This window comes from Anomaloglossus baeobatrachus, unplaced genomic scaffold, assembly GCF_048569485.1.
Source record: "Anomaloglossus baeobatrachus isolate aAnoBae1 unplaced genomic scaffold, aAnoBae1.hap1 Scaffold_755, whole genome shotgun sequence".
NCBI lineage: Eukaryota > Metazoa > Chordata > Amphibia > Anura > Aromobatidae > Anomaloglossus > Anomaloglossus baeobatrachus.
This window is the reverse complement of record NW_027445135.1, coordinates 1-70681: the sequence shown is the minus strand read 5'-3', so window position 1 is coordinate 70681 and position 70681 is coordinate 1. Positions and strand designations below refer to the sequence as shown.

Below are 70681 nucleotides of genomic sequence, written 5' to 3'. Positions count from 1 at the left end.
GCCCTGTACAATACACAGCCCTGTACAATACACAGCACTATACAATACACAGCCCTGCACAATACACAGCCCTGTACTATACACAGCCCTGTACAATACACAGCACTGTACAATACACAGCACTATACAATACACAGCCCTGCACAATACACAGCCCTGCACAATACACAGCCCTGTACAATACACAGCCCTGTACAATACACAGCCCTGTACAATACACAGCCCTGTACAATACACAGCCCTGTACAATACACAGCACTGTACAATACACAGCACTGTACAATACACAGCCCTGTACAATACACAGCCCTGTACAATACACAGCCCTGTACAATACACAGCCCTGTACAATACACAGCACTGTACAATACACAGCCCTATACAATACACAGCCCTGTACAATACACAGCACTGTACAATACACAGCACTGTACAATACACAGCCCTGTACAATACACAGCACTGTACAATACACAGCCCTGTACAATACACAGCGCTGTACAATACACAGCGCTGTACAATACACAGCCCTGTACAATACACAGCCCTGTACAATACACAGCCCTGTACAAAACACAGCCCTGTACAATACACAGCCCTGTACAATACACAGCCCTGCACAATACACAGCACTCTACAATACACAGCACTGTACAATACACAGCCCTGTACAATACACAGCCCTGTACACAATACACAGCCCTGTACAATACACAGCCCTGTACAATACACAGCACTATACAATACACAGCACTATACAATACACAGCCCTGTACAATACACAGCCCTGTACAATACACAGCACTATACAATACACAGCCCTGCACAATACACAGCCCTGTACTATACACAGCCCTGTACAATACACAGCACTGTACAATACACAGCACTATACAATACACAGCCCTGCACAATACACAGCCCTGCACAATACACAGCCCTGCACAATACACAGCCCTGTACAATACACAGCCCTGTACAATACACAGCCCTGTACAATACACAGCACTGTACAATACACAGCCCTGTACAATACACAGCCCTATACAATACACAGCCCTGTACAATACACAGCACTGTACAATACACAGCACTGTACAATACACAGCCCTGTACAATACACAGCACTGTACAATACACAGCCCTGTACAATACACAGCGCTGTACAATACACAGCGCTGTACAATACACAGCCCTGTACAATACACAGCCCTGTACAATACACAGCCCTGTACAAAACACAGCCCTGTACAATACACAGCCCTGTACAATACACAGCACTGTACAATACACAGCCCTGTACAATACACAGCACTGTACAATACACAGCCCTGTACAATACACAGCCCTCTACAATACACAGCCCTGTACAATACACAGCCCTGTACAATACACAGCACTCTACAATACACAGCACTCTACAATACACAGCCCTGTACAATACACAGCACTGTACAATACACAGCCCTGTACAATACACAGCCCTGTACAATACACAGCACTGTACAATACACAGCACTGTACAATACACAGCACTGTACAATACACAGCCCTGTACAATACACAGCCCTGTACAATACACAGCCCTGTACAATACACAGCCCTGTACAATACACAGCACTATACAATACACAGCACTGTACAATACACAGCACTGTACAATACACAGCACTGTACAATACACAGCCCTGTACAATACACAGCCCTGTACAATACACAGCACTCTACAATACACAGCCCTGTACAATACACAGCCCTGTACAATACACAGCACTGTACAATACACAGCACTGTACAATACACAGCACTATACAATACACAGCCCTGTACAATACACAGCACTATACAATACACAGCACTATACAATACACAGCCCTGTACAATACACAGCCCTGTACAATACACAGCCCTGTACAATACACAGCCCTGTACAATACACAACACTATACAATACACAGCCCTATACAATACACAGCCCTGTACAATACACAGCCCTATACAATACACAGCCCTGTACAATACACAGCCCTATACAATACACAGCCCTGTACAATACACAGCCCTGTACAATACACAGCCCTATACAATACACAACACTATACAATACACAGCCCTATACAATACACAGCCCTGTACAATACACAGCCCTGTACAATACACAGCCCTGTACAATACACAGCACTGTACAATACACAGCCCTGTACAATACACAGCCCTGTACAATACACAGCCCTGTACAATACACAGCACTATACAATACACAGCCCTGCACAATACACAGCCCTGTACAATACACAGCCCTGCACAATACACAGCCCTATACAATACACAGCCCTATACAATACACAGCCCTGTACAATACACAGCCCTGTACAATACACAACACTATACAATACACAGCCCTATACAATACACAGCCCTGTACAATACACAGCCCTGTACAATACACAGCCCTGTACAATACACAGCCCTGTACAATACACAGCCCTGTACAATACACAGCCCTGTACAATACACAGCCCTGTACAATACACAGCCCTGTACAATACACAGCCCTGTACAATACACAGCCCTGCACAATACACAGCCCTGTACAATACACAGCCCTGCACAATACACAGCCCTGCACAATACACAGCCCTGCACAATACACAGCCCTGCACAATACACAGCCCTGTACAATACACAGCCCTGTACAATACACAGCCCTGTACAATACACAGCCCTATAGAATGCACGACTATACACAACGTAACGTTGTGGCCGGCCCCTCCGTCCCCCCCCCCCGGTCGTGGCCGGCTCTGTTCCCCCTCTCCCCCCCCCCCCCCTTCCCTGGTCGTGGCCGGCCCTGTCCCCCCTCTTCCCCCCCCCCCCCTTTTCCCCGATCGTGGCCAGCTCTGTTCCCCCTCTCCCCCCCCCCCCCTTCCCCCGTCGTGGCCGGCCCTGTCCCCCTCTTCCCCCCCCCCCCCCTTCCCCCGTCGTGGCCGGCTCTGTTCCTCCCTTCTTCCCCCGGTCGTGGCCGGCTCTGTCCCCCCCCCCCCCTTCCCCGGGTCGTGGCCGACTGTGTCCCCCCCCCCCCCCTTCCCCAGGTCGTGGCCAGCTCTGCTCCCCCCCGGTCGTGGCCGGCTCTGTCCCCCCCTTCCCTGGTCGTGGCCGGCTCTGTCCCCCTCCCCCCCCCCTTCCCTGGTCGTGGCCGGCTCTGTCCCCCTCTCCCCCCCCCCCCCCCCTTCCCTGGTCGTGGCCGGCTCTGTCCCCCTCTTCCCCCCCCCCTCCCCCTTCCCTGGTCGTGGCCGGCTCTGTCCCTCTCCCCCCAAACCCCCCCCCCCCCTTCCCTGGTCGTGGCCGGCTCTGTCCCCCTCTCCCCCCCCCCCCCCTTCCCTGGTCGTGGCCGGCTCTGTCCCCCTCTCCCTCCCCCCCCCTTCCCTGGTCGTGTGGCCGGCTCTGTCCCCCTCTCCCCCCCCCTTCCCTGGTCGTGGCCGGCTCTGTCCCCCTCTTCCCCCCTTTCCCCCTTCCCTGGTCGTGGCCGGCTCTGTCCCTCTCCCCCCCCCCCCCCCTTCCCTGGTCGTGGCCGGCTCTGTCCCTCTCCCCCCAAACCCCCCCCCCCCCTTCCCTGGTCGTGGCCGGCTCTGTCCCCCTCTCCCCCCCCCCCCCCTTTCCTGGTCGTGGCCGGCTCTGTCCTCCTCTCCTCCCCCCCTTCCCTGGTCGTGTGGCCGGCTCTGTCCCCCTCTCCCCCCCCCCCCCCCCCCTTCCCTGGTCGTGGCCGGCTCTGTCCCCCTCTCTCCCCCCCCCCCCCCCTTCCCTGGTCGTGGCCGGCTCTGCTCCCCCACGTGTGTTGTCACGGCTTTCCACTCTGGATGTTACATAAATGTGTACTATGGGAAAGACTCCGCCCGTTACTTTGGTGATGGCGCTCGTCTTTTTGGTGATGGCGCTCGTCTTTTTGGTGATGGCGCTCGTCTTTTTGGTGATGGCGCTCGTCTTCCCTTGGTAGCGAGATGCCATCACTCGGGGACTATTTTGGCTCTTGCGTCAGATGAGTCTTGGCCTCTGGAATGGGAAAGACTCCGCCCGTTAATTTGGTGATTGGCGCTCGTCTTCCCTCGGTAGCGAGATGCCATCACTCGGGGACTATTTTGGCCTCTGGAATGGGAGGTATTCCTGTGATAAGCGGCTGTCGGGACCCGGCTGTGCCGCATGAGATCTGCCTCCGGGACAATAACCGGAGCATGACCCGGCGCACCCTCCTCATCAGGTGTGGCCATATACTGTACAGTGGCAGGCCTGAGCCTGGGGCGGACACACCATGGCCCACGAGGATAAGCGGCCGATTTCTGTCTCCTCAGTTGGTGGAATTGTCATGTTGATGTGTATTGGACTGCACAGGGCCCATTTACGGTGTTTGCACAGAAGCCCCTTTCAGTCTGTGTCCGCCAGTGATATGAGCCTCGGGCTGCGTACCACAAGTGACGCCTGCGCCGTGCGGCATCGCACCCATAAACACCTCCACCGTATTCTCCAACAGGCACCCTCCGTGTTTATTTGTCGCATTACCGATCGTCCTTGTCACGGTTCTTGGCAATATCCATCATAGATGATTTCCGCACTTGTTGTTTGCTTGACTCTGAGTTTATTTTTATTTCCTCAGTTGTTTTAGCTCCTGCAGCCACTGAGGGCTGGTGTCACGGCCTGACACATAGTCACTGAGTGACCACGAGACCACCCGGAGAGCGCAGGGGGGCGCTGACAATGTGAGGAGCCCTGACCTGACAACACCGTGCTCCACACATGCCCGGAAGATTTATCACCCGCTGCCTCCAACCTCATTAGTATTATTACATGGATGTAATAATAATAGAAGAGGGAGAACAGTGAGTGCAGCTCTGGAGTGTGATCCAGCATGTCACACAGGATCAGTAATGTATGTACACAGTGACTGCACCAGCAGAATAGTGAGTGCAGCTCTGGAGTATAATACAGGATGTACAGTGCCTTGTGAAAGTATTCAGCCCCTTGAATTTTTCACCCTTCTCCCACATTTCAGGCTTCAAACATAAAGATAAAATGTGAATGTTCTGGTGAAGAATCTACAACAAGTGACACAATTGTGAAGAGGAAGGAAATTTATTGCTTATTTTACAAAAAATAAATAACTGAAAATGGTGGCGTGCAATATTATTCACCCCCTGTAAGTGAATCCTTTGTAGCGCCCCCTTTTGCTGCGATTACAGCTGCAGTCTCTTGGGGGATGTGTCTATCAGTTTTGCACATGGAGAGGTGAAATTCTTGCCCATTCTTCCTGTGTAAACAGCTGGAGCTGAGTGAGGTTGGATGGAGGCGTTTGTGAACAGCAGTTTTCAGCTCTTTCCACAGATTCTCGATTGGGTTCAGGTCTGGACTGTGACTTGGCCATTCTAACACCTGGATACGGTTATTTGTGAACCATTCCATTGTAGATTTTGCTTTATGTTTGGGATCATTTTCTTGTTGGGAGACAAATCTCCGTCCCAGTCTCAGGTCTTTTGCAGACTCCAACAGGTTTTCTTCAAGAATGGTCCTGTATTTGGCTCCATCCATCTTCCCATCAATTTTACCATCTTCCCTGTCCCTGCTGAAGAAAAGCAGGCCCAAACCACGATGCTGCCTCCACCATGTTTGACAGTGGGGATGGTGTGTTCAGGGTGATGAGCTGTGTTGCTTTTATCGTTTTATATTGTGCCCAAATAGTTTTGATTTTGGTTTCCTCTGAGCAGAGCCCCTACTTCCACATGTTTGGGGTCTCCAGGTGGCTTGTGGCAAACTTTAAACAACACTTTTTATGGATATCTGTGAGAAATGGCTTTCTTCTTACCACTCTCCCATAAAAGCCAGATTTGTGCAGTGTAGACTGATTGTTGTGCTATGGACAGACTCTCCCACCTCAGCTGTAGATCTCTGCAGATCATCCAGAGGGATCATGGGCCTCTTGGCTGCGTCTCTGATCAGTCTTCTCCTTGTGTGAGATGACAGTTTGGATGGACGGCCGGGTCTTGGTAGATTGCAGTGGTATGATGCTCCTTCCATTTCACTATGATCGCTTGCACAGGGCTTCTTGGGATGTTTAAAGTTGTGGAAATCTTTTTCTAACCAAATCCGGCTTTAAACTTCTCCACAACAGTATCCTGGACCTGCCTGTTGTGTTCCTTGGTCTTCATGATGCTCTCTGCGCTTTACACAGAACCCTGAGACTATCACAGAGCAGGGGCATTATACGGAGGCTTCATTACACACAGGGGCTTATATTTATCATCATCAGTCATTTAGGACAACATTGCATCATTCAGAGACCCTCAATCACCTTCTGGAGGGAGTTTCCTGCACTGACAGTAAAGGGGATGAATAATATTGCACGCCACAATTTCCAGTTTATTCTTTTCTACAAAAGCTAAAATAAGCAATAAATTTCCTTCCTCTTCACAATTGTGTCACTTGTTGTAGATTCTTCACCAGAACATTAACATTTTATCTTTTATGTTTGAAGCCTTAAATGTGGGAAAAGGGTGAAAAATTCAAGGGGGCGAATAGTTTCGCAAGGCTCTGTAACTCAGGATCAGTAATGTATGTACACAGTGACTGCAGCAGCAGAATAGTGAGTGCAGCTCTGGAGTATAATACAGGAGGTAACTCAGGATCAGTAATGTATGTACACAGTGACTGCAGCAGCAGAATAGTGAGTGCAGCTCTGGAGTATAATACAGGAGCTAACTCAGGATCGGTAATGTATGTACACAGTGACTGCACCAGCAGAATAATGAGCGCAGCTCTGGAGTATAATACAGGAGGTAACTCAGGATCAGTAATGTAATGTATGTACACAGTGACTGCACCAGCAGAATAGTGAGTGCAGCTCTGGAGTATAATACAGGAGGTAACTCAGGATCAGTAATGTATGTACACAGTGACTGCAGCAGCAGAATAGTGAGTGCAGCTCTGGAGTATAATACAGGAGGTAACTCAGGATCAGTAATGTATGTACACGGTGACTGCAGCAGCAGAGTAGTGAGTGCAGCTCTGGAGTATAATACAGGAGGTAACTCAGGATCAGTAATGTATATACACAGTGACTGCACCAGCAGAATAATGAGCGCAGCTCTGGAGTATAATACAGAAGGTAACTCAGGATCAGTAATGTAATGTATGTACACAGTGACTGCACCAGCAGAATAGTGAGTGCAGCTCTGGAGTATAATACAGGAGGTAACTCAGGATCAGTAATGTATGTACACAGTGACTGCACCAGCAGAATAATGAGCGCAGCTCTGGAGTATAATACAGGAGGTAACTCAGGATCAGTAATGTAATGTATGTACACAGTGACTGCACCAGCAGAATAATGAGCGCAGCTCTGGAGTATAATACAGAAGGTAACTCAGGATCAGTAATGTAATGTATGTACACAGGGACTGCACCAGCAGAATAGTGAGTGCAGCTCTGGAGTATAATACAGGATGTGACTCTGAGTTGTGGCATAATCGGGTATTGAGCGGTTTTGGCCTCTTTCTCTGGTGGGGTTCTGACCTCTGTGACTCGGATATTATTCCTGTTATTTGGCTTTATGAGGTTTGATGATTTCTATAGTTGGAATCAATTCCACATCCAATAATAATGATTTCCGCACTGAAGATATCGGACCCGCACTTGGAATGCCTTTTTGCCTTCTCGTTGCTCCCGTTCTGGCAGGCAGGGGCCCATTAGCGGTGGAATTAACGTTGCCGTCCCCTCCAATTAACCCCATTATGGGAAGAGTGCGGTTTTCAGTAGCAGATACAATTTTACATATTACAGTCATTAAGGATTAAAATGAACCCGCAGTTGTGTCAGAGCCGAGAAAGTGAAGAATACAAAGTAATCAATGCATGGTAGAAGAAATGCATCTTCCGGGTGCCGGGATCCTGCGCTTGCTGCTCAGTTTTGAGGAATTGATCCTAAAGGGTCAGTGTGCAGCCCCATGTAAAAATGCATAGTCAGTGGAAAATGAAATTTTGCTGCTTTTGATTTTGCAGCATTTGTGATTGATGCTTTACTTCCACACACAGATTGTTCTGCTCACACAACTGATGGGCCTGTTACAGTATATTAATATACAGCCGCATAGTCGGTGCCGCTTTTAGGTTCTGGGGGTTTGTTACATTGGGTCAGTAAAACCTAAAAGAGATGGGGCCAGAATGTGATGATTTCATGGTCTGGACTCAGATACTGAAGATCGTAGAGGAGCGAATCCTACAGATGAGGGGCTTTCTTTAGCTCGGACGCTGGCTCTAAGTCTGTGAATTGTGATTGCTGCTCCTCATAAAGATGTCTGCTCTAATGTGACTGCTCAGCGGAGGCGTGGAGCGCAGGGTGTGGCGTCTGGGTACTCTGCTCCAGCCAGCGCTGCGGTGCGAGCGCTGGGCCTCATTCACACATCAGAGTGTTTCCATCTGACAGCCATTCTTTCTCGTGTGCTCCTAGTTGCTTCCATGTTGCCGCTGGTTTTGTCCCTTCTGTTTTGTTTTTCCTTGAAGAGTTGCACTCACTTTCAAGCCATTAAAAAGACTCCTGGAAGGTCCTGGAAATTTATATCCAAATTAATCACGAAGTAACAAATCCAGGAGCCTCGGATGCAAAAAGGAAGAGAATCGGACGCCGCCTTGCGTGCATCCGGAGTTGTGCGCATTTGTGCGCAGTATGACACGGAGGCATACACTGTGTTTATACAGACATGGATAGGTGCGCAGTATGACAGACGCGTAGACTGTGTTTATACAGAGACTTGGATAGGTGCGCAGTATAATACGGAGGCACGCGCAGTATGACAGAGGCGTACACTGTGTTATACAGAGACATGGATAGGTGCGCAGTATAATACGGAGGCACGCGCAGTATGACAGAGGCGTACACTGTGTTATACAGAGACATGGATAGGTGCGCAGTATAATACGGAGGCACGCGCAGTATGACAGAGGCGTACACTGTGTTATACGGAGACATGGATAGGTGCGCAGTATAATACGGAGGCACGCGCAGTATGACAGAGGCGTACACTGTGTTATACAGAGACATGGATAGGTGCGCAGTATAATACGGAGGCACGCGCAGTATGACAGAGGCGTACACTGTTATACGGAGACATGGATAGGTGCGCAGTATAATACGGAGGCACGCGCAGTATGACAGAGGCGTACACTGTTATACAGAGACATGGATAGGTGCACAGTATAATACGGAGGCACGCGCAGTATGACAGAGGCGTACACTGTTATACAGAGACATGGATAGGTGCGCAGTATAATACGGAGGCACGCACAGTATGACAGAGGCGTACACTGTGTTATACAGAGACATGGATAGGTGCGCAGTATAATACGGAGGCACGCGCAGTATGACAGAGGCGTACACTGTTATACAGAGACATGGATAGGTGCGCAGTATAATACAGAGGCACGCGCAGTATGACAGAGGCGTACACTGTGTTATACAGAGACATGGATAGGTGCGCAGTATAATACGGAGGCACGCGCAGTATGACAGAGGCGTACACTGTTATACAGAGACATGGATAGGTGCGCAGTATAATACGGAGGCACGCACAGTATGACAGAGGCGTACACTGTTATACGGAGACATGGATAGGTGCGCAGTATAATACGGAGGCACGCGCAGTATGACAGAGGCGTACACTGTTATACGGAGACATGGATAGGTGCGCAGTATAATACGGAGGCACGCGCAGTATGACAGAGGCGTACACTGTTATACGGAGACATGGATAGGTGCGCAGTATAATACGGAGGCACGCGCAGTATGACAGAGGCGTACACTGTTATACAGAGACATGGATAGGTGCGCAGTATAATACGGAGGCACGCGCAGTATGACAGAGGCGTACACTGTTATACAGAGACATGGATAGGTGCGCAGTATAATACGGAGGCGTACACTGTGTTATACAGAGACATGGATAGGTGCGCAGTATAATACAGAGGCACGCGCAGTATGACAGAGGCGTACACTGTGTTATACAGAGACATGGATAGGTGCGCAGTATAATACGGAGGCACGAGCAGTATGACAGAGGCGTACACTGTTATACAGAGACATGGATAGGTGCGCAGTATAATACGGAGGCACGCACAGTATGACAGAGGCGTACACTGTTATACAGAGACATGGATAGGTGCGCAGTATAATACGGAGGCACGCACAGTATGACAGAGGCGTACACTGTTATACAGAGACATGGATAGGTGCGCGGTATAATACGGAGGCACGCGCAGTATGACAGAGGCGTACACTGTGATACGGAGACATGGATAGGTGCGCAGTATAATACGGAGGCACGCGCAGTATGACAGAGGCGTACACTGTTATACGGAGACATGGATAGGTGCGCAGTATAATACGGAGGCACGCGCAGTATGACAGAGGCGTACACTGTGTTTATACGGAGACATGGATAGGTGCGCAGTATAATACGGAGGCACGCGCAGTATGACAGAGGCGTACACTGTTATACGGAGACATGGATAGGTGCGCAGTATAATACGGAGGCACGCGCAGTATGACAGAGGCGTACACTGTTATACGGAGACATGGATAGGTGCGCAGTATAATACGGAGGCACGCACAGTATGACAGACGCGTACACTGTTATACAGAGACATGGATAGGTGCGCAGTATAATACGGAGGCACGCGCAGTATGACAGAGGCGTACACTGTGTTATACAGAGACATGGATAGGTGCGCAGTATAATACGGAGGCACGCGCAGTATGACAGAGGCGTACACTGTGTTATACAGAGACATGGATAGGTGCGCAGTATAATACGGAGGCACGCGCAGTATGACAGACGCGTACACTGTGTTATACAGAGACATGGATAGGTGCGCAGTATAATACGGAGGCACGCGCAGTATGACAGAGGCGTACACTGTGTTATACAGAGACATGGATAGGTGCGCAGTATAATACGGAGGCACGCGCAGTATGACAGACGCGTACACTGTGTTTATACGGAGACATGGATAGGTGCGCAGTATAATACGGAGGCACGCGCAGTATGACAGAGGCGTACACTGTTATACGGAGACATGGATAGGTGCGCAGTATAATACGGAGGCACGCACAGTATGACAGACGCGTACACTGTGTTTATACGGAGACATGGATAGGTGCGCAGTATAATACGGAGGCACGCACAGTATGACAGAGGCGTACACTGTTATATGGAGACATGGATAGGTGCGCAGTATAATACGGAGGCACGCACAGTATGACAGAGGCGTACACTGTTATACGGAGACATGGATAGGTGCGCAGTATAATACGGAGGCACGCGCAGTATGACAGAGGCGTACACTGTGTTATACAGAGACATGGATAGGTGCGCAGTATAATACGGAGGCACGCGCAGTATGACAGAGGCGTACACTGTTATATGGAGACATGGATAGGTGCGCAGTATAATACGGAGGCACGCGCAGTATGACAGAGGCGTACACTGTGTTATACAGAGACATGGATAGGTGCGCAGTATAATACGGAGGCACGCGCAGTATGACAGAGGCGTACACTGTTATACGGAGACATGGATAGGTGCGCAGTATAATACGGAGGCACGCGCAGTATGACAGAGGCGTACACTGTTATACAGAGACATGGATAGGTGCGCAGTATAATACGGAGGCACGCGCAGTATGACAGAGGCGTACACTGTGTTATACAGAGACATGGATAGGTGCGCAGTATAATACGGAGGCACGCGCAGTATGACAGAGGCGTACACTGTGTTATACAGAGACATGGATAGGTGCGCAGTATAATACGGAGGCACGCGCAGTATGACAGAGGCGTACACTGTGTTATACAGAGACATGGATAGGTGCGCAGTATAATACGGAGGCACGCGCAGTATGACAGAGGCGTACACTGTTATATGGAGACATGGATAGGTGCGCAGTATAATACGGAGGCACGCGCAGTATGACAGAGGCGTACACTGTGTTATACAGAGACATGGATAGGTGCGCAGTATAATACGGAGGCACGCGCAGTATGACAGAGGCGTACACTGTTATACGGAGACATGGATAGGTGCGCAGTATAATACGGAGGCACGCGCAGTATGACAGAGGCGTACACTGTTATACGGAGACATGGATAGGTGCGCAGTATAAAACGGAGGCACGCGCAGTATGACAGAGGCGTACACTGTTATACAGAGACATGGATAGGTGCGCAGTATAATACGGAGGCACGCGCAGTATGACAGAGGCGTACACTGTGTTATACAGAGACATGGATAGGTGCGCAGTATAATACGGAGGCACGCGCAGTATGACAGAGGCGTACACTGTTATACAGAGACATGGATAGGTGCGCAGTATAATACGGAGGCACGCGCAGTATGACAGAGGCGTACACTGTTATACGGAGACATGGATAGGTGCGCAGTATAATACGGAGGCACGCGCAGTATGACAGAGGCGTACACTGTTATATGGAGACATGGATAGGTGCGCAGTATAATACGGAGGCACGCGCAGTATGACAGAGGCGTACACTGTTATACGGAGACATGGATAGGTGCGCAGTATAATACGGAGGCACGCGCAGTATGACAGAGGCGTACACTGTTATATGGAGACATGGATAGGTGCGCAGTATAATACGGAGGCACGCGCAGTATGACAGAGGCGTACACTGTTATACGGAGACATGGATAGGTGCGCAGTATAATACGGAGGCACGCGCAGTATGACAGAGGCGTACACTGTTATATGGAGACATGGATAGGTGCGCAGTATAATACGGAGGCACGCGCAGTATGACAGAGGCGTACACTGTGTTATACAGAGACATGGATAGGTGCGCAGTATAATACGGAGGCACGCGCAGTATGACAGAGGTGTACACTGTTATACAGAGACATGGATAGGTGCGCAGTATAATACGGAGGCACGCGCAGTATGACAGAGGCGTACACTGTGTTATACAGAGACATGGATAGGTGCGCAGTATAATACGGAGGCACGCGCAGTATGACAGAGGCGTACACTGTGTTATACAGAGACATGGATAGGTGCGCAGTATAATACGGAGGCACGCGCAGTATGACAGAGGCGTACACTGTGTTATACAGAGACATGGATAGGTGCGCAGTATAATACGGAGGCACGCGCAGTATGACAGAGGCGTACACTGTGTTATACAGAGACATGGATAGGTGCGCAGTATAATACGGAGGCACGCGCAGTATGACAGAGGCGTACACTGTTATACGGAGACATGGATAGGTGCGCAGTATAATACGGAGGCACGCGCAGTATGACAGAGGCGTACACTGTTATACAGAGACATGGATAGGTGCGCAGTATAAAACGGAGGCACGCGCAGTATGACAGAGGCGTACACTGTTATACGGAGACATGGATAGGTGCGCACCCTGCGACCGCATGTCGTGAGCCGGTATGGGACGTCGTCCTGTCGGGGCCGTGTTATTGTTGTAATTGTATAATAAAGCGATGGCTCTGTTCGATATCGGTCGTGTTGCAGGAGACGTCGCTGGCAATCGCTGAGCTCTGCGCTGATTCATGTGTTCGGTCGTGGTAACATTCGGGGTCTTCTCTTGGCCGCTGCGGGTGGGGATGTTCCCATTATTAGTGCACCTGGCTGGGGGTCTGTGTGTGGGCCCCGCTCAGAAGAGGCAGTCTGTTCTGCATCACACACATCCGGAGCTCTGCAGCTGCGCGCACGGCTCTGCTCCTGATGCTGCAGGAGATGATGGGGATGTGGAGTCAGGGGAAAGGTAAGGGTCCGCTCACACTCATTAGCGATGTGTGCGGTCCGCTCATTAACCCTGTGTATGCTGTGTGGGGGTCCGCTCATTAACCCTGTGTATGCTGTGTGGGGGTCCACTCATTAACCCTGTGTATGCTGTGTGGGGGTCCACTCATTAACCCTGTGTATGCTGTGTGGGGGTCCACTCATTAACCCTGTGTATGCTGTGTGGGGGGGTCCGCTCACACTTATTAGCGATGTGTGCGGTCCGCTCATTAACCCTGTGTATGCTGTGTGGGGGTCCGCTCATTAACCCTGTGTATGCTGTGTGGGGGTCCACTCATTAACCCTGTGTATGCTGTGTGGGGGTCCACTCATTAACCCTGTGTATGCTGTGTGGGGGTCCACTCATTAACCCTGTGTATGCTGTGCGAGGTCTGCTCATTAACCCTGTGTGTGCGCTGCGTGGGTCCGCTTATTAACCCTGTGTGTGCGCTGCGTGGGTCCGCTTATTAACCCTGTGTTTGCTGCTTGTTGAGTTCGCTCATTAACCCTGTGTATGCTGTGCGAGGTCCGCTCATTAGCCCTGTGTGTGCTGCGTGGGTCCGCTCATTAACCCTGTGTGTGTTGGGGTGCGTCTGCTCGTTAGTTCTCTGTGTGTGTGGGAAAAGGGGGTCTGATTATTAAACCTGTGTTTGCTGCGGGGGGGTCTGGTCAGTAACCCTGTGTATGCTGTGGGGACCGCTCCTTATCCCTGTGGGTGCTGCAGAGGTCTGCTCATTAACCCTGTGTGTGCTGCGGGCTCTGTAGAGTGGCAGGCCATGCTGTTCAATGATGTGGGCATAGCATTTCTCAGTCTGGCTAAGGTCACGCATGTTTTAAAAGATAGTTTAAAAAACGGAGGCGTTTTCTCTGTATTGTCATCCGTATGGTCACACACGTGCTTGAATGGGCGAGTCTCCTTCAATCCGTGACTTTTTTCACGTCTGGGTGATAACAATGCTCATTTGAACAAGCACTTCAGTGACTGATCCAAATTGGAGAAGAAAAGGCTAAAATGTAGCCCCTAATCGTAATGTTAAGAGCATTTTTTTGTGTAAATAATGTGCTAAAGTGACGCACGTGTTTTAAAAATAAGTTTTATGGCGCTATAATCGCAGTTGTGTAAAGTATTGCATCCAAAAAAGGAATTGTAATGTTAAAGGGGATGTCCACTACTAGGCCACGTTTCCCACACCCATGGTTCCAGCGATGTCTGCGCTCGCAGTTCAGGACTTGTGTGCGGTTGTGACATCACATGAGCCCTGCGTCCAATCAGCTGCGGCTTCCTTTTGCCCGCTCTTGGACCGAACAAACAATCGGAAGTGGGCGCAGTTGGCAGCACTCACTTCCTGTTAACTTGTTTGGTCCAAAGCCGGGGAGAATGAAGCCGCAGCTGATTGGACGCGAGCTCGTGTGATGTCACAGCCCCACAGGAGTCCCGGACATCGCTGGAACAGCGTCTGATGGGAGGGGAGTATAGGCTTTATTATTTTACCTGGGGAAACGTGGAATGAGAAGGGGTTGGCCTAGTAGTGGACATCCCCTTTAACCCAAAAGGGAGGGACTGCAATAACGACAATGAGTCTATTACTCCTGTTATACTTTGGAGTCGCCTTCTGGATTTTTTTTTTTTTTTTGAAAGAAAATTTTGGGGAAGGAACTTTTCTGTGAACCCCGTTTAATAACATTAGCGGAAGGACAAACGCGTGATGTGCGTATTTTTTGTTGGACAGCACTAAATTAGAAAATATGGTGACCTTGGCTTCTCGGGATTTGCAGGAGAATTATTGACCGTGGAGCTGACACTTGTTCCCGGCAGTGCTGACTCCACGGTGAGAACAGGCCGGGCAGGCGAGGGTTACAGGAGACCACGAATGAGCGGAGCCCCTTCATCATTTGTCAGCGCGGAACATGAAAACAGCCCCGTGTGCGGCTCCATCGTGTGCGAGTAACCGAGGGGTTGCCGTGGAAACCGGGAGAAATGGGAAAATGACACAGAACAAAACGGGGAATGAAAGGAAACATGGAGGAAGGCGAAAGCAAAAACGACCGAAACCACTGTGCTGCCCTGCGCTACAAGCCGCGGTGCTGCCCTGCGCTACAAGCCGCGGTGCTGCCCTGCGCTACAAGCCGCGGTGCTGCCCTGCGCTACAAGCGGCGGTGCTGCCCTGCGCTACAAGCGGCGGTGCTGCCCTGCGCTACAAGCGGCGGTGCTGCCCTGCGCTACAAGCGGCGGTGCTGCCCTGCGCTACAAGCGGCGGTGCTGCCCTGCGCTACAAGCGGCGGTGCTGCCCTGCGCTACAAGTCGCGGTGCTGCCCTGCGCTACAAGCCGCGGTGCTGCCCTGCGCTACAAGCCGCGGTGCTGCCCTGCGCTACAAGCCGCGGTGATGCCCTGCGCTACACACTGCGGTGCTGCCCTGCGCTACACACTGCGGTGCTGCCCTGCGCTACACACTGCGGTGCTGCCCTGCGCTACACACTGCGGTGATGCCCTGCGCTACACACTGCGGTGATGCCCTGCGCTACACACTGCGGTGCTGCCCTGCGCTACACACTGCGGTGCTGCCCTGCGCTACAAGCCGCGGTGCTGCCCTGCGCTACAAGCCGCGGTGCTGCCCTGCGCTACACACTGCGGTGATGCCCTGCGCTACACACTGCGGTGATGCCCTGCGCTACACACTGCGGTGATGCCCTGCGCTACACACTGCGGTGATGCCCTGCGCTACACACTGCGGTGATGCCCTGCGCTACACACTGCGGTGATGCCCTGCGCTACACACTGCGGTGATGCCCTGCGCTACACACTGCGGTGATGCCCTGCGCTACACACTGCGGTGATGCCCTGCGCTACACACTGCGGTGATGCCCTGCGCTACACACTGCGGTGATGCCCTGCGCTACACACTGCGGTGATGCCCTGCGCTACACACTGCGGTGATGCCCTGCGCTACACACTGCGGTGATGCCCTGCGCTACACACTGCGGTGATGCCCTGCGCTACACACTGCGGTGATGCCCTGCTTCCCGCTGTGTGGCGTTTGGTGGAGCCTTCCCGCTGTGTGGCGCTCGGTGGAGCCTTCCCGCTGTGCGGCGTTCGGTGGAGCCTTCCCGCTGTGCGGCGTTCGGTGGAGCCTTCCCGCTGTGCGGTGTTCGGTGGAGCCTTCCCGCTGTGCGGCGTTCGGTGGAGCCTTCCCGCTGTGCGGCGTTCGGTGGAGCCTTCCCGCTGTGTGGCGTTTGGTGGAGCCTTCTCGCTGTGCGGCGTTCGGTGATTTCAGATTCTGTGCAGTGAGTTCCACTTTCCACCGTTTCTGTGGCTCCAGTAGATCCTTCCGTGTCCACTTGTAGTGATCCCTTCCTGGCTGTCGGAGACACTTCGGCGCGGCGTGCGATCATGCGCAGTGTCACTCTGCTGCTGGGAATCTTAATCACAGGAAATTATGTAAATTTTTTGCGGTTCTTTCCTACAAATGAAGATTGTCTCTGATTCCTTTGTGCGCGAGATGTGATGGGATTTTCGGGGGCTCCTCTGTTCCTGGGTCCTCTGTTCCCGGGTCCTCCTCTGTTCCCGGGTCCTCCTCTGTTCCTGGCTCCTCCTCCTCTGTTCCTGGCTCGTCCTCCTCTGTTCCTGGGGCTCGTCCTCCTCTGTTCCTGGGGCTCGTCCTCCTCTGTTCCTGGGGCTCGTCCTCCTCTGTTCCTGGGGCTCGTCCTCCTCTGTTCCTGGGGCTCGTCCTCCTCTGTTCCTGGGGCTCGTCCTCCTCTTTTCCTGGGGCTCGTCCTCCTCTTTTCCTGGGGCTCGTCCTCCTCTTTTCCTGGGGCTCGTCCTCCTCTGTTCCTGGGGCTCGTCCTCCTCTGTTCCTGGGGCTCGTCCTCCTCTGTTCCTGGGGCTCGTCCTCCTCTGTTCCTGGGGCTCGTCCTCCTCTGTTCCTGGGGCTCGTCCTCCTCTGTTCCTGGGGCTCGTCCTCCTCTGTTCCTGGGGCTCGTCCTCCTCTGTTCCTGGGGCTCGTCCTCCTCTGTTCCTGGGGCTCGTCCTCCTCTGTTCCTGGGGCTCGTCCTCCTCTGTTCCTGGGGCTCGTCCTCCTCTGTTCCTGGGGATCGTCCTCCTCTGTTCCTGGGGATCGTCCTCCTCTGTTCCTGGGGCTCGTCCTCCTCTGTTCCTGGGGGGCTCGTCCACCTCTGTTCCTGGGGCTCGTCCTCCTCTGTTCCTGGGGCTCGTCCTCCTCTGTTCCTGGGGCTCGTCCTCCTCTGTTCCTGGGGCTCGTCCTCCTCTGTTCCTGGGGCTCGTCCTCCTCTGTTCCTGGGGCTCGTCCTCCTCTGTTCCTGGGGCTCGTCCTCCTCTGTTCCTGGGGCTCGTCCTCCTCTGTTCCTGGGGCTCGTCCTCCTCTGTTCCTGGGGCTCGTCCTCCTCTGTTCCTGGGGCTCGTCCTCCTCTGTTCCTGGGGCTCGTCCTCCTCTGTTTCTGGGGCTCCTCCCCCTCTGTTTCTGGGGCTCCTCCTCCTCTGTTTCTGGGGCTCCTCCTCCTCTGTTTCTGGGGCTCCTCCTCCTCTGTTTCTGGGGCTCCTCCTCCTCTGTTTCTGGGGCTCCTCCTCCTCTGTTTCTGGGGCTCCTCCTCCTCTGTTTCTGGGGCTCCTCCTCCTCTGTTTCTGGGGCTCCTCCTCCTCTGTTTCTGGGGCTCCTCCTCCTCTGTTTCTGGGGCTCCTCCTCCTCTGTTTCTGGGGCTCCTCCTCCTCTGTTTCTGGGGCTCCTCCTCCTCTGTTTCTGGGGCTCCTCCTCCTCTGTTTCTGGGGCTCCTCCTCCTCTGTTTCTGGGGCTCCTCCTCCTCTGTTCCTGGCTCCTCCTCCTCTGTTCCTGGCTCCTCCTCCTCTGTTCCTGGCTCCTCCTCCTCTGTTCCTGGCTCCTCCTCTGTTCTGGGCCCTGCGCTCCCGGTTCTGTCTAATCCTCGCTTTCTAGCCTCGGTGGGGAGACTTCATCCGATCTCGCTGTGTAACGGCGCTAGAGGGCTTCTGAAATAGCAGCTATTGGCGGATTACTGTTATACGTGTGCGCCATTTGTATCGCTAAATCGCATAGTAAAGCTGTTCTGTACAGTGGGGAGAATAGTCACCTGCATGGACGCGCACCCCCCACCGTAGTGTGCGGTCCGGGCGCTGCGTGTACCGCTACTGCAATAATAGATGGAATGATCTGCAGGACGGTCCGAATCTCTGTTATTCCACCTCCTGTGACTGAGGACACCCCGAATCACTCATTAAGGCCTCGGTCACACCGTCAGTATTCGGTCAGTATTTTACCTCCGTATTTGTAGCCCAGACCAGGAGTGGGTGATAACACAGACGTGGTGCGAGTCTATTCTACTGGCCTCTGATTGCTCCTGGTTTTGTTTACAAATATGGAGGCAAAATACTGAACGTGTGAACGTGGTCTTATGGAGATTTTCACCAGCCCACTCAGGAAAGGGTTAATGAGGCCACATCATTTCCACTTCACAGGGACACGGAGAGCTGTGATTTTATTTCATGTCAGCGCTGAACAGGAGACGTGATACATGACGAGGCGATGGCGCATTAAATATTTACGCCTCCATCTGCTTTCATGTTTCGTGATTGGGAAGGCGCTGGTGTGACTCTCCTGGCCTCGGAGCTGCCGGTATTCCTGGTCCTGGGAGTGCCGCCTGTATGGTGCGGGGAGCGACCAGAGCGGGATCCACTGCACCCTGGCGTACCACAACTGCCAGCAGTATCTTTTCTGTTCTGATAAACTGTGACAGTGAATCAGTGCAGGCGTCCCCGCTGTTTATGTCACAGCGTTCTCCTGAATGATACAGTGTAACATGATGGAGATATCTGCTGCACGTTCCTCTCCTCCATGGTCCAGGTCCTGTAATGCTGCAGATTCATCCACTCTCTGCACACTCACAACAGTGCCCACCGGAAAAACCCACGCGTACACTCCTGCACCGGCCCAGCCATGTATACCATCCGCAGCCCAAGGGGAGTCAGAAACTCAGATTAAAGGAGCAGGAGCCCTCCGATGTCAGGATTGTGGCGGAAGCCACGTAATGAGGGTCTCTCCTCCAATGTCAGGATTGTGGCGGAACCACGTAATGAGGGTCTCTCCTCCGATGTCAGGATTGTGGCGGAAGCCACGTAATGAGGGTCTCTCCTCCGATGTCAGGATTGTGGCGGAAGCCACGTAATGAGGGTCTCTCCTCTGATGTCAGGATTGTGGCGGAAGCCACGTAATGAGGGTCTCTCCTCCAATGTCAGGATTGTGGCGGAAGCCACGTAATGAGGGTCTCTCCTCTGATATCAGGGCCTGTCTATGAGTGATGTGATGAGGGTCTCTCCTCTGATGTCAGGGCCTCTCTATGAGTGATGTGATGAGGGTCTCTCCTCTGATGTCAGGGCCTCTCTATGAGTGATGTGATGAGGGTCTCTCCTCTGATGTCAGGGCCTCTCTATGAGTGATGTAATGAGGGTCTCTCCTCTGATGTCAGGGCCTCTCTATGAGTGATGTAATGAGGGTCTCTCCTCTGATATCAGGGCCTGTCTATGAGTGATGTAATGAGGTTCTCTCCTCTGATGTCAGGGCCTCTCTATGAGTGATGTGATGAGGGTCTCTCCTCTGATGTCAGGGCCTCTCTATGAGTGATGTGATGAGGGTCTCTCCTCTGATGTCAGGGCCTCTCTATGAGTGATGTAATGAGGGTCTCTCCTCTGATGTCAGGGCCTGTCTATGAGTGATGTAATGAGGGTCTCTCCTCTGATGTCAGGGCCTCTCTATGAGTGATGTGATGAGGGTCTCTCCTCTGATGTCAGGGCCTCTCTATGAGTGATGTGATGAGGGTCTCTCCTCTGATGTCAGGGCCTCTCTATGAGTGATGTGATGAGGGTCTCTCCTCTGATGTCAGGCCTCTCTATGAGTGATGTGATGAGGGTCTCTCCTCTGATGTCAGGGCCTCTCTATGAGTGATGTGATGAGGGTCTCTCCTCTGATGTCAGGGCCTCTCTATGAGTGATGTGATGAGGGTCTCTCCTCTGATGTCAGGGCCTCTCTATGAGTGATGTGATGAGGGTCTCTCCTCTGATGTCAGGGCCTGTCTATGAGTGATGTGATGAGGGTCTCTCCTCTGATGTCAGGGCCTCTCTATGAGTGATGTGATGAGGGTCTCTCCTCTGATGTCAGGGCCTCTCTGAGTGATGTGATGAGGGTCTCTCCTCTGATGTCAGGGCCTCTCTATGAGTGATGTGATGAGGGTCTCTCCTCTGATGTCAGGGCCTCTCTGAGTGATGTGATGAGGGTCTCTCCTCTCATGTCAGGGCCTCTCTATGAGTGATGTGATGAGGGTCTCTCCGGTGAGGTCAGGGCCGCTCTATGAGTGATGTGATGAGGGTCTCTCCGGTGAGGTCAGGGCCGCTCTATGAGTGATGTGCTGAGGGTCTCTCCTCTGATGTCAGGGTCTCTCTGAGTGATGTGATGAGGGTCTCTCCTCTGATGTCAGGGCCTCTCTATGAGTGATGTGAGGAGGGTCTCTCCTCTGATGTCAGGGCCTCTCTGAGTGATGTGATGAAGGTCTCTCCTCTGATGTCAGGGTCTCTCTGAGTGATGTGATGAGGGTCTCTCCTCTGATGTCAGGGCCTCTCTATGAGTGATGTGAGGAGGGTCTCTCCTCTGATGTCAGGGCCTCTCTATGAGTGATGTGCTGAGGTTCTCTCCTCTGATGTCAGGGCCTCTCTATGAGTGATGTGATGAGGGTCTCTCCTCTGATGTCAGGCCTCTCTATGAGTGATGTGATGAGGGTCTCTCCTCTGATGTCAGGGCCTCTCTATGAGTGATGTGATGAGGGTCTCTCCTCTGATGTCAGGGCCTCTCTATGAGTGATGTGATGAGGGTCTCTCCTCTGATGTCAGGGCCTCTCTATGAGTGATGTAATGAGGGTCTCTCCTCTGATGTCAGGGCCTCTCTATGAGTGATGTGATGAGGGTCTCTCCTCTGATGTCAGGGCCTCTCTATGAGTGATGTGATGAAGGTCTCTCCTCTGATGTCAGGGCCTCTCTGAGTGATGTGATGAGGGTCTCTCCTCTGATGTCAGGGCCTCTCTATGAGTGATGTGATGAGGGTCTCTCCTCTGATGTCAGGGCCTCTCTATGAGTGATGTAATGAGGGTCTCTCCTCTGATGTCAGGGCCTCTCTATGAGTGATGTGATGAGGGTCTCTCCTCTGATGTCAGGGCCTCTCTATGAGTGATGTGATGAAGGTCTCTCCTCTGATGTCAGGGCCTCTCTGAGTGATGTGATGAGGGTCTCTCCTCTGATGTCAGGGCCTCTCTATGAGTGATGTGATGAGGGTCTCTCCTCTGATGTCAGGGCCTCTCTATGAGTGATGTGATGAGGGTCTCTCCTCTGATGTCAGGGCCTCTCTATGAGTGATGTAATGAGGGTCTCTCCTCTGATGTCAGGGCCTCTCTATGAGTGATGTGATGAGGGTCTCTCCTCTGATGTCAGGGCCTGTCTATGAGTGATGTGATGAGGGTCTCTCCTGTGATGTCAGGGTCTCTCTGAGTGATGTGATGAGGGTCTCTCCTCTGATGTCAGGGCCTCTCTATGAGTGATGTGATGAGGGTCTCTCCTCTGATGTCAGGGCCTCTCTATGAGTGATGTGATGAGGGTCTCTCCTCTGATGTCAGGGCCTCTCTATGAGTGATGTAATGAGGGTCTCTCCTCTGATGTCAGGGCCTCTCTATGAGTGATGTGATGAAGGTCTCTCCTCTGATGTCAGGGCCTCTCTGAGTGATGTGATGAGGGTCTCTCCTCTGATGTCAGGGCCTCTCTATGAGTGATGTGATGAGGGTCTCTCCTCTGATGTCAGGGCCTCTCTATGAGTGATGTGAGGAGGGTCTCTCCTCTGATGTCAGGGCCTCTCTATGAGTGATGTAATGAGGGTCTCTCCTCTGATGTCAGGGCCTCTCTATGAGTGATGTGATGAGGGTCTCTCCTCTGATGTCAGGGCCTCTCTATGAGTGATGTAATGAGGGTCTCTCCTCTGATGTCAGGGCCTCTCTATGAGTGATGTAATGAGGGTCTCTCCTCTGATGTCAGGGCCTCTCTATGAGTGATGTGATGAGGGTCTCTCCTCTGATGTCAGGGCCTCTCTATGAGTGATGTAATGAGGGTCTCTCCTCTGATGTCAGGGCCTCTCTATGAGTGATGTGATGAGGGTCTCTCCTCTGATGTCAGGGCCTCTCTATGAGTGATGTGAGGAGGGTCTCTCCTCTGATGTCAGGGCCTCTCTGAGTGATGTGATGAAGGTCTCTCCTCTGATGTCAGGCCCTCTCTATGAGTGATGTGCTGAGGTTCTCTCCTCTGATGTCAGGGCCGCTCTATGAGTGATGTAATGAGGGTCTCTCCTCTGATGTCAGGGCCTCTCTATGAGTGATGTGATGAGGGTCTCTCCTCTGATGTCAGGGCCTCTCTATGAGTGATGTGATGAGGGTCTCTCCTCTGATGTCAGGGCCTCTCTATGAGTGATGTGATGAGGGTCTCTCCTCTGATGTCAGGGCCTCTCTATGAGTGATGTGCTGAGGGTCTCTCCTCTGATGTCAGGGCCTCTCTATGAGTGATGTGAGGAGGGTCTCTCCTCTGATGTCAGGGCCTCTCTATGAGTGATGTAATGAGGGTCTCTCCTCTGATGTCAGGGCCTCTCTATGAGTGATGTGATGAGGGTCTCTCCTCTGATGTCAGGGCCTCTCTATGAGTGATGTGATGAGGGTCTCTCCTCTGATGTCAGGGCCTCTCTATGAGTGATGTGCTGAGGGTCTCTCCTCTGATGTCAGGGCCTCTCTATGAGTGATGTGATGAGGGTCTCTCCTCTGATGTCAGGGCCTCTCTATGAGTGATGTAATGAGGGTCTCTCCTCTGATGTCAGGGCCTCTCTATGAGTGATGTGATGAGGGTCTCTCCTCTGATGTCAGGGCCTCTCTATGAGTGATGTGCTGAGGGTCTCTCCTCTGATGTCAGGGCCTCTCTATGAGTGATGTGATGAGGGTCTCTCCTCTGATGTCAGGGCCTCTCTATGAGTGATGTGCTGAGGGTCTCTCCTCTGATGTCAGGGCCTCTCTATGAGTGATGTGATGAGGGTCTCTCCTCTGATGTCAGGGCCTCTCTGAGTGATGTGATGAGGGTCTCTCCTCTGATGTCAGGGCCTCTCTATGAGTGATGTGATGAGGGTCTCTCCTCTGATGTCAGGGCCTCTCTATGAGTGATGTGATGAGGGTCTCTCCTCTGATGTCAGGGCCTCTCTATGAGTGATGTGATGAAGGTCTCTCCTCTGAAACTGTCATTTTTGGAGAATATTTGTCCATTGATGACAGTTGCCCTCTCCCCATAGAAGTCAATGAAGAACTAATATGGCCACCACTATCGGTGTCTTTCTTTTGGTTGGTCATTCAATGGTTAATATAAAGTCGGGGGGTTCACATGTTGTTGCTGCTCTGGGGTCGTGGTCTTTATTGGAGTTTACAGCTTCTCCCCAGATTCTTACAACTTTAGAAGTGGATCTGCTGAAGTCTCGTACTTGGAACAGGCTACTGCCGTGTGTCCACTGGTGGGCTCTGCCTATTAGTGATTTACACTCAGCCCACCCAGATGATGGACATACGGGGGTCAGCTTTACATAGAAGTGTTGGGGTTAAGTAAGGTAAACGCCCGGCTGCCTCTGCACAGCAAGAAGAAAGCCATGACCTGAACCCAGACACAGAAAATGAATCAAACCGCGCCGTCTGAGAAGTCACATGAGCACACAGTGATGTCACCAGTGCTTCCCGTGATGGATAAGGCGGTGTTCTCAGTGATGTCACCAGTGCTTCCCGTGATGGATAAGGCGGTGTTCTCAGTGATGTCACCGCTGATCTCTGGTGATTGATAGGAGGTGTTCTCAGTGATGTCACTGCTGATCTCTGGTGATGGATAGGAGGTGTTCTCAGTGATGTCACTGCTGATCTCTGGTGATGGATAGGCGGTGTTCTCAGTGATGTCACTGCTGATCTCTGGTGATGGATAGGAGGTGTTCTCAGTGATGTCACTGCTGATCTCTGGTGATGGATAGGCGGTGTTCTCAGTGATGTCACCGCTGATCTCTGGTGATGGATAGGAGGTGTTCTCAGTGATGTCACTGCTGATCTCTGGTGATGGATAGGCGGTGTTCTCAGTGATGTCACCTCTGATCTCTGGTGATGGATAGGCGGTGTTCTCAGTGATGTCACCGCTGATCTCTGGTGATGGATAGGAGGTGTTCTCAGTGATGTCACTGCTGATCTCTGGTGATGGATAGGAGGTGTTCTCAGTGATGTCACCGCTGATCTCTGGTGATGGATAGGAGGTGTTCTCAGTGATGTCACTGCTGATCTCTGGTGATGGATAGGAGGTGTTCTCAGTGATGTCACTGCTGATCTCTGGTGATGGATAGGTGGTGTTCTCAGTGATGTCACTGCTGATCTCTGGTGATGGATAGGAGGTGTTCTCAGTGATGTCACTGCTGATCTCTGGTGATGGATAGGCGGTGTTCTCAGTGATGTCACTGCTGATCTCTGGGGATGGATAGGCGGTGTTCTCAGTGATGTCACTGCTGATCTCTGGGGATGGATAGGCGGTGTTCTCAGTGATGTCACTGCTGATCTCTGGTGATGGATAGGAGGTGTTCTCAGTGATGTCACTGCTGATCTCTGGTGATGGATAAGCGGTGTTCTCAGTAATGTCACTGCTGATCTCTGGTGATGGATAGGAGGTGTTCTCAGTGATGTCACCGCTGATCTCTGGTGATGGATAAGCGGTGTTCTCAGTGATGTCACTGCTGATCTCTGGTGATGGATAAGCGGTGTTCTCAGTGATGTCACTGCTGATCTCTGGTGATGGATAAGCGGTGTTCTCAGTGATGTCACCGCTGATCTCTGGTGATGGATAGGAGGTGTTCTCAGTGATGTCACTGCTGATCTCTGGTGATGGATAGGCGGTGTTCTCAGTGATGTCACCGCTGATCTCTGGTGATGGATAGGAGGCGTTCTCAGTGATGTCACTGCTGATCTCTGGTGATGGATAGGAGGTGTTCTCAGTGATGTCACCGCTGATCTCTGGTGATGGATAGGAGGTGTTCTCAGTGATGTCACCGCTGATCTCTGGTGATGGATAGGAGGTGTTCTCAGTGATGTCACTGCTGATCTCTGGTGATAGATAGGCGGTGTTCTCAGTGATGTCACCGCTGATCTCTAGTGATAGATAGGCGGTGTTCTCAGTGATGTCACCGCTGATCTCTGGTGATGGATAGGAGGTGTTCTCAGTGATGTCACCGCTGATCTCTGGTGATAGGCGCTGTTGTTCTCAGTGATGTCACCGCTGATCTCTGGTGATAGGCGCTGTTGTTCTCAGTGATGTCACCGCTGATCTCTGGTGATGGATAGGTGGTGTTCTCAGTGATGTCACTGCTGATCTCTGGTGATGGATAGGAGGTGTTCTCAGTGATGTCACCGCTGATCTCTGGTGATGGATAGGTGGTGTTCTCAGTGATGTCACCGCTGATCTCTGGTGATGGATAGGAGGTGTTCTCAGTGATGTCACCGCTTATCTCTGGTGATGGATAGGTGGTGTTCTCAGTGATGTCACCACTGATCTCTGGTGATGGATAGGCGGTGTTCTCAGTGATGTCACTGCTGATCTCTGGTGATGGATAGGAGGTGTTCTCAGTGATGTCACCGCTGATCTCTGGTGATAGGCGCTGTTGTTCTCAGTGATGTCACCGCTGATCTCTGGTGATAGGCGCTGTTGTTCTCAGTGATGTCACCGCTGATCTCTGGTGATGGATAGGTGGTGTTCTCAGTGATGTCACCGCTGATCTCTGGTGATGGATAGGCGGTGTTCTCAGTGATGCCACTGCTGATCTCTGGTGATGGATAGGAGGTGTTCTCAGTGATGTCACCGCTGATCTCTGGTGATGGATAGGAGGTGTTCTCAGTGATGTCACTGCTGATCTCTGGTGATAGATAGGCGGTGTTCTCAGTGATGTCACCGCTGATCTCTGGTGATGGATAGGAGGTGTTCTCAGTGATGTCACCGCTGATCTCTGGTGATAGGCGCTGTTGTTCTCAGTGATGTCACCGCTGATCTCTGGTGATAGGCGCCGTTGTTCTCAGTGATGTCACCGCTGATCTCTGGTGATGGATAGGTGGTGTTCTCAGTGATGTCACCACTGATCTCTGGTGATGGATAGGCGGTGTTCTCAGTGATGTCACTGCTGATCTCTGGTGATGGATAGGAGGTGTTCTCAGTGATGTCACTGCTGATCTCTGGTGATGGATAGGCGGTGTTCTCAGTGATGTCACTGCTGATCTCTGGTGATGGATAGGCGGTGTTCTCAGTGATGTCACTGCTGATCTCTGGTGATGGATAGGAGGTGTTCTCAGTGATGTCACCGCTGATCTCTGGTGATGGATAGGAGGTGTTCTCAGTGATGTCACCGCTGATCTCTGGTGATGGATAGGAGGTGTTCTCAGTGATGTCACTGCTGATCTCTGGTGATGGATAGGAGGTGTTCTCAGTGATGTCACCGCTGATCTCTGGTGATAGATAGGCGGTGTTCTCAGTGATGTCACCGCTGATCTCTGGTGATGGATAGGAGGTGTTCTCAGTGATGTCACCGCTGATCTCTGGTGATAGGCGCTGTTGTTCTCAGTGATGTCACCGCTGATCTCTGGTGATAGGCGCTGTTGTTCTCAGTGATGTCACCGCTGATCTCTGGTGATGGATAGGTGGTGTTCTCAGTGATGTCACCGCTGATCTCTGGTGATGGATAGGAGGTGTTCTCAGTGATGTCACTGCTGATCTCTGGTGATGGATAGGCGGTGTTCTCAGTGATGTCACTGCTGATCTCTGGTGATGGATAGGAGGTGTTCTCAGTGATGTCACCGCTGATCTCTGGTGATGGATAGGTGGTGTTCTCAGTGATGTCACCGCTGATCTCTGGTGATGGATAGGAGGTGTTCTCAGTGATGTCACTGCTGATCTCTGGTGATGGATAGGAGTTGTTCTCAGTGATGTCACTGCTGATCTCTGGTGATGGATAGGAGGTGTTCTCAGTGATGTCACCGCTGATCTCTGGTGATGGATAGGAGGTGTTCTCAGTGATGTCTCTGCTGATCTCTAGTGATGGATAGGAGGTGTTCTCAGTGATGTCACCGCTGATCTCTGGTGATGGATAGGAGGTGTTCTCAGTGATGTCTCTGCTGATCTCTGGTGATGGATAGGCGGTGTTCTCAGTGATGTCACCGCTGATCTCTGGTGATGGATAGGCGGTGTTCTCAGTGATGTCACCGCTGATCTCTGGTGATGGATAGGCGGTGTTCTCAGTGATGTCACCGCTGATCTCTGGTGATGGATAGGAGGTGTTCTCAGTGATGTCACCGCTGATCTCTGGTGATGGATAGGAGGTGTTCTCAGTGATGTCTCTGCTGATCTCTGGTGATGGATAGGAGGTGTTCTCAGTGATGTCACCGCTGATCTCTGGTGATGGATAGGAGGTGTTCTCAGTGATGTCACTGCTGATCTCTGGTGATGGATAGGCGGTGTTCTCAGTGATGTCACCGCTGATCTCTGGTGATGGATAGGCGGTGTTCTCAGTGATGTCACTGCTGATCTCTAGTGATGGATAGGCGGTGTTCTCAGTGATGTCACTGCTGATCTCTGGTGATGGATAGGAGGTGTTCTCAGTGATGTCACTGCTGATCTCTGGTGATGGATAGGAGGTGTTCTCAGTGATGTCACTGCTGATCTCTGGTGATGGATAGGAGGTATTCTCAGTGATGTCACTGCTGATCTCTGGTGATGGATAGGAGGTGTTCTCAGTGATGTCACTGCTGATCTCTGGTGATGGATAGGCAGTGTTCTCAGTGATGTCACCGCTGATCTCTAGTGATGGATAGGAGGTGTTCTCAGTGATGTCACCGCTGATCTCTGGTGATGGATAGGAGGTGTTCTCAGTGATGTCACTGCTGATCTCTGGTGATGGATAGGAGGTGTTCTCAGTGATGTCACTGCTGATCTCTGGTGATGGATAGGAGGTGTTCTCAGTGATGTCACCGCTGATCTCTGGTGATGGATAGGAGGTGTTCTCAGTGATGTCACCGCTGATCTCTGGTGATGGATAGGAGGTGTTCTCAGTGATGTCACCGCTGATCTCTGGTGATGGATAGGAGGTGTTCTCAGTGATGTCACTGCTGATCTCTGGTGATGGATAGGAGGTGTTCTCAGTGATGTCACCGCTGATCTCTGGTGATGGATAGGAGATGTTCTCAGTGATGTCACCGCTGATCTCTGGTGATGGATAGGAGGTGTTCTCAGTGATGTCACCGCTGATCTCTGGTGATGGATAGGTGGTGTTCTCAGTGATGTCACCGCTGATCTCTGGTGATAGGCGCTGTTGTTGTCAGTGATGAAGCAGAGTTTGGTATAATTTATTAACAATGTCTCTTAGATTTTATTGTAAATCTTAACATCTAATTATGATAACCATTTAATGGTGAGTGGGGGAGGGGAATTGATTCCTTTTATGTCTATTTTCAGTTTTTGCCACGTCGTCTATAGCATCGCCCTGTGTTGAGGAGCGTCCATGTCAGAGGGTCCGGTTGGTGGCTTGGGCAGCGGGTGCAGCGCTTTGCCATGTTTTTTTTGTTTTTTATAAATTCTTTATTTAAATTTTTTAAGTCATAACAAGGTATAGGACAAAAAAAGGGGGGAATGGCATCTTAATTTGATCCCTGGTGTTTCGGGGTTTCCCACGTCTCATTTGTGATGGCGGTGGCAGTACTATTACTCATTGGTGTGCTTTCTGTACTTGTGCACTGGCTGCTCTCCCGGGCTGCGCCGGTGCTTATGCACCGTATGAATGCTGCGCCGGTGCTTATGCACCGTATGAATGCTGCGCCGGTGCTTATGCACCGTATGAATGCTGCGCCGGTGCTTATGCACCGTATGAATGCTGCGCCGGTGCTTATGCACCGTATGAATGCTGCGCCGGTGCTTATGCACCGTATGAATGCTGCGCCGGTGCTTATGCACCGTATGAATGCTGCGCCGGTGCTTATGCACCGTATGAATGCTGCGCCGGTGCTTATGCACCGTATGAATGCTGCGCCGGTGCTTATGCACCGTATGAATGCTGCGCCGGTGCTTATGCACCGTATGAAATGCTGCGCCGGTGCTTATGCACCGTATGAATGCTGCGCCGGTGCTTATGCACCGTATGAATATGAATGCTGCGCCGGTGCTTATGCACCGTATGAATGCTGCGCCGGTGCTTATGCACCGTATGAATGCTGCGCCGGTGCTTATGCACCGTATGAATGCTGCGCCGGTGCTTATGCACCGTATGAATGCTGCGCCGGTGCTTATGCACCGTATGAATGCTGCGCCGGTGCTTATGCACCGTATGAATGCTGCGCCGGTGCTTATGCACCGTATGAATGCTGCGCCGGTGCTTATGCACCGTATGAAATGCTGCGCCGGTGCTTATGCACCGTATGAATGCTGCGCCGGTGCTTATGCACCGTATGAATATGAATGCTGCGCCGGTGCTTATGCACCGTATGAATGCTGCGCCGGTGCTTATGCACCGTATGAATGCTGCGCCGGTGCTTATGCACCGTATGAATGCTGCGCCGGTGCTTATGCACCGTATGAATGCTGCGCCGGTGCTTATGCACTGTATGAATGCTGCGCCGCTGCTTATGCACTGTATGAATGCTGCGCCGCTGCTTATGCACTGTATGAATGCTGCGCCGCTGCTTATGCACCGTATGAATGCTGCGCCGCTGCTTATGCACTGTATGAATGCTGCGCTGGTGCTTATGCACTGTATGAATGTTGCGCCGGTGCTTATGCACTGTATGAATGCTGAGCCAGTGGTTGCGCACTGTATGAATGCTGCGCCGGTGGTTGCGCACTGTATGAATGCTGCGCCGGTGTTTATGCACTGTATAAATGCTCCGCCGTTGCTTATGCACTGTATGAATGCTGCGCTGGTGCTTATGCACCGTATGAATGCTGCGCTGGTGCTTATGCACCGTATGAACGCTGCGCCTGTGGTTATGCACCGTATGAATGCTGCGCCGGTGGTTACGCACTGTATGAATGCTGCGCCGGTGGTTACGCACTGTATGAATGCTGCGCCGGTGCTTATGCACCGTTTGAATGCTGCGCGTGCAGCTGCCGCCTGACATTGTGCAGACTCCTCAAACTCACATCTGGAAATCCTAGGGCCGGTTTTGAGGTGCTTCGATTTAATTGTAGATTCCTCATTAACGTTTCCGTCTGTAATATTCTCTACCTGATGCTGTGCCTGTGATTGTCACTGCTTTTGACCCTTTCCCTCCTGTAAGCCGTGTATATATAAAGCTGCACTGTTATAATGAAAAGTTGTGGAGTGAAGTCCTGTCTGATCTGATGATTAACGGAGCGACAGGAGCCGAGAACATTATCCGGGGCAGCGCGTTCCTGCAGAAACTAGATCAGTGTCAGGAGAACGGTGCCTGCCCCCATTTCTGCCTGATTTCTATTATATAGGGTTATTTTCAGCCTGTGTGCCGGTGGCTGGGATATTGGAGCGCACTCCACTTCTCATATATAGAATGAAACGTCTTCTCTTCACGCCAGCTGCACAGTGTCATTGAACCATTCCCTTCAAATGTAGTGATATCACAGCAAGCTGTAAAGTGAGGTGGCCTACTTTGCCAGTCTAAGGATTGTTGTTCTCCCCCTGGTGGCCAACGTAGCAACTGCAATGTTTCACAATGTAGATACAATTCATTTCGATTTCCCTTGCTGTAAACCTTCCCTGGGGCAGTGATTGCTGGCACCAGCCATATATAAGATCTGTCAAATCTGGTTTCCAGTGTTTCAGTGCTGTGGCCAGCTGGCACTCGCTCCTGACCGTTGTGACTCCTCTGGCTCCTGACTACATCAGATATCCCATCCTAGGATCTCACCGTGTGTTACACCAGTATTTCCGCAAGATTTACAGATTTTTAACTCTTACATGTAGTGGAATCAAAGCCTGTACAATTCTCAGTAGTCTGTGTTATAATAGTATTATTCTTATGGGCAGTATTATAGTAGTTATATTCTTGTATATAGGGGCAGTATTATAGTAGTTATATTCTTGTATATAGGGGCAGTATTATAGTAGTTATATTCTTGTATATAGGGGCAGTATTATAGTAGTTATATTCTTGTATATAGGGGGCAGTATTATAGTAGTTATATTCTTGTATATAGGGGGCAGTATTATAGTAGTTATATTCTTGTATATAGGGGGCAGTATTATAGTAGTTATATTCTTGTATATAGGGGGCAGTATTATAGTAGTTATATTCTTGTATATAGGGGGCAGTATTATAGTAGTTATATTCTTGTATATAGGGGCAGTATTATAGTAGTTATATTCTTGTATATAGGAGCAGTATTATAGTAGTTATATTCTTGTATATAGGACGCAGTATTATAGTAGTTATATTCTTATACATAGGGGCAGTATTATAGTAGTTATATTCTTGTATATAGGACGCAGTATTATAGTAGTTATATTCTTGTATATAGGGGCAGTATTATAGTAGTTATATTCTTGTATATAGGGGGCAGTATTATAGTAGTTATATTCTTGTATATAGGGGGCAGTATTATAGTAGTTATATTCTTGTATATAGGGGGCAGTATTATAGTAGTTATATTCTTGTATATAGGGGGCAGTATTATAGTAGTTATATTCTTGTATATAGGGGGCAGTATTATAGTAGTTATATTCTTGTATATAGGGGCAGTATTATAGTAGTTATATTCTTGTATATAGGAGCAGTATTATAGTAGTTATATTCTTGTATATAGGACGCAGTATTATAGTAGTTATATTCTTATACATAGGGGCAGTATTATAGTAGTTATATTCTTGTATATAGGGGCAGTATTATAGTAGTTAAATTTTTGTACATAGGGGCAGTATTATACAGTCATGGCCAAAAGTTTTGAGAATGACCCCACAATGCTATTTTCACATGATCTGTTCCCTCTGGTTTTTAATTGTGTTTGTCTGATGTTTACATCACATACAGAAATATAATTGCAATCATATTATGAGACCAGAAGGTTCTATTGACATTAGAATGAGTTAATGCAGCAAGTGAATATTTGCAGTGTTGCCCCTTCTTCTTCAGGACCTCTGCAATTCTCCCTGGCAGCTGTCAATCATCTTCTGGAGCAAATCCTGACTGATCGCTGTCCATTCTTGCATAAGCAATGCTTGCATTTTGCCAGAATTTGTTGGTTTTTGTTTGTCCACCCGTCTCTTGATGATTGCCCACAAGTTCTCAATGGGATTAAGATCTGGGGAGTTTCCAGGCCATGGACCGACAATCTCTGTTTTGTTCCATGAGCCATTTAGTGATCCCCTTTGCTTTATGGCAAGGTGCTCCATCATGCTGGAAAAGGCATTGTTGGGCACCAAACTGCTCTTGGACAGTTGGAGAAGTTGCTCTTGGAGGACATTCTGGTACCATTCTTTATTCATGGCTGTGTTTTTAGGCCAGACTGTGAGTGGTGCGATTCCCTTGGCTGAGAAGCAGCCCCACACATGAATGGTTTCCGGATGCTTAACAGTTGGCATGAGACAAGACTGGTGCTAGCGCTCACCTCTTCTTCTCCTAATAAGCTGTTTTCCAGATGTCCCAAACAATCGAAAAGGGGATTCATCTGAGAAATGACTTTCCCCCAGTCCTCAGCAGTCCACTCCCTGCACCTTCTGCAGAATATCAGTCGGTCCCTGATGTTTTTCTGGAGAGAAGTGGCTTCTTTGCTGCCCTCCTTGAAACCAGGCCTTGCTCCAGCAGTCTCCGCCTCACAGTGCGTGCAGAAGCCCTCACACCAGCCGCTGCCATTGCTGCGCTAGCTCGCCACTGATGCTAGTCCCATCCCGCAGCTGAAACAGTTTTAAGATACGGTCCTGGCGTTTGCTGGTCCTTCTTGGGCGCCCTGGAGCCTTTTTGGCAACAATGGAAGCTCTCCTTGAAGTTGTTGATGATGTGATAGATTGTTGACTGAGGTGCAATCTTTGTAGCTGCGATACTCTTCCCTGTTAGGCCATTTTTGTGCAGAGCAATGATGGCTGCACGTGTTTCTTTAGAGATAACCATGGTTAACTGAAGAGAAACAATGATACCAAGCACCAGCCTCCTTTTAAAGTGTCCAGTGGTGGCATTCTTAATCATGACTGATTGATCGCCAGCGCTGTCCTCATCAACACCCACACCTGTGTTACTGGAACAATCACTAAAACAATGTAAGGGCTCGCTCACACTTGCACTATTTTGACGCAAACGGAATCCGTCACTAATGTAGTACAGTTCATTTATTTACAGTGGAAGCGCGACATCATGTGGACACAAGCGAGTACTGCATGACACACACACGCGCGCCATAGTAACGCGCTTCCACTGTAAATAAATGAACTGTACTACATTAGTGACGGATTCCGTTTGCGTCAAAATATCGCAAGTGTGAAACTAGCCTTAGCTGCTCCTTTTTAAGGCAGGAATGCAACGATGTTGAAATGTGTTTTGGGGGTTAAAGTTCATTTTCTTACCAATATTGACTTTGCAAGTAATTGCTGTTAAGCTGATCACTCTTTATGACATTCTGGAGGATATGCAAATTGCCATTAGAAAAACTTAAGCAGTAGACTTTGTAAAAATTAATATTTGTAGCATTCTCAAAACTTTTGGCCATGGCTGTAGTTATATTCTTGTACATAGGGGCAGTATTATAGTAGTTATATTCTTGTACATAGGGGCAGTATTATAGTAGTTATATTCTTGTATATAGGGGCAGTATTATAGTAGTTATATTCTTGTATATAGGGGCAGTATTATAGTAGTTATATTCTTGTACATAGGGGGCAGTATTATAGTAGTTATATTCTTGTACATAGGGGGAAGTATTATAGTAGTTATATACTTGTACATAGGGGCAGTATTATAGTTGTTATATTCTTGTACATAGGGGCAGTATTATAGTAGTTATATTCTTGTACATAGGGGGCAGTATTATAGTAGTTATATTCTTGTATATAGGGGCAGTATTATAGTTGTTATATTCTTGTACATAGGGGCAGTATTATAGTAGTTATATTCTTGCATATAGGGGGCAGTATTATAGTAGTTATATTCTTGTACATAGGGGCAGTATTATAGTTGTTATATTCTTGTACATAGGAGCAGTATTATAGTAGTTATATTCTTGTATATAGGGGGCAGTATTATAGTAGTTATATTCTTGTACATAGGGGCAGTATTATAGTAGTTATATTCTTGTACATAGGGGCAGTATTATAGTTGTTATATTCTTGTACATAGGAGCAGTATTATAGTAGTTATATTCTTGTACATAGGGGCAGTATTATAGTAGTTATATTCTTGTATATAGGGGCAGTATTATAGTAGTTATATTCTTGTATATAGGGGCAGTATTATAGTAGTTATATTCTTGTAAATAGGGGGCAGTATTATAGTAGTTATATTCTTGTACATAGGGACAGTATTATAGTAGTTATATTCTTGTATATAGGGGGCAGTATTATAGTAGTTATATTCTTGTACATAGGGGCAGTATTATAGTAGTTATATTCTTGTATATAGGGGGCAGTATTATAGTAGTTATATTCTTGTACATAGGGAGCAGTATTATAGTAGTTATATTCTTGTATATAGGGGGCAGTATTATAGTAGTTATATTCTTGTACATAGGGGCAGTATTATAGTAGTTATATTCTTGTATATCGTGGCAATATTATACTGGTAATATGCCTGTACATAGAGGCATTTTTATAGCAATTACATTTTTGTACATGCAGTGCTGCTCCCCATTATTGGCATCCCCCCCCCCTTCATGTCTTCATTTTTTTTTCATAGATTGTACAATATCTTCATGAATAAATGGAAATGTACCAAAATTCTATCCTCAGGATTGTTTAAAGGGGTTATCCGGCTGCTTTGACTTTTTTTTTTTATTTCCCTATTGGGCTACATTGGGGCAGGTAAGTAGATAGAGACCACTTACCTGCCCTGCTGTCAGCCCCTCTCCCCCGGCTCAGAGTGGTCATGTGACCGCTCCTGCCGCGATTTTGCTGCTTCCGTTCATTTCATGTCAATATGGGCAGGGCTATGTTGACATGCAAATGTGGAACAGCATGTCGCCTCCCAGCTGGGCGGGTACAGTGCGATGAGCTCCGCCCCCTTCCCTGCACTCTCCCACACATTCCCCCGCACCTCTTTTGCTCTCCAGTAACCTCCCCCTGCACTGCTGTGGGGTCCGTGACCTGGGGGAGGGGCCTGGCGGCGGCTGCCGTGGTGTCAGCGCCAGCCCCGGCCTCTGCTCAGGATCACACATTCAAATGTACCGGCATCACAGATCACAGATCACAGATGCCGGTACATTTGAAAGTGCTGATGAGAAGCAGCGCAGCTTCTCATCACTGTCCCTCCCGCTGTCTGTGCTCTCTTCAGCACAGCGGTGACGTTACTAATGTGCTGAAGAGAGCACAGACAGCTGGCGAACGTGCAGAAGCGGCGGGGACCGAGGACGGGTGAGTATGCACTCCGTACATGTGTTCCCTATGGGGGGGGGGTGTGCAGAGCCATATGTGTGCGTGTGCAGAGCCATATGTGTGCGTGTGCAGAGCCATATGTGTGCGTGTGCGGTGCAGAGCCATATGTGTGTGGTGCAGAGCCATATGTGTGCGTGTGCGGTGCAGAGCCATATGTGTGCGTGTGCGGTACAGAGCCATATGTGTGCGGTACAGAGCCATATGTGTGCGGTACAGAGCCATATGTGTGCGGTACAGAGCCATATGTGTGTGCGGTACAGAGCCATATGTGTGTGCGGTGCAGAGCCATATGTGTGTGCGGTGCAGAGCCATATGTGTGTGCGGTGCAGAGCCATATGTGTGTGCGGTGCAGAGCCATATGTGTGTGCGGTGCAGAGCCATATGTGTGCGGTGCAGAGCCATATGTGTGTGGTGCAGAGCCATATGTGCGCGTGTGCGGTCCAGAGCCATATGTGTGTGTGCGCGTGTGCGGTGCAGAGCTATATGTGTGCGGTGCAGAGCTATATGTGTGCGGTGCAGAGCCATATGTGTGTGGTGCAGAGCCATATGTGTGTGCGGTGCAGAGCCATATGTGTGTGCGGTGCAGAGCCATATGTGTGCGTGTGCGGTGCAGAGCCATATGTGTGTGCGTGTGCGGTGCAGAGCTATATTTGTGCGGTGCAGAGCCATATGTGTGCGGTGCAGAGCCATATGTGTGTGCGCGTGCGGTGCAGAGCTATATTTGTGCGGTGCAGAGCCATATGTGTGCGGTGCAGAGCCATATGTGTGTGCGTGTGCGGTGCAGAGCCCGATGTGGGGCTGTTATTTGCAATGCTGTAGTGATACCAGGTCAGGTGCTGGGGAAGAATACTGACAGGGAATATGTGTGCAGGGGGCGGGCAGAGGGTGAGGCTGGACACTGGGGTGGGCGGTGCCAGCTGTGACTGAGGTTTAGCACAGGAAGTGGTCAGTTTGCTGGAGCTGAATGTAAACAAGGAGCTGCAGAGAATAAAGGGATAATTCAAGAGGAACAAAAGTTAGAAAACAAAAAATAACAATGTGGGTGTGATTTATGACAATACAGCACAGATAAACTCAAACATTTTTGTTAAGCTAATGTCGGACAACTCCTTTAATTCGTGGTCCGCAGAAAGAGAAGGATAGAACATTGTTTGTAACTTAGATGTTGCAATTTCAAAGAAGAAAGAACATAAACAGCCCGTACAGCAATAAAGGCCCTGTATTGAATACTTGGTTGCCCCCGTAATGAATACTTGGTTGGCCCTCTAATGAATGCTTGGTTGCCCCCGTAAGGAATACTTGGTTGCCCCCGTAAGGAATACTTGGTTGCCCCCGTAAGGAATACTTGGTTGCCCCCGTAAGGAATACTTGGTTGCCCCCTGTAATGAATACTTGGTTGCCCCCGTAATGAATACTTGGTTGCCCCTGTAATGAATACTTGGTTGCCCCTGTAATGAATACTTGGTTGCCCCTGTAATGAATACTTGGTTGGCCCCGTAATGAATGCTTGGTTGCCCCTGTAATGAATACTTGGTTGCCCCTGTAATGAATACTTGGTTGCCCCTGTAAGGAATACTTGGTTACCCCCCGTAAGGAATACTTGGTTGCCCCCGTAATGAATACTTGGTTGCCCCCGTAATGAATACTTGGTTGCCCCTGTAATGAATACTTGGTTGCCCCTGTAATGAATACTTGGCTGCCCCCGTAAGGAATACTTGGTTGCCCCCGTAAGGAATGCTTGGTTGCCCCTGTAATGAATACTTGGCTGCCCCCGTAATGAATGCTTGGTTGCCCCCGTAATGAATGCTTGGTTGCCCCCGTAATGAATGCTTGGTTGCCCCCGTAATGAATGCTTGGTTGCCCCCGTAATGAATGCTTGGTTGCCCCCGTAATGAATGCTTGGTTGCCCCCGTAATGAATACTTGGTTGCTCCCGTAATGAATACTTGGTTGCCCCCCGTAATGAATGCTTGGTTGGCCCCGTAATGAATACTTGGTTGCCCCCGTAATGAATACTTGGTTGGCCCCGTAATGAATACTTGGTTGGCCCCGTAATGAATACTTGGTTGCTCCCGTAATGAATACTTGGTTGCTCCCGTAATGAATACTTGGTTGCTCCCGTAATGAATACTTGGTTGCCCCCGTAATGAATACTTGGTTGCCCCCGTAATGAATACTTGGTTGCTTCCGTAATGAATACTTGGTTGGCCCCGTAATGAATACTTGGTTGCCCCCGTAATGAATGCTTGGTTGCCCCCTGTAATGAATACTTGGTTGGCCCTGTAATGAATACTTGGTTGCCCCCGTAATGAATACTTGGTTGGCCCCCTAATGAATGCTTGGTTGGCCCCTGTAATGAATACTTGGTTGCCCCTGTAATGAATACTTGGTTGGCCCCTGTAATGAATACTTGGTTGCCCCTGTAATGAATACTTGGTTGGCCCTGTAATGAATGCTTGGTTGGCCCTGTAATGAATACTTGGTTGGCCCTGTAATGAATACTTGGTTGGCCCTGTAATGAATGCTTGGTTGGCCCTGTAATGAATACTTGGTTGGCCCTGTAATGAATGCTTGGTTGGCCCCTGTAATGAATACTTGGTTGCCCCTGTAATGAATACTTGGTTGGCCCTGTAATGAATGCTTGGTTGGCCCTGTAATGAATACTTGGTTGGCCCTGTAATGAATGCTTGGTTGGCCCTGTAATGAATACTTGGTTGCCCCCGTAATGAATGCTTGGTTGGCCCCGTAATGAATGCTTGGTTGCCCCCGTAATGAATGCTTGGTTGCCCCCGTAATGAATACTTGGTTGGCCCCGTAATGAATGCTTGGTTGGCCCCGTAATGAATGCTTGGTTGCCCCCGTAATGAATACTTGGTTGGCCCTGTAATGAATGCTTGGTTGGCCCTGTAATGAATTCTTGGTTGGCCCCGTAATGAATACTTGGTTGGCCCCGTAATGAATGCTTGGTTGGCCCTGTAATGAATGCTTGGTTGGCCCTGTAATGAATACTTGGTTGGCCCTGTAATGAATACTTGGTTGGCCCCGTAATGAATGCTTGGTTGCCCCCGTAATGAATGTTTGGTTGCCCCCGTAATGAATATTTGGTTGGCCCCGTAATGAATACTTGGTTGCTCCCTGTAATGAATACTTGGTTGGCCCCCTAATGAATACTTGGTTGCCCCCCGTAATGAATACTTGGTTGGCCCCGTAATGAATGCTTGGTTGGCCCCTGTAATGAATACTTGGTTGCCCCCGTAATGAATACTTGGTTGCCCCCGTAATGAATACTTGGTTGGCCCCGTAATGAATACTTGGTTGCCCCCGTAATGAATACTTGGTTGGCCCCGTAATGAATGCTTGGTTGGCCCTGTAATGAATACTTGGTTGGCCCTGTAATGAATACTTGGTTGCCCCCGTAATGAATACTTGGTTGCCCCCGTAATGAATGCTTGGTTGCCCCCGTAATGAATGGTTGGTTGCCCACCCTTAGCACTGAGGACGGCCTCGTTACTTTTAGCATCTATCAGCTTCTTGCTGGTCTCCGCTGGTATTTTCTCTTCCTTCCAGTTTGTTCCCGATCTTGAATGTTTGCTGGGTTCTTTTTCCCAATTGCAGGTTCCAGCTCACCCCAAAGATTTTCTATGGGATTGAGGTCAGGACTCATTGTTGGCCATTTTTTCTTTTTCCTCCATTCCTTTGTACTTTTGCATGTTGCTTTGGGTCATTGTCTTTCTGGAGGATTCATGATCTTCAACTCAAGCCAAGTTTTCTTTCTGGATAGGACATTTCACTTTAAAATCTTTAGATAATTCTCTGATTTCATGATTCTTGTGATACGGTGAAGGCCTCCAGTACCAGATGCAGCAAAGCAGCCCCACAGCATCATGGATCCTCCACCATGCTTAACTGTGGGTAGGGTGTTTTTTTTTTTTTCTTTCCTTTTATAAGCTTCATTTCTCATACCTGTAAACAAACTGTTGCTTTGTCAGAAAGGTCTATTTTTGTTTCATTGGTCCACAGATCATTTTCCCAGAAGGATTGTGTTTTGTCACGGTTCTCTAGTGTTTGGCCACGGTCAGTTGTCATTTTTACGTCTTTTCTTCAGCAGTGGTTTCTTCCTTGGCCTTTGCCCATAGAGTTCTGCTTGGTTAGTGTGCGGTGAAACAATGACCCCAGCCTGTTCCAGGTTGGCCTTCATGTCTTTGGATGTTTGATGTGGTTATTTTTCCTCCTCTCGCTCCGATCTGTTTTCCTTTTTCCCCCACATTTCTTCCTGATGGGTCCATGTTTGGTAAACGTCTTTCTACCATTGCCAGTGATGACCCTGAGATGCCCAGGTTTTTGGAGACGCCTGTATACCAGTCTTGTGTTTGCTGATAATAGCAGATCTGATGTCCTCACAGCTCCTAAGGCTGTGTTTACACAGGGCGTTTTACGCTCAGGTTTTTCTGCAGCAAAACCTCAGCTCTTGCCAGGAAATGAGCTGCAGGTTTGCTGCGTTTTTTTGCCACATTTTTTTTTGCATTTCCTCATTGATTTGTATTGGTAAAAAAGACCGTAAAAATGCTGAAAGTATTGACATTCTCATTCTTTCAAAAACGCAGCAAAACCAAGGATTGATCCAGAAAAGCTGCTATTCCACATTATGGCCACACACGTCAATAACCATGAGCAGGACTGTATATAACACGAGCGCTCGATCCAGAAAAGCTGCTATTCCACATTATGACCACACGCGTCAATAACCATGAGCAGGGCTGTATATAACACGAGCGCTCGATCCAGAAAAGCTGCTATTCCACATTATGGCCACACACGTCAATAACCATGAGCAGGACTGTATATAACACGAGCGCTCGATCCAGAAAAGCTGCTATTCCACATTATGACCACACGCGTCAATAACCATGAGCAGGACTGTATATAACACGAGCGCTCGATCCAGAAAAGCTGCTATTCCACATTATGGCCACACGCGTCAATAACCATGAGCAGGGCTGTATATAACACGAGCGCTCGATCCAGAAAAGCTGCTATTCCACATTATGACCACACGCGTCAATAACCATGAGCAGGGCTGTATATAACACGAGCGCTCGATCCAGAACAGCTGCTATTCCACATTATGACCACACGCGTCAATAACCATGAGCAGGGCTGTATATAACACGAGCGCTCGATCCAGAAAAGCTGCTATTCCACATTGACCACACGCGTCAATAACCATGAGCAGGGCTGTATATAACACGAGCGCTCGATCCAGAAAAGCTGCTATTCCACATTATGACCACATGTGTCAATAACCATGAGCAGGACTGTATATAACACGAGCGCTCGATCCAGAAAAGCTGCTATTCCACATTATGGCCACACGCGTCAATAACCATGAGCAGGACTGTATATAACACGAGCGCTCGATCCAGAAAAGCTGCTATTCCACATTATGGCCACACACGTCAATAACCATAAGCAGGACTGTATATAACACGAGCGCTCGATCCAGAAAAGCTGCTATTCCACATTATGACCACATGTGTCAATGACCATGAGCAGGACTGTATATAACACGAGCGCTCGATCCAGAAAAGCTGCTATTCCACATTATGGCCACACACGTCAATAACCATGAGCAGGACTGTATATAACACGAGCGCTCGATCCAGAAAAGCTGCTATTCCACATTATGACCACACGCGTCAATAACCATGAGCAGGACTGTATATAACACGAGCGCTCGATCCAGAAAAGCTGCTATTCCACATTATGACCACACACATCAATAACCATGAGCAGGGCTGTATATAACACGAGCGCTCGATCCAGAAAAGCTGCTATTCCACATTATGGCCACACACGTCAATAACTGTACACCGTGAAAAGAAAAACCCTTAAAATTCAATTCTTTAATGATAAAGTTTAAAATGGATATCCCAACATGAAAGACACACACATGTATACAAACAACAAAAAATAGAGAAAAGTGCTGCAGTGCAGAATGGGAGTGGTCAACGCCCCTTCACTTCTCCCTTACCTCCCCTTAATATTGGTAACCATGCGGTGCGGGGGCTTGCGGAGTGTATTACTCCGGTTTGCGATCATGTGACTGCGAGTGTGCGTCACATGGAGGTATATCCTCCGCCCTTTAGGGATGAGCCGAAGTGGAGCGCATTTTGCGTTCCACATGACTGGCACCTCCGTTCTATCAGACGTCACTTCCGCTGACGTCAGTAAGCTTCGCATGGAGGGTCACCTTCCGGCACGGAGTGATGAGCCGCGGTGGAGCGCATACTGCGTTCCACGTGAGCGGCACTTCCGTTCCAACAGACGTCACTACCGGTGACGTCAGCAAGCGCCATTTTTAAAGAGCGTTCCTTTCCCCGCGTGTACAGGCGGGGATTAGGACCGAGGCAGAGTGGTTTACTGTGGCCGACACTCTGTGCCCGATTGTGGGTGCTCCTGATGAACCTTGGCGGGACTCTGTGCCAGGGGGAAACGCGTCGAGCAAGCTAGCGGTTCCCAAACTTGGGCCTGGACTTTCCAGTGACTACACTGAAGCATCAGCACTGATATGGCGATTGGTCCAATTTCATAATAATAAGCTAAGTACTCTTTATATGTTACACCTACAGGGAATAGATTGGAGTTATACATATTGTGTCCAATTTATGGCTAAGGATGTTATTATATCTGGGGACCATCCATTTGTGTGCCTTTCCTGGAGTCATTTTTTGAGTAATTGAATTGCTCTCTTTGCCTTGTTTGTTGGGCTAGGCGAAGACAAGGCTTTTTTTAGAGGCCTGTATGCATGCTATTGTAATCCGAGTGTTGGCACCACAATTGGTGTTCAATTGCAGGCCTTCTTTGAATGTACAGTACAACTGACATTCATATCTAGTGGGCTCCAGGGGCACACGGTGTCCACTAAGTCTGTTCATATTGAAGGCGGTGATTCTAAACCCCAAATATCTTATATTACATTTCTCTGTAGAGTCACACTCACATGTGTGCTAGACATTGGTACTCTGTGTAAATCCCTGTAATTTTTGCAGTGCAGCAACATTTATTAAGCACTCCTATATTCCCAGATTAGTTGCACCTATTAATGCAGTGCAGGGAAAGGAGGGCGAGCCGACGGTGAGCGGGGGCGCCTTTACGAAACCTAGGGTGCCGACCTCCGCAGGCTAGGTAGGGAGAAGTGAAGGGGCGTTGACCACTCCCATTCTGCACTGCAGCACTTTTCTCTATTTTTTGTTGTTTGTATACATATGTGTGTCTTTCATGTTGGGATATCCATTTTAAACTTTATCATTAAAGAATTGAATTTTAAGGGTTTTTCTTTTCACGGTATACAGTACATGATCCCTTAATCATTATCTATAACGGTTTTTTCACACACGTCAATAACCATGAGCAGGACTGTATATAACACGAGCGCTCGATCCAGAAAAGCTGCTATTCCACATTGACCACACGCGTCAATAACCATGAGCAGGGCTGTATATAACACGAGCGCTCGATCCAGAAAAGCTGCTATTCCACATTATGACCACATGTGTCAATAACCATGAGCAGGACTGTATATAACACGAGCGCTCGATCCAGAAAAGCTGCTATTCCACATTATGACCACATGTGTCAATAACCATGAGCAGGACTGTATATAACACGAGCGCTCGATCCAGAAAAGCTGCTATTCCACATTATGGCCACACGCGTCAATAACCATGAGCAGGGCTGTATATAACACGAGCGCTCGATCCAGAAAAGCTGCTATTCCACATTATGACCACACGCGTCAATAACCATGAGCAGGACTGTATATAACACGAGCGCTCGATCCAGAAAAGCTGCTATTCCACATTATGACCACACGCGTCAATAACCATGAGCAGGGCTGTATATAACACGAGCGCTCGATCCAGAAAAGCTGCTATTCCACATTATGGCCACACACGTCAATAACCATGAGCAAGACTGTATATAACACGAGCGCTCGATCCAGAAAAGCTGCTATTCCACATTATGACCACATGTGTCAATAACCATGAGCAGGACTGTATATAACACGAGCGCTCGATCCAGAAAAGCTGCTATTCCACATTATGACCACATGTGTCAATGACCATGAGCAGGACTGTATATAACACGAGCGCTCGATCCAGAAAAGCTGCTATTCCACATTATGGCCACACACGTCAATAACCATAAGCAGGACTGTATATAACACGAGCGCTCGATCCAGAAAAGCTGCTATTCCACATTGACCACACGCGTCAATAACCATGAGCAGGGCTGTATATAACATGAGCGCTCGATCCAGAAAAGCTGCTATTCCACATTGACCACACGCGTCAATAACCATGAGCAGGGCTGTATATAACACGAGCGCTCGATCCAGAAAAGCTGCTATTCCACATTATGACCACATGTGTCAATAACCATGAGCAGGACTGTATATAACACGAGCGCTCGATCCAGAAAAGCTGCTATTCCACATTATGACCACATGTGTCAATAACCATGAGCAGGACTGTATATAACACGAGCGCTCGATCCAGAAAAGCTGCTATTCCACATTATGGCCACACGCGTCAATAACCATGAGCAGGGCTGTATATAACACGAGCGCTCGATCCAGAAAAGCTGCTATTCCACATTATGACCACACGCGTCAATAACCATGAGCAGGACTGTATATAACACGAGCGCTCGATCCAGAAAAGCTGCTATTCCACATTATGACCACACGCGTCAATAACCATGAGCAGGGCTGTATATAACACGAGCGCTCGATCCAGAAAAGCTGCTATTCCACATTATGGCCACACACGTCAATAACCATGAGCAAGACTGTATATAACACGAGCGCTCGATCCAGAAAAGCTGCTATTCCACATTATGACCACATGTGTCAATAACCATGAGCAGGACTGTATATAACACGAGCGCTCGATCCAGAAAAGCTGCTATTCCACATTATGACCACATGTGTCAATGACCATGAGCAGGACTGTATATAACACGAGCGCTCGATCCAGAAAAGCTGCTATTCCACATTATGGCCACACACGTCAATAACCATAAGCAGGACTGTATATAACACGAGCGCTCGATCCAGAAAAGCTGCTATTCCACATTATGGCCACACGCGTCAATAACCATGAGCAGGACTGTATATAACACGAGCGCTCGATCCAGAAAAGCTGCTATTCCACATTATGGCCACACACGTCAATAACCATGAGCAGGACTGTATATAACACGAGCGCTCGATCCAGAAAAGCTGCTATTCCACATTATGACAATAACCATGAGCAGGACTGTATATAACACGAGCGCTCGATCCAGAAAAGCTGCTATTCCACATTATGGCCACACACGTCAATAACCATAAGCAGGACTGTATATAACACGAGCGCTCGATCCAGAAAAGCTGCTATTCCACATTATGGCCACACGCGTCAATAACCATGAGCAGGACTGTATATAACACGAGCGCTCAGTCCAGAAAAGCTGCTATTCCACATTATGGCCACACACGTCAATAACCATGAGCAGGACTGTATATAACACGAGCGCTCAGTCCAGAAAAGCTGCTATTCCACATTATGGCCACACGCGTCAATAACCATGAGCAGGACTGTATATAACACGAGCGCTCGATCCAGAAAAGCTGCTATTCCACATTATGGCCACACACGTCAATAACCATGAGCAGGACTGTATATAACACGAGCGCTCGATCCAGAAAAGCTGCTATTCCACATTATGACCACATGTGTCAATAACCATGAGCAGGACTGTATATAACACGAGCGCTCGATCCAGAAAAGCTGCTATTCCACATTATGACAATAACCATGAGCAGGACTGTATATAACACGAGCGCTCGATCCAGAAAAGCTGCTATTCCACATTATGGCCACACGTGTCAATAATCATGAGCAGGGCTGTATATAACATGAGCGCTCGATCCAGAAAAGGTGCTATTCCACATTATGGCCACATGCGTCAATGACCATGAGCAGGACTGTATATAACACGAGCGCTCGATCCAGAAAAGCTGCTATTCCACATCATGGCCACATGCGTCAATGACCATGAGCAGGACTGTATATAATACGAGCGCTCAATCCAGAAAAGCTGCTATTCCACATTATGGCCACACGTGTCAATAATCATGAGCAGGGCTGTATATAACATGAGCGCTCGATCCAGAAAAGCTGCTATTCCACATTATGGCCACATGCGTCAATGACCATGAGCAGGACTGTATATAACACGAGCGCTCGATCCAGAAAAGCTGCTATTCCACGTTATGGCCACATGCGTCAATGACCATGAGCAGGACTGTATATAATACGAGCGCTCGATCCAGAAAAGCTGCTATTCCACATTATGACCACACACATCAATAACCATGAGCAGGACTGTATATAACACGGGTGCTCGATCCAGAAAAGCTGCTATTCCACATTATGGCCACACGCGTCAATAACCATGAGCAGGACTGTATATAACACGAGCGCTCGATCCAGAAAAGCTGCTATTCCACATTATGGCCACATGTGTCAATAACCATGAGCAGGACTGTATATAACACGAGCGCTCGATCCAGAAAAGCTGCTATTCCACATTATGGCCACATGTGTCAATAACCATGAGCAGGACTGTATATAACACGAGCGCTCGATCCAGAAAAGCTGCTATTCCACATTATGGCCACACACGTCAATAACAATGAGTGGGACTGTATATAACACGAGCGCTCGATCCAGAAAAGCTGCTATTCCACATTATGGCCACACACGTCAATAACAATGAGTGGGACTGTCTGCTCTGGTGCGTTGTCATCAGGACCGGCGGCCGCCCGTGTGCACTCCTCTTTCCAGATCTATGGGTGTCAGTGCTCTCCTTTCTTCCTGTGTGAACAGGCATATAAACGGCCGCCGATCTCGTCGATGATGGTGGATTCGGATGACATTAGTGTAATGTTTATTGGGGCCTCTGTTTTCCTCTTGATTCTGGTATGTAAATGAGCCATGTGATGATCCCTAATCTGCGCTTTTCACTCCTGCTAATTAAGCTGGGTTTACACACTGCAACATCTCAAACGTCATCGCTGTAAGGTCACCGGTTTTGTGACGCAATAGCGATGTTGTTTGCGATGTTGCAGTGTGTGAAACCTATCAGCGACCCGGCCCCCGCTGTGAAGTTGTAATCGTTACAAATCGTTCAGGACCATTCCTAGGTCCTTTGTTTCCCGCTGTGCAGCATGAAGTTTCAGTGTGTGAAGACTTTGCAGTGACTTTGTTAGCAACTTCCCTTTCAAAAGGCTGCTTATCAACGTCCCCAACAACCAGCGAGGTCGCTCTGCAGGTCCGGATCGCTGTTGAGTTATTGGCCAGGTTTGCCTGTTTGACTGCTCACCAGCGACTCACCAGAGACTTAGGGAGGTCGCTATTGCGTCACCAAACCGGTGACGTTACAGCGATGTCCTTTGCGATGTTGCAGCGTGTAAACCCAGCTTTAGTGATGATTCCTTAGCTGCTATTTGGCATTTCTCACTTTGATAATGATCTCTGGCTGTGATTGGTTGATTGTGGTCATCTCTATGTAATGAGGTTTTCTCTTATATATTTTTTTTTTTTTATTTTTTTTCAGGCTCTTTCCGGAACGACGGTCTGAAAGCTGCTGATGTCCTGTCCATCCTGAAGGAGAAAGTGGCCTTTGTCTCAGGTACAGCGCCACCTAGTTGATAAGAGTGTTTAAGAAAAGTCTAGAGAACCCCTTCCATAACACACTGAGGAGTGTAGAGAAGCCTGTCCATTATACCCGATGAGTAGTGTAGAGAAGCCCGTCCATAACACACTGAGGAGTGTAGAGAAGCCCGTCCATAACACACTGAGGAGTGTAGAGAAGCCCGTCCATTATACCCTATGAGGAGTGTAGAAAAGCCCGTCCATAACACACTATGAGTAGTGTAGAAAAGCCCGTCCATTATACACTGAGGAGTGTAGAGAAGCCCGTCCATTATACACTGAGGAGTGTAGAGAAGCCCGTCCATTATACACTGAGGAGTGTAGAGAAGCCCGTCCATTATACACTGAGGAGTGTAGAGAAGCCCGTCCATTATACACTGAGGAGTGTAGAGAAGCCTGTCCATTATACACTGAGGAGTGTAGAGAAGCCTGTCCATTATACACTGAGGAGTGTAGAGAAGCCCGTCCATTATACACTGAGGAGTGTAGAGAAGCCCGTCCATTATACACTGAGGAGTGTAGAGAAGCCCGTCCATTATACCCCATGAGGAGTGTAGAGAAGCCCGTCCATTATACCCCATGAGGAGTGTAGAGAAGCCCGTCCATTATACACTATGAGGAGTGTAGAGAAGCCCGTCCATTATACACTATGAGGAGTGTAGAGAAGCCCGTCCATTATACACTGAGGAGTGTAGAGAAGCCCGTCCATTATACACTGAGGAGTGTAGAGAAGCCCGTCCATAACACACTGAGGAGTGTAGAGAAGCCCAGATGATTGTGGAGGTGGAGCTTAGAATTCCAGCATGCAGATTACTGAGGAGGCGGAGCTTAGCGTGTACTTCAGGCACATTCCTGAGGAGGCGGAGCTTAGAATTCCAGCACGCAGATTACTGAGGAGGCGGAGCTTAGCGTGTACTTCAGGCACCTTACTGAGGAGGCAGAGCTTGGTGTGTACTTCAAGCACCTTACTGAGGAGGCGGAGCTTAGCGTGTATTTCAGGCACATTACTGAGGAGGTGGAGCTTAGAATTCCAGCACGCAGATTACTGAGGAGGCGGAGCTTAGTGTGTACTTCAGGCAGATTACTGAGGAGGTGGAGCTTAATGTGTACTTTAGGCACCTTACTGAGGAGGCGGAGCTTAGCGTGTACTTCAGGCAGATTACTGAGGAGGCGGAGCTTAGCGTGTACTTTAGGCACTACTGAGGAGGCGGAGCATAGCGTGTACTTCAGGCAGATTACTGAGGAGGCGGAGCTTAGCGTGTGCTTCAGGCACATTACTGAGGCGGAGCTTAGAATTCCAGCACGCAGATTACTGAGGAGGCGGAGCTTAGCGTGTACTTTAGGCACCTTACTGAGGAGGCGGAGCTTAGCGTGTACTTCAGGCACCTTACTGAGGAGGCGGAGTTTAGAATTCCAGCACGCAGATTACTGAGGAGGTGGAGCTTAGCGTGTACTTTAGGCACCTTACTGAGGTGGAGCTTAGCGTGTACTTTAGGCACATTACTGAGGAGGCGGAGCTTAGCGTGTACTTTAGGCACATTACTGAGGAGGCGGAGCTTAGCGTGTACTTTAGGCACATTACTGAGGAGGCGGAGCTTAGCGTGTACTTTAGGCACATTACTGAGGAGGAGGAGCTTAGCGTGCACTTCAGGCAGATTACTGAGGAGGCGGAGCTTAGCGTGTACTTCAGGCACGCTACTGAGGAGGCGGAGCTTAGCATGTACTTCAGGCGCTTTACTGAGGAGGCGGGGCTTAGCATGTACTTCAGGCGCTTTACTAAGGCGGAGCTTAGCATGTACTTCAGGCACATTACTGAGGAGGAGGAGCTTAGAATTTCCAGCATGCAGATCGGAGCTTAGTGTCTTTGGGGGGAGGCTCCTGCTGCAGCCAGTTATGTCTTGTCTTTGAAACAGAACTGCAAAAATGAACATATTGTCCAGCAACGTAAATGCGACACTGTGCACATGTTCAGTCTCTTGTTCCTTCTTTCATGATTCAAAAACTGTGACCCATCTTGGTCCTATTTGGCGGCTTCTTTGGAAGCTTTCTGCTCCTTGTAGAGCAAAGACGACGTTAAAAATGAGGGAAAAACAACCAGCGAAGCCGCCTCAGTAAAATGACTGTGGGCTGTGTCCTGAGCGGCTCTGCTGGGTGCTCGTCTGCGGGCGGTGTACTTGTCTCCTGAAGGCTCGGCCTGGGTGCTCGTCTGCGGGCGGTGTGCTTGTCTCCTGAAGGCTCGGCCTGGGTGCATGTCTGCGGGCGGTGTACTTGTCTCCTGAAGGCTCGGCCTGGGTGCATGTCTGCGGGCGGTGTACTTGTCTCCTGAAGGCTCGGCCTGGGTGCTCGTCTGCGGGCGGTGTGCTTGTCTCCTGAAGGCTCGGCCTGGGTGCATGTCTGCGGGCGGTGTGCTTGTCTCCTGAAGGCTCGGCCTGGGTGTATATCTGCGGGCGGTGTACTTGTCTCCTGAAGGCTCTGCTGGGTGCATGTCTGCGGGCGCGGTGTGCTTGTCTCCTGAAGGCTCGGCCTGGGTGCATGTCTGCGGGCGGTGTACTTGTCTCCTGAAGGCTCAGCCTGGGTGCTCGTCTGCGGGCGGTGTGCTTGTCTCCTGAAGGCTCTGCTGGGTGCATGTCTGCGGGCGGTGTGCTTGTCTCCTGAAGGCTCGGCCTGGGTGCATGTCTGCGGGCGGTGTACTTGTCTCCTGAAGACTCGGCCTGGGTGCTCGTCTGCGGGCGGTGTACTTGTCTCCTGAAGGCTCTGCCTGGGTGCTCGTCTGCGGGCGGTGTACTTGTCTCCTGAAGGCTCGGCCTGGGTGCTCGTCTGCGGGCGGTGTACTTGTCTCCTGAAGGCTCGGCCTGGGTGCATGTCTGCGGGCGGTGTACTTGTCTCCTGAAGGCTCGGCCTGGGTGCTCGTCTGCGGGCGGTGTACTTGTCTCCTGAAGGCTCGGCCTGGGTGCTCGTCTGCGGGCGGTGTGCTTGTCTCCTGAAGGCTCGGCCTGGGTGCTCGTCTGCGGGCGGTGTACTTGTCTCCTGAAGGCTCTGCTGGGTGCTCGTCTGCGGGCGGTGTGCTTGTCTCCTGAAGGCTCGGCCTGGGTGCATGTCTGCGGGCGGTGTGCTTGTCTCCTGAAGGCTCGGCCTGGGTGCATATCTGCGGGCGGTGTACTTGTCTCCTGAAGGCTCGGCCTGGGTGCATGTCTGCGGGCGTTGTACTTGTCTCCTGAAGGCTCGGCCTGGGTGCATGTCTGCGGGCGGTGTACTTGTCTCCTGAAGGCTCTGCCTGGGTGCTCGTCTGCGGGCGGTGTGCTTGTCTCCTGAAGGCTCGGCCTGGGTGCATGTCTGCGGGCGGTGTGCTTGTCTCCTGAAGGCTCGGCCTGGGTGCATGTCTGCGGGCGGTGTACTTGTCTCCTGAAGGCTCGGCCTGGGTGCATATCTGCGGGCGGTGTACTTGTCTCCTGAAGGCTCGGCCTGGGTGCATGTCTGCGGGCGGTGTACTTGTCTCCTGAAGGCTCGGCCTGGGTGCTCGTCTGCGGGCGGTGTACTTGTCTCCTGAAGGCTCGGCCTGGGTGCATGTCTGCGGGCGGTGTACTTGTCTCCTGAAGGCTCGGCCTGGGTGCATGTCTGCGGGCGGTGTACTTGTCTCCTGAAGGCTCGGCCTGGGTGCATATCTGCGGGCGGTGTGCTTGTCTCCTGAAGGCTCGGCCTGGGTGCATGTCTGCGGGCGGTGTACTTGTCTCCTGAAGGCTCGGCCTGGGTGCATGTCTGCGGGCGGTGTACTTGTCTCCTGAAGGCTCGGCCTGGGTGCATGTCTGCGGGCGGTGTGCTTGTCTCCTGAAGGCTCGGCCTGGGTGCATGTCTGCGGGCGGTGTGCTTGTCTCCTGAAGGCTCGGCCTGGGTGCATGTCTGCGGGCGGTGTGCTTGTCTCCTGAAGGCTCGGCCTGGGTGCATATCTGCGGGCGGTGTGCTTGTCTCCTGAAGGCTCGGCCTGGGTGCATGTCTGCGGGCGGTGTGCTTGTCTCCTGAAGGCTCGGCCTGGGTGCATATCTGCGGGCGGTGTGCTTGTCTCCTGAAGGCTCGGCCTGGGTGCATGTCTGCGGGCGGTGTGCTTGTCTCCTGAAGGCTCGGCCTGGGTGCATGTCTGCGGGCGGTGTGCTTGTCTCCTGAAGGCTCGGCCTGGGTGCATATCTGCGGGCGGTGTGCTTGTCTCCTGAAGGCTCGGCCTGGGTGCATGTCTGCGGGCGGTGTGCTTGTCTCCTGAAGGCTCGGCCTGGGTGCATATCTGCGGGCGGTGTGCTTGTCTCCTGAAGGCTCGGCCTGGGTGCATGTCTGCGGGCGGTGTACTTGTCTCCTGAAGGCTCGGCCTGGGTGCACGCATGCAAGTGGTGTGCGGTCTATATGCTTGTTCCCTGACGGTCGGCCTTGGTGCGGGTGGGCTGAAGGCAGTGTGTGGTCTGTATGCTTGTGCCTTAACGGTCGGCTTGGCCTGGGTGCATGTGGGCTGCGGGCAGTGGGCGGGTTAGGTTGCGGGCAGTGTGCATGGTGGGCTGCGGGCACTGTGCGGGTGGTCTGCGGACAGTGTGCGGCTGGTCTGTGGGCAGTGTGTGAGCGGACAGTGTGGTGTGCGGGGTGGTGTGCGGGGTGGGCAGTGTGGTGGTGGGCAGTGTGCGGGGTGGGCAGTGTGCGGGGTGGGCAGTGTGCGGGGTGGGCAGTGTGGTGGCGGGCTGCGGGCAGTGTGCGGGGTGGGTAGTGTGGTGGCGGGCTGCGGGCAGTGTGATGGCGGGCTGCGGGCAGTGTGGTGGCGTGCTGCGGGCAGTTTGGTGGCGGGGTGGGCAGTGTGCGGGGTGGGCAGTGTGGTGGTGGGCTGCGGGCAGTGTGGTGGTGGGCTGCGGGCAGTGTGCGGGGTGGGCAGTGTGGTGGCGGGCTGCGGGCAGTGTGGTGGCGGGCTGCGGGCAGTGTGGTGGCGGGCTGCAGGCAGTGTGGTGGCGGGCTGCGGGCAGTGTGGTGGCGGGCTGCGGGCAGTGTGGTGGCGGGCTGCGGGCAGTGTGCGGGGTGCGCAGTGTGGTGGCGGGCTGCGGGCAGTGTGGTGGCGGGCTGTGGGCAGTGTGCGGGGCAGTCTGCGGGCAGTGTAGTGGCGGGCTGCGGGCAGTGTGTGGGGTGCGCAGTGTGGTGGCGGGCTGCGGGCAGTGTGGTGGCGGGCTGCGGGCAGTGTGGTGGCGGGCTGCGGGCAGTGTGGTGGCGGGCTGCGGGCAGTGTGGTGGCGGGCTGCGGGCAGTTCCTCATGTATTCCTCTATACTCTGCTCAGTGACTCGTGCTCGCGGTCCTCATATTGCAGTGTCCACTTGTATAGAAATGTCCGGTGATTCGGTACCTCTGGCACCAGCGCCCGTCACCGGTAACTCCCGTTATCCCCTTTCCTCCTCGGAGTGGTTTTCTCGTCTCGGGATCCCTGTTGTCTTGTCAGCCAGATGTAACGGGTAAGTAACCTGCTGTAATCGGGGATGATCTGGTAATCCGCAGCAGGCTGTGCACTTCAGAGGCTTTTATAGGGATTACTGTCCGCCAGGGATCACTGCATGCCAAACTACAAGTGTCAGGGGGCATTAACCCTGTGTGCTGTGAACGCCCGGAATCTTCAGGAGGTCTCTGTATAAACACTATCAAAACCATCCTGAAAGTGAGCCCCAATGGGGGCAGTGATGAGGACACGTCGCTGTGGGAGCGAGGCACAGCTGCAGTCTTGTCTCTGTATCGGTGTTAACATGGTCGAGTGATTGTATTTTCTGCTCTCAGCAGGGAGATGTATGATCGGGGCTCGCGGGCCGTGGAGTGGGGCTCGCGGGCCGTGGAGTGGGGCTCGCGGGCCGTGGAGCGGGGCTCGCGGGCCGTGGAGCGGGGCTCGCGGGCCGTGGAGCGGGGCTCGCGGGCCGTGGAGCGGGGTTATGTGTGCGTTTTGTGGCTTACAGTCGAGAGTTTAAGGGACGAAAGTTAGGATTCAAAGACCGGAGTTTAGTGGCCAAGAATTTAAGGGCCAAAGAATAGTGACTGAATTCACTTTAAGGTCTCCAGTTCGAATACTGGAGTAAGTAACTCTGCACGCTGGGCGGGGGGGGCAGTCACTCGGCTCCGGGGGGGACAGGGCAGTGACTGCTCGTGGGGGGGGGCAGTGACTCTGCTCCGGGGTGGGGGGGGGTCGGAGAAGCAGTGACTCTGCTCCGGGGGCAGTGACTCGGGGGAGTGGAGGGGGCAGTGACTCAGCTCGGGGGAGTGGGGGGGCAGTGACTCTGCTCTGGGGGCAGTGACTCGGGGGAGTGGGGGGGCAGTGACTCAGCTCGGGGGAGTGAGGGGCAGTGACTCTGCTCTGGGGGGGGGGCAGTGACTCGACTCGGGGGAGTGGGGGGGCAGTGACTCTGCTCCGGGGGGGGGGGGCAGTGACTCGGGGGAGTGGGGGGGCAGTGACTCGGGGGAGTGGGGGGGCCGTGAATCGGGGGAGTGGGGGGGCCGTGAATCGGGGGAGTGGGGGGGCCGTGACTCGGGGGAGTGGGGGGCCGTGACTCGGGGGAGTGGGGGGGCCGTGACTCGGGGGGGGGGCAGTGACTCGGGGGAGTGGGGGGGCAGTGACTCGGGGGAGTGGGGGGGCAGTGACTCGGGGGAGTGGGGGGGCCGTGACTCGGAGGAGTGGGGGGGCCGTGACTCGACTCGGGGGAGTGGGGGGGCAGTGACTCGACTCGGGGGAGTGGGGGGGCAGTGACTCGGCTCGGGGGAGTGGGGGGGGGGCAGTGACTCGGCTCGGGGGAGTGGGGGGGCAGTGACTCGGCTCGGGGGAGTGGGGGGCAGTGACTCGGGGGAGTGGGGGGCAGTGAGTGACTCGGCTCGGGGGAGTGGGGGGGGGCAGTGACTCGGGGGAGTGGGGGGCAGTGACTCGGCTCGGGGGAGTGGGGGGTCAGTGACTCGGGGGAGTGGGGGGGGCAGTGACTCGGGGGAGTGGGGGGCAGTGACTCGGCTCGGGGGAGTGGGGGGGGCAGTGACTCGGGGGAGTGGGGGGGGCAGTGACTCGGGGGAGTGGGGGGGCAGTGACTCGGCTCGGGGGAGTGGGGGGGCAGTGACTCGTGGGAGTGGGGGGTCAGTGACTCGTGGGAGTGGGGGGCAGTGACTCGGCTCGGGGGAGTGGGGGGGCAGTGACTCGGGGGGGGGGGGGCAGTGACTCGTGGGAGTGGGGGGCAGTGACTCGTGGGAGTGGTGGAGCAGTGACTCGGCTCGGGGGAGTGGGGGTCAGTGACTCGGGGGAGTGGGGGGCAGTGACTCGGGGGAGTGGGGGGCAGTGACTCGGCTCGGGGGAGTGGGGGGGCAGTGACTCGGGGAGGGGGGGGGCAGTGACTCGTGGGAGTGGGGGGCAGTGACTCGGCTTGGGGGAGTGGGGGGGCAGTGACTCGGGGGGGGGGGGGGGCAGTGACTCGTGGGAGTGGGGGGGCAGTGACTCGTGGGAGTGGGGGGCAGTGACTCGTGGGAGTGGTGGAGCAGTGACTCGGCTCGGGGGAGTGGGGGGGCAGTGACTCGGGGAGGGGGGGGGCAGTGACTCGGGGAGGGGGGGGGCAGTGACTCGTGGGAGTGGGGGGCAGTGACTCGTGGGAGTGGGGGGCAGTGACTCGTGGGAGTGGTGGAGCAGTGACTCGGCTCGGGGGAGTGGGGGTCAGTGACTCGGGGGAGTGGGGGTCAGTGACTCGGGGGAGTGGGGGGCAGTGACTCGGCTCGGGGGAGTGGGGGGGCAGTGACTCGGGGAGGGGGGGGGGCAGTGACTCGTGGGAGTGGTGGAGCAGTGACTCGGCTCGGGGGAGTGGGGGGGCAGTGACTCGGGGGAGTGGGGGGCAGTGACTCGGGGGAGTGGGGGGCAGTGACTCGGGGGAGTGGGGGGCAGTGACTCGGCTCAGGGGCTAGGTGCTGGTGTTGAAGAGTCTGCGGTCACAGGTCAGGGTTGGGGTTTTGGGTGACAGTTGAAGGGCCGTGGTTCAGTGGCCAGGGCTGGATTTTAGTGGCCGCCTCGTCCTTCCTCAGGACCCGTGGAGGAGTCTGGGAGTGGCGGTGTTTTTTTTTTCTAGAGAAACTTAACAATGTAAATCTGGTGCTGTAGACGAGGGATCGAGGCCGCCGAAGGTTTAGAGATTTGGCACTGAACCAAGAGGTCTAGAAATAGCCGCACTTAAAGGAGCCTGAAATAGGAGAGATGCAGTGTACAATGACTTGTAGCCATTATTTAGGAAACATTTGGATTGATTAACCCTTTGTTTTGTGTCCAGGAGGCCGCGATAAGAGAGGAGGCCCAATCCTGACCTTTCCCGCACGTAGTAACCACGACAGGATACGACAAGAAGATCTGCGCCGGCTGGTGACGTATCTCGCCAGTGTGCCAAGGTGAGAGCCCACCAAGCCTTATAGGCTTTCCCCAACCTGAAACGGCGGATAACAGGGAGTAATAGATTGTGTACAGTCTCCTCCCCCAGTAATGGCTGATAACAGTGAGTAATACTCATGCTCACCTGTCTTACAGTCTCCTCCCCCAGTAATGGCTGATAACAGGGAGTTAATGCTCATGCTCACCTGTCCTACAGTCACTCCCCGCTGTAGTGGCTGATAACAGAGAGTAATGCTCATGCTCACCTATCCTACAGTCTCCCCCCGCTGTAGTGGCTGATAACAGGGAGTAATAGATTGTACTCTCCTGTCCTACAGTCTTCTCTCCCAGTAATGGCTGATAACAGGGAGTAATGCTCATGCTCATCTGTCCTATAGGAGGCCTCCTTTAGTACTGCCTGATATATGGGAGCAATGCTTGTACTCAGCATGTGAGTGTTGACCTCCTGTAGTTCTGGCTGATAACAGAAAGCAATGCTCGTACTCGCCTGTCCTGCAGGTGGCCTCCTGTAATACTGGCTGATAACAGGGATTAATGCTCCTACTCGCCTGTGCTGTAGGCGGCCTCCTGTAGTTTTGACTGATAACAGGGAGCAATGCTTGAACTCGCCTGTCCTGTAGGTGGCCTCTTGTAGTTTTGGCTGATAACAGGGAGCAATGCTTGCACTCAGCAGGTGAGTGTTGGCCTCCTGTAGTTCTGGCTGATAACAGGGAGCAATGCTCGCACTCTGCAGGTGAGTGTTGGAGGCCTTCTGTAGTTCTGGCTGATAACAGGGAGCAATGCTTGCACTCTGCAGGTGAGTGTTGGAGGCCTCCTGTAGTTCTGGCTGATAACAGGGAGCAATGCTCGCACTCTGCAGGTGAGTGTTGGAGGCCTCCTGTAGTTTTGGCTGATAACAGGGAGCAATGCTCGCACTCTGCAGGTGAGTGTTGGAGGCCTCCTGTAGTTCTGGCTGATAACAGGGAGCAATGCTCGCACTCTGCAGGTGAGTGTTGGCCTCCTGTAGTTCTGGCTGATAACAGGGAGCAATGCTCGCACTCAGCAGGTGAGTGTTGGCCTCCTGTAGTTCTGGCTGATAACAGGGAGCAATGCTTGCACTCAGCAGGTGAGTGTTGGAGGCCTCCTGTAGTTCTGGCTGATAACAGGGAGCAATGCTTGCACTCTGCAGGTGAGTGTTGGAGGCCTCCTGTAGTTCTGGCTGATAACAGGGAGCAATGCTTGCACTCTGCAGGTGAGTGTTGGAGGCCTCCTGTAGTTCTGGCTGATAACAGGGAGCAATGCTCGCACTCTGCAGGTGAGTGTTGGCCTCCTGTAGTTCTGGCTGATAACAGGGAGCAATGCTCGCACTCTGCAGGTGAGTGTTGGTGGCCTCCTGTAGTTCTGGCTGATAACAGGGAGCAATGCTCGCACTCTGCAGGTGAGTGTTGGAGGCCTCCTGTAGTTCTGGCTGATAACAGGGAGCAATGCTTGCACTCAGCAGGTGAGTGTTGGAGGCCTCCTGTAGTTCTGGCTGATAACAGGGAGCAATGCTCGCACTCTGCAGGTGAGTGTTGGCCTCCTGTAGTTCTGGCTGATAACAGGGAGCAATGCTCGCACTCAGCAGGTGAGTGTTGGCCTCCTGTAGTTCTGGCTGATAACAGGGAGCAATGCTTGCACTCAGCAGGTGAGTGTTGGAGGCCTCCTGTAGTTCTGGCTGATAACAGGGAGCAATGCTCGCACTCTGCAGGTGAGTGTTGGAGGCCTCCTGTAGTTCTGGCTGATAACAGGGAGCAATGCTCGCACTCTGCAGGTGAGTGTTGGCCTCCTGTAGTTCTGGCTGATAACAGGGAGCAATGCTCGCACTCAGCAGGTGAGTGTTGGCCTCCTGTAGTTCTGGCTGATAACAGGGAGCAATGCTTGCACTCAGCAGGTGAGTGTTGGAGGCCTCCTGTAGTTCTGGCTGATAACAGGGAGCAATGCTCGCACTCTGCAGGTGAGTGTTGGCCTCCTGTAGTTCTGGCTGATAACAGGGAGCAATGCTCGCACTCTGCAGGTGAGTGTTGGCCTCCTGTAGTTCTGGCTGATAACAGGGAGCAATGCTCGCACTCTGCAGGTGAGTGTTGGAGGCCTCCTGTAGTTCTGGCTGATAACAGGGAGCAATGCTTGCACTCTGCAGGTGAGTGTTGGCCTCCTGTAGTTCTGGCTGATAACAGGGAGCAATGCTCGCACTCAGCAGGTGAGTGTTGGCCTCCTGTAGTTCTGGCTGATAACAGGGAGCAATGCTCGCACTCAGCAGGTGAGTGTTGGAAGCCTCCTGTAGTTCTGGCTGATAACAGGGAGCAATGCTTGCACTCTGCAGGTGAGTGTTGGAGGCCTCCTGTAGTTCTGGCTGATAACAGGGAGCAATGCTCGCACTCTGCAGGTGAGTGTTGGCCTCCTGTAGTTCTGGCTGATAACAGGGAGCAATGCTCGCACTCTGCAGGTGAGTGTTGGAGGCCTCCTGTAGTTCTGGCTGATAACAGGGAGCAATGCTCGCACTCTGCAGGTGAGTGTTGGCCTCCTGTAGTTCTGGCTGATAACAGGGAGCAATGCTCGCACTCTGCAGGTGAGTGTTGGAGGCCTCCTGTAGTTCTGGCTGATAACAGGGAGCAATGCTCGCACTCTGCAGGTGAGTGTTGGCCTCCTGTAGTTCTGGCTGATAACAGGGAGCAATGCTCGCACTCAGCAGGTGAGTGTTGGCCTCCTGTAGTTCTGGCTGATAACAGGGAGCAATGCTTGCACTCAGCAGGTGAGTGTTGGAGGCCTCCTGTAGTTCTGGCTGATAACAGGGAGCAATGCTCGCACTCTGCAGGTGAGTGTTGGCCTCCTGTAGTTCTGGCTGATAACAGGGAGCAATGCTCGCACTCTGCAGGTGAGTGTTGGCCTCCTGTAGTTCTGGCTGATAACAGGGAGCAATGCTCGCACTCTGCAGGTGAGTGTTGGTGGCCTCCTGTAGTTCTGGCTGATAACAGGGAGCAATGCTCGCACTCTGCAGGTGAGTGTTGGAGGCCTCCTGTAGTTCTGGCTGATAACAGGGAGCAATGCTCGCACTCTGCAGGTGAGTGTTGGAGGCCTCCTGTAGTTCTGGCTGATAACAGGGAGCAATGCTTGCACTCTGCAGGTGAGTGTTGGCCTCCTGTAGTTCTGGCTGATAACAGGGAGCAATGCTCGCACTCAGCAGGTGAGTGTTGGCCTCCTGTAGTTCTGGCTGATAACAGGGAGCAATGCTCGCACTCAGCAGGTGAGTGTTGGAAGCCTCCTGTAGTTCTGGCTGATAACAGGGAGCAATGCTTGCACTCTGCAGGTGAGTGTTGGAGGCCTCCTGTAGTTCTGGCTGATAACAGGGAGCAATGCTCGCACTCTGCAGGTGAGTGTTGGCCTCCTGTAGTTCTGGCTGATAACAGGGAGCAATGCTCGCACTCTGCAGGTGAGTGTTGGAGGCCTCCTGTAGTTCTGGCTGATAACAGGGAGCAATGCTCGCACTCTGCAGGTGAGTGTTGGCCTCCTGTAGTTCTGGCTGATAACAGGGAGCAATGCTCGCACTCTGCAGGTGAGTGTTGGAGGCCTCCTGTAGTTCTGGCTGATAACAGGGAGCAATGCTCGCACTCTGCAGGTGAGTGTTGGCCTCCTGTAGTTCTGGCTGATAACAGGGAGCAATGCTTGCACTCTGCAGGTGCGCGCTGGCCGCTCTCGCGGCTCATTGCGTCCTCGTATCCGCGGGCTCAGGTGACTGTAACGTCCGTCCCGTCTGTAGTCTGTTCTGATTGTCAGTTTTCCCCTCCCCCGCAGTGAGGACGTCTGTAAGCGTGGCTTCACCGTCATCATCGACATGCGTGGATCAAAGTGGGACCTGATCAAGCCTCTTCTGAAGACCCTGCAGGAAGCGTTTCCAGCCGAGATCCACGTGGCGCTGATCATCAAACCCGAGAACTTCTGGCAGAAGCAGAAAACCAACTTCGGCAGCTCCAAGTTCATCTTTGAGGTTTGTGTCGTGGCTCCGTGGACCGGTGCCGGGGCTGTCTGTAGGTGCTGGTACCACGTCCCTGCTGCGTTCACAGTTCTCCGGGGTAATACACCGCCAGATGTGTCACCTCATAACCCCCCTGTGAGTGAGCCGAGGTTCTCAGGTGACACAATCTGCAGAATTGTGAATACAGCTGGAGGGGAGAATGGGGCAGGTCCGAAATCCAAACTGTGCGAGGGGGGTTCTCGTACCCGGGCTGGGCGTATACAGCATGGCTGCCGGCAGTCACGAGCGCTGATTGACTCTGTCTTCTTTGCCCAGACCAGTATGGTGTCGGTGGAGGGCCTGACCAAGCTGGTGGACCCCTCGCAGCTGACGGAGGAGTTTGAAGGTTCCTTGGATTACAATCATGACGAGTGGATCGAGCTGCGCGTCTCCCTGGAGGAATTCTTCAACAGCGCGGTGCACCTACTGTCACGGCTGGAGGACCTGCAGGAGATGCTGGCCAGGAAAGAGTTCCCGGTGGACGTGGAGGGATCGCGGAGGCTAATCGACGAGCACACGCAGCTAAAGAAGAAGGTGATGAAGGCTCCGGTGGAGGAGCTGGACCGCGACGGACAGAGGCTGCTGCAGTGCATCCGCTGCGGGGACGGCTTCTCCGGCAGGAACTGTATCCCAGGAGGGGCCGACTTCCAAAGTCTGGTGCCAAAAATTACCAGCCTCCTGGACAAGCTGCACTCCACCCGCCAACACCTGCACCAGATGTGGCACGTGCGCAAACTGAAACTGGACCAGTGCTTCCAGCTGAGGCTGTTCGAACAGGATGCCGAGAAGGTAAAAGAGGGTGGAGGTATTACATAGGACTGCAGGCGACACAGATTGCATTATCTGTACTCAGAGATATCACTGTGTTATCTGTGGTGTTACATAGGACTGCAGGCGACACAGATTGCATTATCTGTACTCAGTGAGATATCACTGTTATCTGTGGTGTTACATAGGACTGCAGGCGACATAGATTGCATTATCTGTACTCAGAGAGATATCACGGTGTTATCTGTGGTGTTACATAGGACTGCAGGCGACATAGATTGCATTATCTGTACTCAGTGAGATATCACTGTTATCTGTGGTGTTACATAGGACTGCAGGCGACATCTCCTACATTATCTGTACTCAGAGAGATATCACGGTGTTATCTGTGGTGTTACATAGGACTGCAGGTGACATCTACTACATTATCTGTACTCAGAGATATCACTGTGTTATCTGTGGTGTTACATAGGACTGCAGGTGACATCTACTACATTATCTGTACTCAGAGAGATATCACTGTGTTATCTGTGCTGTTACATAGGACTGCAGGTGACATCTACTACATTATCTGTACTCAGAGATATCACTGTGTTATCTGTGCTGTTACATAGGACTGCAGGTGACATCTACTACATTATCTGTACTCAGAGATATCACTGTGTTATCTGTGGTGTTACATAGGACTGCAGGTGACATCTACTACATTATCTGTACTCAGAGATATCACTGTGTTATCTGTGCTGTTACATAGGACTGCAGGTGACATCTACTACATTATCTGTACTCTGAGAGATATCACGGTGTTATCTGTGGTGTTACATAGGACTGCAGGTGACATCTACTACATTATCTGTACTCTGAGAGATATCACTGTGTTATCTGTGGTGTTACATAGGACTGCAGGTGACATCTGTACTAATAGTTTAGATATAATTGTGAGCGTTACACTTAATTGGTGCTGTTACATGGGACTGCGGGTACAGGAGATATCATTTTTGTCATATCGGGCCCTGTGTGTAGAGAGTAGCCCTTTCTGCTGTTTTTCTCCAATTTCCTCTGCAGATGGTCTCTTCTATGAGGACTATCCATCATTCGCAGGCAGTGCTGCTGCACTTGGGTGTAGTATCGGTAACATGCCCTGTTGATGCTGCTGCACTTGGGTGTAGTATCGGTAACATGCCCTATTGATGCTGCTGGCGCTTGGGTGTAGTATCGGTAACATGCCCTATTGATGCTGCTGGCGCTTGGGTGTGTTATCGGTAACATGCCCTGTTGATGCTGCTGCCGCTTGGGTGTGGTATTGGTAACATGCCCTGTTGATGCTGCTGCACTTGGGTGTGGTATTGGTAACATGCCCTAGTGATGCTGCTGGCGCTTGGGTGTAGTATCAGTAACATGCCCTGTTGCTGCTGCTGGTGCTTGGATGTGGTATCGGTAACATGCCCTGTTGATGGTGCTGGTGCTTGGATGTGGTATTGGTAACATGCCCTGTTGATGCTGCTGGTGCTTGGATGTGGTATCGGTAACATGCCCTGTTGATGCTGCTGGTGCTTGGATGTGGTATCGGTAACATGCCCTGTTGATGGTGCTGGTGCTTGGATGTGGTATTGGTAACATGCCCTGTTGATGCTGCTGGTGCTTGGATGTGGTATCGGTAACATGCCCTGTTGATGCTGCTGGCGCTTGGGTGTGGTATCGGTAACATGCCCTGTTGATGGTGCTGGCGCTTGGGTGTGGTATCGGTAACGTGCCCTGTTGATGCTGCTGGCGCTTGGGTGTGGTATCGGTAACATGCCCTGTTGATGCTGCTGGCGCTTGGGTGTGGTATCGGTAACATGCCCTGTTGATGGTGCTGGCGCTTGGGTGTGGTATCGGTAACGTGCCCTGTTGATGCTGCTGGCGCTTGGGTGTGGTATCGGTAACGTGCCCTGTTGATGGTGCTGGCGCTTGGGTGTGGTATCGGTAACATGCCCTGTTGATGGTGCTGGCGCTTGGGTGTGGTATCGGTAACGTGCCCTGTTGATGGTGCTGGCGGATGGGTGTGGTATCGGTAACGTGCCCGGTCGATGCTGCTGGCGGATGGGTTGCGCACGCGCAGTAGGACGTGGCTATCGGTTTTCTTGGCGGGGCTCATTAGTAACCAGAAGCGAGGAAAGTTGTGGTCCGCACAGGCGATAGATTTGCCGACCCAACCTAGGACATCACGGACACTGAGAGGGAGGCGCTAAGAGTGGAAATAACCTCAGGAGGCAGAGCTTTGTGAAGTGCTCCGGCTGTGAGAAAGCACTTCGCGCCTCATTTGTATATTATGAAAATTGTGGATTTCTCTGGATTTAGGGAACAGATTGTGAGTATAGCGGCCACTTACCTGTGTGACCATACAGGCCTGTAAAGGGGGTTGATCCATGTCCACCACCGACATCACCGACGACCGTCACCGCAATAGACTTCAGAATTGTCTAATGATATCAGGCAAGAAAAATGGTTGTATTATAGTATAAATACTGAACCCATATACAGCGGTATAAATACTGAACCCATATACAGCGGAATAAATACTGAACCCATATACAGCGGTATAAATACTAAACCCATATACAGCGGTATAAATACTGAACCCATATACAGCGGTATAAATACTGAACCCATATACAGCGGAATAAATACTGAACCCATATACAGCGGAATAAATACTGAACCCATATACAGCGGTATAAATACTAAACCCATATACAGCGGTATAAATACTGAACCCATATACAGCGGTATAAATACTAAACCCATATACAGCGGAATAAATACTGAACCCATATACAGCGGTATAAATACTAAACCCATATACAGCGGTATAAATACTAAACCCATATACAGCGGAATAAATACTGAACCCATATACAGCGGTATAAATACTAAACCCATATACAGCGGTATAAATACTGAACCCATATACAGCGGTATAAATACTAAACCCATATACAGCGGAATAAATACTGAACCCATATACAGCGGTATAAATACTAAACCCATATACAGCGGTATAAATACTAAACCCATATACAGCGGAATAAATACTGAACCCATATACAGCGGTATAAATACTAAACCCATATACAGCGGTATAAATACTGAACCCATATACAGCGGAATAAATACTGAACCCATATACAGCGGAATAAATACTGAACCCATATACAGCGGTATAAATACTGAACCCATATACAGCGGAATAAATACTGAACCCATATACAGCGGTATAAATACTGAACCCATATACAGCGGAATAAATACTGAACCCATATACAGCGGAATAAATACTGAACCCATATACAGCGGTATAAATACTAAACCCATATACAGCGGTATAAATAGTGAACCCATATACAGCGGTATAAATACTAAACCCATATACAGCGGTATAAATACTGAACCCATATACAGCGGTATAAATACTAAACCCATATACAGCGGTATAAATACTGAACCCATATACAGCGGTATAAATACTAAACCCATATACAGCGGTATAAATCCTAAACCCATATACAGCGGAATAAATACTGAACCCATATACAGCGGTATAAATACTAAACCCATATACAGCGGTATAAATACTGAACCCATATACAGCGGAATAAATACTGAACCCATATACAGCGGTATAAATACTAAACCCATATACAGCGGTATAAATACTAAACCCATATACAGCGGTATAAATACTAAACCCATATACAGCGGTATAAATACTAAACCCATATACAGCGGTATAAATACTGAACCCATATACAGCGGTATAAATACTAAACCCATATACAGCGGTATAAATACTAAACCCATATACAGCGGTATAAATACTGAACCCATATACAGCGGTATAAATACTAAACCCATATACAGCGGTATAAATACTAAACCCATATACAGCAGTATAAATAGTGAACCCATATACAGCGGTATAAATACTAAACCCATATACAGCGGTATAAATACTGAACCCATATACAGCGGAATAAATACTGAACCCATATACAGCGGTATAAATACTGAACCCATATACAGCGGAATAAATACTGAACCCATATACAGCGGAATAAATACTGAACCTATATACAGCGGTATAAATACTAAACCCACATACAGCGGTATAAATACTAAACCCATATAAAGCGGTATAAATACTAAACCCATATACAGCGGTATAAATACTAAACCCATATACAGCGGTATAAATACTAAACCCATATACAGCGGTATAAATACTAAACCCATATACAGCGGTATAAATACTAAACCCATATACAGCGGTATAAATCCTAAACCCATATACAGCGGTATAAATACTAAACCCATATACAGCGGAATAAATACTGAACCCATATACAGCGGTATAAATCCTAAACCCATATACAGCAGTATAAATACTAAACCCATATACAGCGGAAGAAATACTGAACCCATATACAGCGGTATAAATCCTAAACCCATATACAGCAGTATAAATCCTAAACCCATATACAGCGGTATAAATACTGAACCCATATACAGCGGAATAAATACTGAACCCATATACAGCGGTATAAATACTGAACCCATATACAGCGGAATAAATACTGAACCCATATACAGCGGAATAAATACTGAACCCATATACAGCGGTATAAATACTAAACCCATATACAGCGGTATAAATACTGAACCCATATACAGCGGTATAAATACTAAACCCATATACAGCGGTATAAATACTAAACCCATATACAGCGGTATAAATACTAAACCCATATACAGCGGTATAAATACTAAACCCATATACAGCGGTATAAATACTGAACCCATATACAGCGGTATAAATACTAAACCCATATACAGCGGTATAAATACTAAACCCATATACAGCGGTATAAATACTGAACCCATATACAGCGGTATAAATACTAAACCCATATACAGCGGTATAAATACTAAACCCATATACAGCGGTATAAATAGTGAACCCATATACAGCGGTATAAATACTAAACCCATATACAGCGGTATAAATACTGAACCCATATACAGCGGAATAAATACTGAACCCATATACAGCGGTATAAATACTGAACCCATATACAGCGGAATAAATACTGAACCCATATACAGCGGAATAAATACTGAACCTATATACAGCGGTATAAATACTAAACCCACATACAGCGGTATAAATACTAAACCCATATAAAGCGGTATAAATACTAAACCCATATACAGCGGTATAAATACTAAACCCATATACAGCGGTATAAATACTAAACCCATATACAGCGGTATAAATACTAAACCCATATACAGCGGTATAAATACTAAACCCATATACAGCGGTATAAATACTAAACCCATATACAGCGGTATAAATCCTAAACCCATATACAGCGGTATAAATACTAAACCCATATACAGCGGAATAAATACTGAACCCATATACAGCGGTATAAATACTAAACCCATATACAGCGGTATAAATACTGAACCCATATACAGCGGAATAAATACTGAACCCATATACAGCGGTATAAATACTAAACCCATATACAGCGGTATAAAATACTAAACCCATATACAGCGGTATAAAATACTAAACCCATATACAGCGGTATAAATCCTAAACCCATATACAGCGGTATAAAATACTAAACCCATATACAGCGGTATAAATCCTAAACCCATATACAGCGGTATAAATACTAAACCCATATACAGCGGAATAAATACTGAACCCATATACAGCGGTATAAAATACTAAACCCATATACAGCGGTATAAATACTAAACCCATATACAGCGGTATAAATACTAAACCCATATACAGCGGTATAAATACTAAACCCATATACAGCGGTATAAATACTAAACCCATATACAGCGGAATAAATACTGAACCCATATACAGCGGTATAAATACTGAACCCATTTACAGCAGTATAAATACTGAACCCATTTACAGCGGTATAAATACTGAACCCATATACAGCGGTATAAATACTGAACCCATATACAGCGGTATAAATACTGAACCCATATACAGCGGTATAAATACTGAACCCATATACAGCGGTATAAATACTGAACCCATATACAGCGGTATAAATACTAAACCCATATACAGCGGTATAAATACTAAACCCATATACAGCGGAATAAATACTGAACCCATATACAGCGGTATAAATACTAAACCCATATACAGCGGTATAAATACTAAATATACTAAATACTATATATCATGCTCGCTCTTGTGTACACCCTATATGTCATGCTCCTTCTCACCATACTTATGCACCCTGTATATCATGCACACTCGCTCCTGTGCACACCCTGTAGATCATGTACGCTCGCTCTTGTGCACACCTTGTATATCATGCACGCTCACTCTTGTGCATACCCTGCATATCATGCATGCTCTTGTGCACACGCTGTATATCATGCACGTTCACTCTTGTGCACACGCTGTATATCATGCACACCCTGCATATCATGCATGCTCGCTCTTGTGCACACGCTGTATATCATGCACACCCTGCATATCATACATGCTCGCTCTTGTGCACACGCTGTATATCATGTGTGCTCGCTCTTGTGCACACGCTGTATATCATGCACACCCTGCATATCATGCATGCTCGCTCTTGTGCACACGCTGTTTATCATGCACACCCTGCATATCATGCATGCTCGCTCTTGTGCACACGCTGTATATCATGCACACCCTGCATATCATGCATGCTCGCTCTTGTGCACACGCTGTATATCATGTGTGCTCGCTCTTGTGCACACCCTGCATATCATGCATGCTCGCTCTTGTGCACACGCTGTATATCATGCATGCTCGCTCTTGTGCACACGCTGTATATCATGCATGCTCGCTCTTGTGCACACCCTGCATATCATGCATGCTCGCTCTTGTGCACACACTGTATATGATGCACGCTCGCTCTTGTGCACACCCAGTATATGATGCACGCTCGCTCCTTTCTCATGGTTCGCGGACTCTAATGCTGTGACTGATCTGCTTGTAGCGCTCTTGCCGCTTGCTCCTGCATTCTGCCGTCTTGCGCATTTCCTGTGATTATGTAAATTGATTTGTCAGAATAAACGCTCCACAATGGCTTCTTTTCAGAGCATTGAGCTCCGATCAGCCGTCCAGAAAATGAGAAGCCTTTGTTTGTTTAATACGGCCATGTTAATTGCTTAATCAGCAGCGGGATCTGCCGGTGGGGGGTGTAATTGAAGAGATGCGGCCGTGAATTGTCACTATGAAGACCAGTGGTCACGTGTGTGAATGGTGCATATCGCTGTGAGAGCCGGGTGTGGGAACATTGCCTCTATAAAGGCTGATTTCACACATCCGTTTTTTGCCGACAGGCACAATCCTGCGCTGGATCCGTTTTATTCCCTATTGACTTGTATTAGCGCCGGATTGTGATGGAATTTCTTACGTTGCATGCGGCATCCGCCGGATCCAGCAAAATTTCTTCGTCTGGCTGCCAGAAAGGACGCAGCATGCAGCGTTTTTTGTCTCCGTAAAAAAAAAACGAATGTTTTTTACGGCGAGATTGAGATTTCTCTCTCGATCTCTCTCTCTCTCGATCTCTCTCTCTCTCGATCTCTCTCTCTCGATCTCTCTCTCTCGATCTCTCTCTCTCGATCTCTCTCTCTCGATCTCTCTCTCTCGATCTCTCTCTCGATCTCTCGATCTCTCGATCTCTCGATCTCTCTCTCGATCTCTCGATCTCTCTCTCGATCTCTCGATCTCTCTCTCTCGATCTCTCTCGATCTCTCGATCTCTCTCGATCTCTCTCTCGATCTCTCGATCTCTCTCTCGATCTCTCGATCTCTCTCTCGATCTCTCTCTCGATCTCTCTCTCGATCTCTCTCTCTCGATCTCTCTCTCTCGATCTCTCTCTCTCGATCTCTCTCTCTCGATCTCTCTCTCGATCTCTCTCTCTCGATCTCTCTCTCTCGATCTCTCTCTCTCGATCTCTCTCTCTCGATCTCTCTCTCTCGATCTCTCTCTCTCGATCTCTCTCTCTCGATCTCTCTCTCTCGATCTCTCTCTCTCGATCTCTCTCTCTCGATCTCTCTCTCTCGATCTCTCTCTCTCGATCTCTCTCTCGATCTCTCTCTCGATCTCTCTCTCTCGATCTCTCTCTCTCGATCTCTCTCTCTCGATCTCTCTCTCTTGATCTCTCTCTCTCGATCTCTCGATCTCTCTCTCTCTCTCGATCTCTCTCTCGATCTCTCTCTCGATCTCTCTCTCTCTCTCTCTCTCTCTCGATCTCGATCTCTCTCTCTTGATCTCTCTCTCGATCTCTCTCTCTCTCGATCTCTCTCTCTCGATCTCTCGATCTCTCTCTCTCGATCTCTCGATCTCTCTCTCGATCTCTCGATCTCTCTCTCGATCTCTCTCTCGATCTCTCGATCTCTCTCTCGATCTCTCTCTCTCGATCTCTCTCTCTCGATCTCTCTCTCTCGATCTCTCTCTCGATCTCTCGATCTCTCTCTCTCGATCTCTCGATCTCTCTCTCTCGATCTCTCTCTCTCGATCTCTCTCTCTCGATCTCTCTCTCTCGATCTCTCTCTCTCGATCTCTCTCTCTCGATCTCTCTCTCGATCTCTCTCTCTCGATCTCTCTCTCTCGATCTCTCTCTCTCGATCTCTCTCTCTTGATCTCTCTCTCTCGATCTCTCGATCTCTCTCTCTCTCGATCTCTCTCTCGATCTCTCTCTCGATCTCTCTCTCTCTCTCTCTCTCTCTCGATCTCGATCCCTCTCTCTTGATCTCTCTCTCGATCTCTCTCTCGATCTCTCTCTCGATCTCTCTCTCAATCTCTCGATCTCGATCCCTCTCTCTTGATCTCTCTCTCGCTCTCTCTCTCTCGATCTCTCTCGATCTCTCTCGATCTCTCTCGATCTCTCTCGATCTCTCTCGATCTCTCTCGATCTCTCTCGATCTCTCGATCTCTCTCGATCTCTCTCTCGATCTCTCGATCTCTCTCTCGATCTCTCGATCTCTCTCTCGATCTCTCTCTCGATCTCTCTCTCGATCTCTCTCTCTCGATCTCTCTCTCTCGATCTCTCTCTCTCGATCTCTCTCTCTCGATCTCTCTCTCTCGATCTCTCTCTCTCGATCTCTCTCTCTCGATCTCTCTCTCTCGATCTC

At 50.4% G+C, this 70681-nt stretch overlaps 1 protein-coding gene across 1 annotated transcript; it reads left to right on the top strand.

Moving 5' to 3' along the window:
• Positions 1–13747: 13747 nt before the first annotated feature.
• LOC142287687 (kalirin-like) lies at positions 13748–61504 on the top strand (the record flags this gene model as incomplete). Its single annotated transcript, XM_075333459.1, has 5 exons — positions 13748–13825; positions 48189–48263; positions 56573–56687; positions 60496–60688; positions 60992–61504. Coding segments are annotated over exons 1-5 (936 nt in total), but the record flags the coding sequence as incomplete, so codon positions are not given.
• Positions 61505–70681: the final 9177 nt, after the last annotated feature.